At 38.0% G+C, this 71,274-nt stretch overlaps 4 protein-coding genes across 4 annotated transcripts; all 4 read right to left on the minus strand.

The window, feature by feature from the left end:
- Window positions 1–1,222: 1,222 nt before the first annotated feature.
- LOC135943727 (alpha-latrocrustotoxin-Lt1a-like) lies at window positions 1,223–3,210 on the minus strand. Its single transcript, XM_065490389.1, has 2 exons — window positions 2,328–3,210; window positions 1,223–1,281 (listed from the first exon to the last, which is right to left on the minus strand). Exons 1-2 carry the CDS (start codon window positions 3,208–3,210, stop codon window positions 1,223–1,225), a joined length of 942 nt encoding a protein of 313 aa, XP_065346461.1.
- Window positions 3,211–4,903: 1,693 nt separating this feature from the next.
- On the minus strand, window positions 4,904–10,968 carry LOC135943729 (putative ankyrin repeat protein RF_0381). Its single transcript, XM_065490390.1, has 4 exons — window positions 10,688–10,968; window positions 6,136–7,192; window positions 5,006–5,193; window positions 4,904–4,925 (listed from the first exon to the last, which is right to left on the minus strand). Exons 1-4 carry the CDS (start codon window positions 10,966–10,968, stop codon window positions 4,904–4,906), a joined length of 1,548 nt encoding a protein of 515 aa, XP_065346462.1.
- An 8,667-nt stretch (window positions 10,969–19,635) lies between these two features.
- On the minus strand, window positions 19,636–24,634 carry LOC135942868 (uncharacterized). The gene is made up of 12 exons (XM_065489207.1): window positions 24,562–24,634; window positions 23,397–23,474; window positions 23,224–23,337; window positions 22,532–22,705; window positions 22,198–22,478; window positions 21,999–22,126; window positions 21,746–21,834; window positions 21,079–21,399; window positions 20,927–21,028; window positions 20,746–20,862; window positions 20,311–20,448; window positions 19,636–19,873 (listed from the first exon to the last, which is right to left on the minus strand). The coding sequence occupies exons 2-12, from the start codon at window positions 23,443–23,445 to the stop codon at window positions 19,830–19,832; spliced, it is 1,557 nt and encodes a 518-aa protein (XP_065345279.1). The 5' UTR covers window positions 23,446–23,474; window positions 24,562–24,634; the 3' UTR covers window positions 19,636–19,829.
- A 4,655-nt stretch (window positions 24,635–29,289) lies between these two features.
- LOC135942876 (uncharacterized) lies at window positions 29,290–40,012 on the minus strand. Its single transcript, XM_065489215.1, has 24 exons — window positions 39,935–40,012; window positions 39,766–39,879; window positions 36,805–36,984; window positions 36,479–36,753; window positions 36,295–36,422; window positions 35,796–35,875; window positions 35,267–35,587; window positions 35,113–35,214; window positions 34,932–35,048; window positions 34,513–34,650; window positions 32,706–32,843; window positions 32,339–32,476; window positions 31,844–32,286; window positions 31,630–31,794; window positions 31,444–31,578; window positions 31,252–31,392; window positions 31,021–31,145; window positions 30,828–30,963; window positions 30,673–30,774; window positions 30,351–30,480; window positions 30,071–30,184; window positions 29,865–29,998; window positions 29,672–29,807; window positions 29,290–29,620 (listed from the first exon to the last, which is right to left on the minus strand). Exons 1-21 carry the CDS (start codon window positions 39,981–39,983, stop codon window positions 30,141–30,143), a joined length of 3,201 nt encoding a protein of 1,066 aa, XP_065345287.1. The 5' UTR covers window positions 39,984–40,012; the 3' UTR covers window positions 29,290–29,620; window positions 29,672–29,807; window positions 29,865–29,998; window positions 30,071–30,140.
- Window positions 40,013–71,274: the final 31,262 nt, after the last annotated feature.

Genomic DNA, 71,274 nt, shown 5'->3' on the forward strand with positions numbered 1-71,274 from the left:
AGGGAACACACAGATTTCAAATTTAATAGGATGTTTTGTCAAGTCCAACTGATTTGAAAAATTCAGCGATTCATATTTCAGCTATCCGTGTTAAGAGCAAAAAAGTAAACAATTTAAAGTGGTGAAACAAAAGTCTCTTGAATTCATACCTTCTGATTTGACGAAAAGCTCTTCGGCTGGAATGAATCTGAAATGTGGCCACGAGTGACGCTTTTCTCAGCTCAAATAATAACACAGCTGGCTCAGGGCTCCGGCTCAGGAGAGGAGACTTTCCACCTGATGCGGCGTTGCCTAGTTTGAAAGGTTTCGTGTTACTCTCCCACCTTTTCACTAATTCGTACGAATATCATTTATTAATAAAAGAAATAATTATTTGTTTTCAGACGCTACCAATTTATAGCGCAAAAAATAATAAGATTAACCACGAAAATCCGTTTAGGTATTTTTTCTTCAAATTTTTCATTGAAACCCCTTACTTATAGGGCCTCAACAGTTGCGTGATTTTGAAAAACAGCTGATGGCACTGGTTGGCAGGGTTTGGTGGTATCTATTATGTAAGTTCCGCAAGCCCAGACAACATTCTTGTTGCGCGCATTGCATACTTGCTATTTCTGCAAGCGAATTAAATTCTAATGCCTGTCTTCAAAAATTATAGTTTAATAAGGACCAATTTAATTTTAATGAACGGAATAAGCCTGTTCAAAGCCAATGCACATTATGCAAATTAAATATTTATATTTTTGTTTATGTAAATTTGAAAAAATTTTGTTCTATATCAACTTGGAGCATTTATTTCGATTCAATAGCGTTCAACTTTCACACTCTAATGTGGCCGCAAAGGAGCTTGGACCCAACGTGGCCATCTTATAGCCTCCCCGCCCTCAACTCTTTTATTCTAACGCCAAACATTATAAACTAGTGATTGAAATTGAATGACGTACCAATTCACACAATCTGTTTTTTGTTAATGGCGCGTACACAACACACATCAAACATTTAATGGAAATATCCAATTTAGTTTAATGTTATTTGCAATGAATTATGCACACACATGTAATTTGTGCCGAAACGCTCTAGATACTTTGTTGATCTAATCTGGAGCAGTGCCATAATTATGTAACACACACATTACTTCATCGAGAAGCCTGGTAGCCAGCTTGTGGGGAGAAGCGTTTAACCTCTAGGCCTGTCCAACCGGACGCTATACTTTTGTAGTACTTATTTATTTGCCCTCTGCAAACAAGAATTTAATGAGTTTGGTTGGTGGCGCGATCGACAGGCCTGAAACAAACGAATTCATCGAACAGATGAGGCTATTAAATACCATTTAAAATTAGCCTAGAGTGCATCGATGCGACCTGCCTTAACCCGTCTAGAAGCTCTTGCCAATTATCAGTTTTTTTGGGGGGTATTTTTCTGTGTTCTAATTTTTTTCTCCATCACGCGCATACCACAAAGGCAGCTCCAATAAACTCTTCATGAAGGCTAAATACAATTCTTCTTGCGCTTTTCCCGTAAATTTTCACAATTTAACGCCGAAAATCGCCTAATGGGCTAGAAATTACAAAAAAGCATTTTAATGAAAAAGCCTAACTTTTTAGGTTGGGTTAACACAAAAAATTGGGTAAATAAAATATTAACTAGTTTTAGTGTCCCAGTGGTAATTTATTTGCATAAAATTAACTAACTTCTATATTTGTAAGACTGATGGACATATATATATGTTTTTTGATATGCGTTTTTCTAATACTCCAATTTTCGACCACTCTGGTCTCTGTACAAATGCCCGCTCCAGTGCTGACTCAGGCGCAAAGGAAATTTGGAGGGAAAACACAGGTTTTAATAGGGTTTTCTGTCAAGTCCAAGAGATTTGAAATATGCAGCAATTTCTGGTCGCCAATTAGAAGCAGCGATTTCCATTAGCGGTTTGCTGGGAAGAAATATTATATTTGTAGATGCAATCGTTGATAAAGCACCCTGCTCGACGAGCCACATGCAAAAGTCTAAATCTGCTGATTCTGCTGCATGATGAAGCACGTTTAGTTGATTGCGGAATTGCTTGATCAATTCTCCATCTTTTGCATGTATCAGTTTGGCAACGTGTAAGATGTTGTGTTTGGCGCAGAAGGAAAGGTAATTCATTCCGTCGGTTGTAATTTTTTTTACATCTGCGCCGAGTCTTAGCAGTTCCTCAGCAGCAGCATTGTATCTAAAACGGATTGCTTCATGCAGCGGGGTGAGCTGCTTATACTGTGTATCGATATTTGCACCACTATGAACCAGGAAACGAATGATATCCGATCCGTGATTTTGATTCCTTACTGCACAGTGGATGAGAGGAACCTCATTTTTGAGCAATGTTGCATATGGACTGCCACTCTTTATGAGAATTGAATTGAGCCACTTGAATATTTCCAAGTCCGCGAACTGAGCCGCGATTTGAATGGCAACTTTCCCTTCCTGATCTTTCTCCTTGATTAGCTCGCCATCATGTTCGTGAACGAATTGGACACTCCTCAGTTTATTCTTCTTGATGCAGTAGTGTAGAAGGTTGTCCTCGCCATGCTTCACCTTTAAATCTGCTCCTTTCAGCACCAAATCTTCAGCAATGTCGGTTTTTTCTGCTATAAGGGCGAAATGTAGAGGACTTTTTCCCGATCCGCTCTTGGCGTTCACGTCGAAGACATTTTCTTCCATTAGCCATTTGTACATTTCGTTGTCCGCGTACTCTGCCGCTAGATGTAGAGCATTCCTGCCTTCAGGGTCGAGTTCGTTAATCAGATCCTTGTTGAACTCATGCACTGTTTTCGCAAGCTCCAGTCTATTCTGCTCCACAAGCAAATACATCAAATTCGTCTTGTGACTGTGAAACATCTGTAGCAATAGTTCTGCTGTTTTTAAGTTTTTAGCCATGATTGCATAGTGAATCGCTTCATCTCCATCTAAGTCCCTTTTATCGTCTTCTTTCTCGATTGATATAAATTGCTTGATGATATCATATCCATACTTCTCGTTCAAAGCAGCTGCGTGGAGAAACGTGCATCCGAAATATGACGTCTCTTGGAAACTTTTGAGGTCCTCAAAAATATCGAGGCATTCTTGCCAGTCAGAGTTCAAAGAAGCGAGAATGAACTTTGAGGCTCCCGAAGACACTTTCTCGACCAGTCTTTTTCTAACGTCCATTTCTTTCCTCTCGGTCTTCAAATTCATTTACCAACGCTGCAAATATTACGAAATAAACTTCAATAAAATATTTGGTGAAAACTGAAATAAAATCAGGAAAAAAAGAAAAATACACACGCAGGTAATTTTATGAAATTTAAATTATTGAGAGGCACGAGTCTTGGTTGCACAGAATTCTAACTAGCAGCTACTGAAAAAAACCGGAATGAAAAAACGATAAGATTGTCACGTTTTCTGAAATTTGACTTTTTTACAACTATTCACGCTTTATGCAGTCGAGTACATAATATTTAATTTTCCTCTTAGAACTCCTCAATCCATTCTACGTGAAGCAACGATGAGATTAAAAAGCCTGTCGACAAATTCAATTTTAAAATGTTCAGGGAGTGTATTTTTCTTTTTGGTCAAGTCAACTGTTTCAACCATCAGAAAGACGCATTGAATTTATCCTTCTTGATTTTTAATAACAAGTAAAGTGCTATTTATTAATTATAGCTTAATTTACAAAAAGGATGGCATTTTGAGCTTGCATGTTTCGCCCCAAAAATACCAAATCGATACAATAGCAAATTTATCTTCATAACAAAATTCAAGTATTTACCTGCAGAGAATTCTGGATGACAAACAAAAATGGAATTTCTATTCGTGTCCTTTCAAAATTCAAGTCCTCTGTAAGCTATCCGTGCAAAGCTAAAAAATCAATAATTAAATGAAAATAGCGTATTATTATTTAAATATTTAAAGCACGAAGGGAAACAATTTTAAAGTGGTTGAATTTATAGCCTTGAATTCATACCTTCCGATTTGAGGAAAAGCTTTTGCGTTCGGATGAATCTAAAATGTGACCGCGAGCGATGCACTTTTCAGCTCAAATAACAACACAGCTGGCTCAGGGCTCAGGAGAGGAGACTTATTTCCACCTGATGCGGCGTTGCCTAGTTTGAAGGGTTTTAAGGTTCGTGCCACTTTCCCACCTTTTCATTAATTCATACAGATGTCGTTCTTTAAATTAGGAAAATATCCATGCCGGGACACAATTGCTTTATTGAATCCGGGCCACTGCTGAGGTTGGGATTTGCTAGATGCAGATATGGCAAATATAGTGAGAGAATTAGAATAGGCATCACTTCCAAATAGCAGGCAAAGGTGCAGAATCTTGCCCAGTGTAATAGTGTCATTTTAAGAATTTAATAAAAACGCCTCTATTCAATATTATTGCTTGGTACATTTAAGAAAACTGAAGCTATTCAATTTTCCCAGGACAAAATTAAGAGTTTGAGAGATTACGAGCATTTTTAAATTCTAAATTTTCGAATTTTTGAAGCATAATTAAAAAATTCTTCTCACCAAGGACGTGCAAAACGACTGCATGTAAAGAATTATTTTCAGGCAAAGTTAAATTTAAACTTAAAATTAATTTTTGGAAAGTTTTGAACCTTCAAGAGCGCAGAATATGAGGAAAATTGAATCAGGCTTTTTCAAGCTTGTAAATTATATTAATTTTACTTTCTTAAACAAAATTAATAAACTAGTATTAGAAATTCCTTTACATCAATGTGTAGATTAATTTTAAAAAATAACTTTTTTCCCTTTCGAACTCTCGGTGACGGGCGGCGATGATTTGTGCCTCAAATTCAATATATTCAATTAACAACTTGAATCCTCGCATTTTGCGGATAAATTTTTACCAGTATTAATTAGTCTGATCAGGAAGTTTCGCTTAATTCACAGAGAAAAAGTTGCTGAATTTTGACAGATTTTTAATTGAAATAAAACGAGAAATTTTGCAAATAATGTTTGTTGCCTGTGATTCTCCACTCACCATCTCGGTGGCAAGGATGTGGTCGCAAACCTGAGCCTGCAGGGTGTTGTTGTCGAAGAGGTGACGGTGATCTTGCCCTCGAGCGAGCAGGCGCAGCCGTTGGGCGGCGTTTCGTACATTGGGCAACGCAGGATGCACTTTGTTCCCTCCACCCCGGTGACCACGGTCGTATTCTTTACCAACTCACCCTCTCACTCGGGCGCAGGTGTAGTTGTTAGCGGTACAGGACAAAAAAACAACTCCATTTTAATTTATACCGCATGACTGATTTCATTTTACCATTGGTAATTTTAATGAGCATTATTCCACGAATAAGTGGTTTGCACCCATTGACCCCTTCAGTCGGAGGGGCGATCCCAGGTCGCGCAATCTGAGGAAGGTCAGGAAAAGGTAAAGTTCATAAATCGTCTCAAAGAATCGCCTAATGATCAAATAATTACAAAATAGCATTAAAATGCAGCCTAACTTGAAACTGTTTTTAGGTTGGGTTCACAAAAAAATTGGGTAAATAAAATATTAACTAGTTTTAGTGGCCCAGCGGTAATTTATTTGATTAAAAGTAACTAACTTCTATATTTGTGTGACCGATGGACATTTAAAGAGTTTTTTGATATGCATTTTTCCAATGCTCTGGTCTATATACAAATGCCCGCTCTTTGTGCTGGCTGAAGCGCAAAGAAAATTTGGAGGGAAATCACTGGTTTTAATAGGGTTTTTTCTCAAGTCCAAGATATCTGAAAGAGTCCTCGATTTCTGGTCTGCCATTAGAAGCAGCGATTTCCATTAGCGATGAATTGCGTGGAGGTAGTTCAATAGATGCAATCATTTGATAAAGCACCCTGCTCGACGAGCCAATTGCAAAAGTTCGAATCAGGTGTTTTTGCTGCATGATGAAGCACGTTTAGCTGATTGCGAAATTGCTTGATCAATTCACCATCTTTTGCATGTATGATTTTGGCAATGTCTAAGTTGTTGTGTTTGGCGCAGAAGAAAAGGTAGTTCTGTCTATCGCGCGTTGTCTTTTTCAAATTGGCTCCGCGTGTTAGCAGTTCCTTAGCAGCAGCATGATTTCCAGATTGGATTGCAAAATGCAGCGGGGTGAGGTTGTTATACTGTCGATCGATTTTTACACCTTTGCTTAACAGGAAACCAATGATATCTGGTCCGTGATTTTGATTCTCTGCTGCACAGTGGATGAGAGGAATCTCATTTTTGTTCAATGGTGCAAATGGATTGCCCCTCTTTATTAGAATTGAATTGAGCCACTTGAATATTTCCAAGTCGGCGAATTGAGCCGCGATTTGAATGGCAACTTTCCCTTTCTGACTTTTCTCCTTGATTAGCTGGCCATCATGTTCGTGAACGAATTGGACACTCCTCAGTTTATTCTTCTTGATGCAGTAGTGTAGAAAGTTGTCCTCGCCATGCTTCACCTTTAAATCCGCTCCTTTCAGCACCAAATCTTCAGCAATGTCGGTTTTTTCTGCTCTAAGGGCAAAATGTAGAGGAGTTTCTCCCGATCTACTCTTGGCATTCACGTCGAAGACATTTTCATCCATTAGCCAACTGGACATATCCTTGCCTGCGTACTCCGCCGCCAAATGTAGAGCATTCCTGCCTTCAGGGTCGAGTTCGTTATTCAGATCCTTTTTCCACTCATGCACTGTTTTCGCAAGCTCCAGTCTATTCTGCTCCACAAGCAAATGCATCAAATTCATCAAATTCATCTCGTAACTGCGGAACCAAAGCAATAGTTCCGCTATGTTGAGGTTTTTCACCATGATTGCATAGTGAATCGCTTCATCTCCGTTCAAGTCTTTATTATCCACGCCTTTCGAGTGTGGTGCCAAATACAAGATTATATAGAATCCCTTTTCCTTGTTCAAAGCAGCTGCGTGGAGAAACGTGCATCCGAAAGCAGACGTCTCTATAGTACGAGTATCTTTTTTAATTGAGGTCTCTTGGACACTTGACGTCTCTTCGAAACTTTTGCTGTCCTTCAAAATATCGAAGCATTCTTGCCAGTCAGAGTTCAAAGCCGCGAGAATTAACCTTGAGGCACCGGCAGAAACGTTTTCGACCAGTTTTTCTCTAACGGCCATTGCTTCCTTGTCTTCCGGTTGATCTTCCATGTCTTCCGGTTGATCTTCCATGTCTTCCGGTTGATCTTCCATTCTTATAAGATCGCTGCAAATAATATGAAAAAAACTCCAATAAAGAGAAAAGTTCCTTACATTTGGTGAAAATTAAAAGCAGGAAAAGGAGAAAAATCAGCAGCTTGAGTCTTAGGTGCACAGAATGATAACTAGCTGCTACTGAGCAAAACCACACACTGTATGCAGGCGAGCGAGTACTACTAAAATTTTCCTTTTGGATTACTCAATAGCTCTTCGTGCTATGCAATTAAGCAATGAGCTTAATAAGCTTATCAACAATTTAAAAATATTGCCAGTGTATTTTCCTTTTTGGTCGGGTCAACAGTTAAAGAAAGGCGCATGGAGTTCGCCTTTCTGGAATTTTCGTATTTAGAGACAAAAAGTTTAAAATTGCTATCATTATAAAGGATGGCATTTCGAACTTGCATGTTTCGGCCCCAAATGCCAAATCGAGAAAATAACTCAAATTTATCTTCACAACAAATTTCAAGTATTTACCTGCAGAGAATTCTGGATGGAATTTCTATTTGTTCCCTCTCAAAATTCCTCTGATAGCTATCCGTGCAGAACTAAAATATTCAAAAATAAAAAAGCCTATAATTATTTAAGTATTAAAAGTTCGAAAGTAGATAATACATAAATTACATAATTTAAAGTGGTGAAACACAAGTCTCTAGAATTCATACCTTCTGATTTGACGAAAAGCTCTTCGGCTGGAATGAATCTGAAATGTGGCCGCGAGTGACGCTTTTCTCAGCTCAAATAACAACACAGCTGGCTCAGGGCTCAGGCTCAGGAGAGGAGACTTTCCACCTGATGCAGCGTTGCCTAGTTTGAATAAAGGTTTCGTTTAAGTCTCCCACCTTTACACTAATTCGTACGAACATCATTTATTAAAAAAGAAATAATTATTTGTGTTTTCAGACGCTACCAATTTATAGCGCCAAAAATAATAAGATTAACCACGAAAATCCGTTTAGGTATTTTTTCTTTAAATTTTTTATTGAAACCCCTTACTTATAGGGTCTCAACAGTTGCGTGCTTTTGAAAAACAGCTGATGGCAATGGTTGGCAGGGTGCGTTGTAATTATTATGTAAGTTCCGCAAGCCCAGACAACATTCTTGTTGCGCGAATTGCATACTTGCCTTTTCTGCAGGCGAATTAAATTCCAATGCCTGTCTTCAAAAGCTTTAGTTTAATATCACTACCAAATGTTTTGCCAACGGCGTCTAAAAATTGGTGGAAATTTCACGGGAACGGATAACCCATGCAGGCTATTTTAGCAATTAGAATATAGGTACAAGTATATTTTTGATAATTACTTTTGATTGAAATTGAATGACATACTAATTCACACAATCTGTTTTTTTATGACTCTGTTCGCCGTTTCTTGCAATACTTTGATTTTATGTACCACATCAAATTGAATTGTGATTGGATTGTGAAGTTTAGACGGGTATTTTCTGGAAAATGCGCAAGGAGAATTTCATTTAGCCGTCATGAAGAGTTTATTGGAGCCAGGTCGCTGCCTTTGTTGTATGCGCGTGATGGAGAAAATATTAATAACACAGAAAACAGTCCACAAAAACTGATAATTGGCAAGAGCTTCTAGACGGGTTAAGGCAGGTAGCATCGATGCACTCTAGGCTAATTCGAAATGTTATTTAATAGCCTTATCTGTTCGATGAATTCGTTTGTTTCAGGCCTGTCGATCGCGCCACCAACCAAACTAATTAAATTCTTGTTTGCAGAGGGCTAATAAATAAGTACTACAAAAGTATAGCGTCCGGTTGGACAGGCCTACAAGTTGAATGCTTCTCCCCACAAGCTGGTTGGCAGGCTTCTCGATGAAGATGTGTTTTGTGTGTGTTACATATGACACTGCTCCAGATTAGATCTACATTTGTATATAGAGCGTTTCTGCACAAATTACATGTGTGCATATTGCATTGTAAATAACATTAAATAAAATTGGATATTTCCATGAAATGTTTGATTTGAGTTGTGTACGCGAGCAAGAAAATTTTAAAAAGCGAGATAAAATACATTGAAAATTCTCTCGCCGCACTAAGCCAAAATCACAAACGATTGAAATCACTGTTCATTAACACTTTTTGCACAGGAAAGGGAATTCGGCCACGGAGCAGTTATTTAGTTGGGGTGTCAGGTCTCATTCCAAGGGATTGCCACCCTGCAGGAATGAAGCACGTCGTTGACTAAAATAGCTGGGCGCTGGTGGAGGAGCATCTATATGTTTAATTTAAGGGAAACGGATTAATAAATATTTTGAAATCTTGCTGAAGCGAATGCCACCGAGAAACTATTGAATCTCACCCTGCCCGAGTTGGAGCGAGCCAGGCGCAGTCGTTGGGCGGCGGCTCGTACATTGGGCAACGCAGGATGCGCTTCGTTCCCTCCACCCCGGTGACCACGGTCGTAGTCTTTACCAACTCACCCTCTCACTCGGTGCAGGACAAAAAATAAACTCCATTTTAATTGATACCATGAGTGTTTTCAGTTGATAACTTCTTTAATTTTTCATATGCGTAATTTGAAGGAGTTTTATTGTGTAAATGAGTGGCTTGCAGCCATTGACCCCTTCAATCCATGGCGTGATCTAGGGTCGCGCGACCTGAGGAAGATCAGGAAATTGAAATTATCACAATTTAACGCTGAGAATCACCTTATGGGCAAGAAATTAAAAAAAGCATTATAATGAGGCCTAACTTGAAACAATTTTTAGGTTGGTTTCACAAAATAAAATTGGGTAAATAAAATATTAACTAGTTTTAGTGGCCCAGCTGCAATTTATTTGCATAAAAGTAACTAACTTCTATATTTGTATGCCTTATGAGAATTTATAAGCTTTTTTGATAAGCGTTTTTCCAATACTCCAATTTTCGACCACTCTGGTCTCTGAACAAATGCCCGCTCCAGTGCTGACTCAAGCGCAAAGGAAATTTGGAGGGAAATCACAGGATTCAATAGGGTTTTCTGTCAAGTCCAAGAGATTTGAAATATTCCGCAATTTCTTTTCTGCCATTATAAGCAGCGATTTCCATTAGCGATAAATTGCTTTTAAGTAGTTTAATAGTTCTAGATTTAATCATTGATAAAGCACCCTGCTCGACGAGCCATTTGCAAAAGTTCAAATCAGCTGATTCTGCTGCATACTGAAGCACGTTTTTGTTAATGCGAAATTGCTTGATCAATTCACCATCTTTTACATGTATCAGTTTGGCAACGTGTAAGTTGTTGTATTTGGCGCAAAAGGAAAGGTAATTCGTTCCGCCGGTTGTAATTTTTTTTACATCGGCGCCGAGTCTTAGCAGTTCCTCAGCAGCAGCATTATTTACAGAACGGATGGCTACATGCAGCGGGGTGAGCTGCTTATACTGTGGATCGATATTTGCACCACGTTGAACCAGGAAACGAATGATATCCGATCCGTGATCTTGATTCTTTACTGCACAGTGGATGAGAGGAGCCTCATATTTTCTCAATATTGCCAATGATTTGCCACACCTTTTGATAATTGAATTGAGCCACTCGAATATTTCCAAGTCCGCCAACTGAGCCGCGATTTGAATGGCAACTTTCCCATCCTGACCTTTCTCTTCGATTTGCTCGCCATCATGTTCGTGAACAAATTGGACACTCCTCAGTTTATTCAACTTGATGCAGTAGTGCAGAAGGTTGTCCTCGCCAAGCTTCGCCTTTAAATCCGCTCCACTCAGCACCATATCTTCAGCAATGTCGGTTTTCTCTTCTTTAAGGGCGAAATGTAGAGGAGTTTCTCCCTCCATTGCAGCTATTCCTGTTGAACTTCACTTAATTTAGTAACGGTGCACACAATATGAAATAAACTTCAATAAAAAGAAAAGTTATTTACATTTGGTGAATAACTAAATAAAATCAGGAAAAAGAGAAAAATACACACGCAGTTAATTTTATGAAATTGAAATTATTGAATGTCATATATTCCAGACAGCGGCTGTTTTGGCCCCTCTGCTGGGCCCGTTAAAAATAATATTCATGCCAGTAGTCTTAGCTGAACAGAATTCTACCTAGCAACTACTGAGCAAAATCGGAAATAAAAAAGTGATAAGATTATCACGATTTCCGAAATTTGACTCTTTTTACAAATATTCACACTGTGCAGTCAAGTGCTAAATATTTAATTTTTCTTCTTAGAATTTCTCAAGCTATCCGTGCTAAGTAAAGCCGCGAGATAAGCTTAAAAGGCTTATCGACAATTTAAAAATATCGCCAGAGATAATTTTCCTTTTGCAGAAAGACGCTCGGAATCACCCTTCTTGAATTTACGTATTATAAGATTATAAGAAGAGTGCTTTTAAATAGCTTTCATTATAAGGGATGGCATCTTGAGCTTGCATTTTTACCCCAAATGCCGAAGTGGTACAGTAACAAAAGATATGTTTCTTCTAAAGAAAATTCAAGTATTTACCTGATGAGAATTCTGGATTACAAAAGTAAATGGAATTTCTATTTGTTCCCTCTCAAAATTCTTCTGTAAGCATTCCGTGCAGAGCTAAAATATTCAAAAATTAAATAAAATAGCGTAATAATATAAATCAAAGATATAAGTACGAAAGTGAACCATTTTAAAAAGGTGGAATAAAAGCCCTGAATTCGTACTTTTTGATTTGAGGAAAAGCTTTTGGGTTAGGCTGAATCTGATGACCGCGAGTGTTGTGTTTCTCAGCTCAAAAAACAGCACAGCTGGCTCAGGGCTCAGGAAACTACCCACCTGATGCGGCGTTGCCTAGTTTGAAAGGTTTTTAGGTTTCGTGCGACGGCTGAATTTTGACAGATTTTTAATTGAAATAAAACGAGAAATTTTGCAAATAATGTTTGTTGCCTGTGATTCTCCACTCACCATTCTCGGTGTCAAGGATGTGGTCACAGACCTGAGCCTGCAGGGTGTTGTTGTCGAAGAGGTGACGGTGATCTTGCCCTCGAGCGAGCAGGCGTAGTCGTTTGGCGGCGGCAGGAAATCGTACACTGGGCAACGCAGGAGATGAGCTTCACCCCGGTGACCTAGGTCTTCTTCATTACCAACTTGCCCTAGAACTCAGGCGCAGGTGTATATACTCGTTAGCGCTGCAGGACAAAAAATAACTCATTTTAATTTATGCCATGAGTGTTTTCAATTCATGACTGATTTCATTTTCCCATAGGTAATTTTAATGAGCATTATTCCACGAATAAGTGGCTTGCACAAATTGACCCCTTCAGTTGGAGGGGCGATCGCAGGTCGCGCAACCTGAGGAAGGTCAGGAAAAGGCAAAGTTCATAAATCGTCTCAAAGAATCGCCTAATGGTCTATAAATTACAAAATAGCATTAAAATGCAGCCTAACTTAAAACTGTTTTTAGGTTGGGTTCACACAAAAAATTGGGTAAGTAAAATATTAACTAGTTTTAGATGCCCAGCGGTAATTTATTTGATTAAAAGTAACTAACTTCTATATTTGTGTGACCGATGGACAATTATAAGGTTTTTTGATATGCAATTTTCCAATACTCTGGTATCTATACAAATGCCCGCTCTACGTGCTGGCTGAAGCGCAAAGGAAATTTCTGATGGAAATCACAAGTTTTAATTGGGTTTTTTCTGAAGTCCAAGATAACTGAAAAAGTCCACAATTTCTAAAGCACCCTGGTCAACGAGCCAGTCGCAAAAGTTCAAATCAGCTGTTTCTGCTGCATAATGAAGCACGTTTAGCTGATTGCGAAATTGCTTGATCAATTCACCATCTTTTGCATGTATGATTTTGGCAATGTCCAAGTTGTTGTGACTGGCGCAGAAGAAAAGGTAATTCTGTCCATCGCGCGTTGTCTTTTTCAAATTTGCTCCGCGTGTTAGCAGTTCCTTAGCAGCAGCATGATTTCCAGATTGGATTGCAAAATGCAGCGGGGTGTTCTGTTGATAATTTCGATCGATATTTGCACCACAGTCAACCAGGAAACGAATGATGTCTGGTCCGTGATTTTGATTCCTTGCTGCACAGTGGATGAGAGGAACCTCATTTTTGTTCAATGGTGCAAATGGATTGCCACTCTTTATTAGAATTGAATTGAGCCACTTGAATATTTCCAAGTCGGCGAATTGAGCCGCGATTTGAATGGCAACTTTCCCTTTCTGACTTTTCTCCTTGATTAGCTGGCCATCATGTTCGTGAACGAATTGGACACTCCTCAGTTTATTCTTCTTGATGCAGTAGTGCAGAAGGTTGTCCTCGCCATGCTTCACCTTTAAATTCGCTCCACTCCGCACCAAATCTTCAGCAATGTCGGTTTTCTCTGCTTTAAGGGCGAAATGTAGAGGAGTTTCTCCCGATCTACTCTTGGCATTCACGTCGAAGCGCTCATCTCCTATTAGCCAAGTGTACATATCCTTGCCTGCGTACTCCACCGCTAGATGTAGAACCGTCCTGCCTTCAGGGTCGAGGTCTTTGATCAGATCCTTTTTCCAGCACTCATGCAATTTTTTTGCGAGTTCCAGTCTATTCTGCTCCACAAGCAAATGCATCAAATTCATCAAATTCATCTCGTAACTGCGGAACCAAAGCAATAGTTCCGCTATGTTGAGGTTTTTCACCATGATTGCATAGTGAATCGCTTCATCTCCGTTCAAGTCTTTATTATCCACGCCTTTCGAGTGTGGTGCCAAATACAAGATTATATAGAATCCCTTTTCCTTGTTCAAAGCAGCTGCGTGGAGAAACGTGCATCCGAAAGCAGACGTCTCTATAGTACGAGTATCTTTTTTAATTGAGGTCTCTTGGACACTTGACGTCTCTTCGAAACTTTTGCTGTCCTTCAAAATATCGAAGCATTCTTGCCAGTCAGAGTTCAAAGCCGCGAGAATTAACCTTGAGGCACCGGCAGAAACGTTTTCGACCAGTTTTTCTCTAACGGCCATTACTTCCTTGTCTTCCGGTTGATCTTCCTTGTCTTCCGGTTGATCTTCCGTGTCTTCCGGTTGATCTTCCATGTCTTCCGGTTGATCTTCCATGTCTTCCGGTTGATCTTCCATTCTTATAAGATCACTGCAAATAATATGAAAAAAACTCCAATAAAGAGAAAAGTTCCTTACATTTGGTGAAAATTAAAAGCAGGAAAAGGAGAAAAATCAGCAGCTTGAGTCTTAGGTGCACAGAATGATAACTAGCTGATACTGAGCAAAACCACACACTGTATGCAGGCGAGCGAGTACTACTAAAATTTTCCTTTTGGATTACTCAATAGCTCTTCGTGCTATGTAATTAAGCGATGAGCTTAATAAGCTTATCAACAATTTAAAAATATTGCCAGTGTATTTTCCTTTTTGGTCGGGTCAACAGTTAAAGAAAGGCGCATGGAGTTCGCCTTTCTGGAATTTTCGTATTTAGAGACAAAAAGTTTAAAATTGCTATCATTATAAAGGATGGCATTTCGAACTTTCATGTTTCGGCCCCACATGCCAAATCGAGAAAATAACTCAAATTTATCTTGATAACAAATTTCAAGTATTTACCTGCAGAGAATTCTGGATGGAATTTCTATCTGTTCCCTCTCAAGATTCCTCTGTAAGCTATCTGTGCAGAGCTAAAATATTCAAAAACAAAAAAGCCTATAATTATTTAAGTATTAAAAGTTCGAAAGTAGATAATACATAATTAGGGTTGGGAAACTTAGACGATCGAATATTTTTTACTGTGCTCTATTTCTTTCCAAAAACATGAAATCTTCACGAATCATGAAAAATGATGACGATTGACACCCACTTAAAATCGTCTACAACCGTCTAAATTGCCAAAAATCGTCTAAACCCGCCTGAAACAGTCTAAAACCGTCTAAAATCCCCCAAAATAGGCCGTTTGCTGGGGGAAATTCTCATTTTATATAATATAACAGAATGCAACGTTGATATGCCGCGATTATCTAGGCTCCCAGAGCCATCTCTGCACGGGTGGAACTTTTTCACCCGCACCCAGCCACGGAATTCTAAATTTTAACCCGCACCCGCGGTGACGTGTGTTCCAACAACCCGCAACCGTATTACCGAAACTCCGAATCTTCATATTATAAATTTTGCTATTCACCAGTTGCAGTAAGCCCTTAGTGTTGGAAGCCGCCACCAGATGTCGCCACCGTATACTTTCGTAATAAATTTAATTTTAAGAAACTTCCACTGCGATTTCAGACTCAATCCTGCATTCTTCACTTAATTTTTTTTCTTTTGACGTGCTAAAAACCAAAATTAGTCCAGCTATTCGCCGTAGAAGCGTCGGAAAATATTTTAAATTTATAAAATAGTTTTTCACGATCCTACACCGATTAGCTTAACCGATATTGGTTTTCAGCACGTTAAAGAAAAAATGTTAAATGAAGAATGCACAGTGATAGGATTAAGTCTGCAAGTGCCTTAAAATTGAAAGTATATGGTGCCGCCATCTGTTGGCGGCTTCACAAAATATTTCATGGTTTTTAGTGCATAAACTCGCAACCGCACCGCACCCACCAGAAACGATAAAAAATGAAACCAACCCGCCACGCGGTGCAATTAACCGCGGGTGTAAACCCGCACTCTTACACCCGTGCAGTGCTCTATTAGATATGTCGTCGGTGGTGTCATTTGTGTGACAAAAATAGTAAAAATTCATTGATGTATAAGTACATTTTCCTGCTTTTTCCAAGAAACTTTGGTAATATTTAAGTGAATTATTTGGCCTATAATTTGAATAATAGAAAGAAAAGCTGAAAAAATATTGAAAATGCATGAAATTGGCACCAGAAATTAGACTACTCAAAACAGTCTAAAACCGTCTAAATCACCAAAAACCGTCTAAAAAACAGTCTTTTTGAGGGCAAAAAGCGTCTAAAAATAGTCGACTATTTTGTACAAAAAAAAAACAGTCTAAGTTTCCCAACCCTATACATAATTTAAAGTGGTGAAACACAAGTCTCTTGAATTCATACCTTCTGATTTGACGAAAAGCTCTTCGGCTGGAATGAATCTGAAATGTGGCCACGAGTGACGCTTTTCTCAGCTCAAATAACAACACAGCTGGCTCAGGGCTCAGGCTCAGGCTCAGGAGAGGAGACTTTCCACCTGATGCGGCGTTGCCTAGTTTGAAAGGTTTCGTTTAAGTCTCCCACCTTTACACTAATTCGTACGAATATCATTTATTAAAAAAGAAATAATTATTTGTTTTCAGACGCTACCAATTTATAGCGCAAAAAATAATAGGATTAAACACGAAAATCCGGAATGTGTATTTTTATCTTTATTTGTTATTGAAACCCCTTACATAGGGTCTCAACAGTTGCGCGCTTTTGAAAAACAGCTGATGGCAATGGTTGGCAGGGTGCGTTGCAATTATTATGTAAGTTCTGCAAGCCCAGACAACATATTCATGTTGCGCGCATTGCATACTTGTCATTTCTGCAGGCGAATTAAATTCCAATGCCTGTCTTCAAAAGTTTTAGTTTAATATCACTACAAAATGTTTTGCCAACGGCGTCTAAAAATTGATGGAAATTTCACGGGAAAGGATAACCTATGCAGGCTATTTTAGCAATTAGAATGAAGGTACAAGTATGTTTTTGATAATTACTGAGTGGTTTAAATTGAATGACATACCAATTCACACAATCTATTTTTGTTTTATTTTATTTTTTTTGATGACTCTGTTCGCCGTTTCTTGCAATACTTTGATTTTATGTACCACATGTATTGCTAGGAAGTTTAGACGGGTATTTTCTGGAAAAAGCGCAAGAAGAATTTCATTTAGCCTTCATGAAGAGTTTATTGGAGCCAAGTCGCTGCCTTTGTTGTATGCGCGTGATGGAGAAAATATTAATAACACAGAAAACAGTCCACAAAAACTGATAATTGGCAAGAGCTTCTAGACGGGTTAAGGCAGGTCGCATCGCTGCACTCTAGGCTAATTCGAAATGTTATTTAATAGCCTTATCTGTTCGATGAATTCGTTTGTTTCAGGCCTGTCGATCGCGCCACCAACCAAACTAATTAAATTCTTGTTTGCAGGGCTAATAAATATATTATTATGACTATTTTGAGTATAGCGTCCGGTTGGACAGGCCTAGAGGTTGAATGCTTCTCCCCACAGGATGGCTACCAGGCTTCTCGATGAAGGTGTGTGTGTGTGTGTTGTATTTGGCGCAGAAGAAAAGGTAATTCTTTCCGCCGAATGTTGTCTTTTTTAAATTGACGCCGAGTCTTTTAGCAGTTCCTCAGCAGCAGTATTATTTCCAGAACGGATGGCTACATGCAGCGGAGTGAGCTGCTTATACTGTGGATCGATATTTGCACCACGTTGAACCAGGAAACGAATGATATCTGGTCCGAGATCTTGATTCTTTACTGCACAGTGGATGAGACACAGTGGATGACATATTTTCTCAATATTGCCAATGGTTTGCCACACTTTTTGAGAATTTAATTGAGCCACTCGAATATTTCCAAGTCCGCGAACTGAGCCGCGATTTGAATGGCAACTTTCCCATCCTGACCTTTCTCCTTGATTAGCTCGCCATCATGTTCGTGAACAAATTGGACACTCCTCAGTTTATTCTTCTTGATGCAGTAGTGCAGAAGGTTGTCCTCGCCAAGCTTCGCCTTTAAATCCGCTCCACTCCGCACCAAATCTTCAGCAATGTCGGTTTTTTCAGCTTTAATGGCAAAATGTAGAGGAGTTTCTCCCTCCATTGCAGCTATTCCTGTTGATCTTTACTTAATTTAGTAACGGTGCACACAATATGAAATAAACTTCAATAAAAAGAAAAGTTATTTACATTTGGAGAATAACTAAAAAAAACGGGAAAAAGAGAAAAATACACACGCAGTTAATTTTATGAAATTTAAATTATTGAATGACATATATATTCCAGACAGCAGCTGTTTTGGCTCCTCTGCTGGGCCCGTCAAAAACAATATTCGTGCCAGTTGTCTTGGCTGATCAGAATTCTACCTAGCAACTACTGAGCAAAATCGGAAATAAAAAAGTGATTAGATTAACACGATTTACGAAATTTTGCGCTTGACTGTGCAGTCAAGCGCGTAATATTTAATTTTTCTTCTGAGAATTTCTCAAGCTATCCGTGCTAAGTAAAGGCTTATCGACAATTTAAAAATATTGCCAGAGATAATTTTTCTTTTGCAGACAGACGCTCGGAATCACCCTTCTTGAATTTTCGTATTATAAGAAGAGTGCTTTTAAATAGCTTTCATTATAAGGGATGGCATCTTGAGCTTGCATTTTTCGGCCCCAAATGCCGAAGTGGTACAGTAACAAAAGATCTGTTTCTTCTAAAGAAAATTCAAGTATTTACCTGATGAGAATTCTGGATGACAAAAGTAAATGGAATTTCTATTTGTTCCCTCTCAAAATTCCTCTTATAGCTATCCGTGCAAAGCTAAAATATTTAAATATTAAATGAAATAGCGTATTAAGATAATCATAGATATAACTAGAAAAATAAACAATTTTAAAGTAGTTGAATTTATAGCCTTGAAATCACACCTTGTGTTTTGAGGAAAAGCTTTTGCGTTCGGATGAATCTAAAATGTGGCCGCGAGTGTTGCGTTTCTCAGCTCAAATAACAACACAGCTGGCTCAGGCTCAGGAGTGGAGACTTTCCACCTGGTGCGGCGTTGCCTAGTTTGAAAGGTTTTAAGGTTTCCTCCACCTTTTCACTAATTCGTTCTAATATCGTTCATTCAATAAGGAAAAATTCAAGGCCGTAACACACTTTTTGCTTTTAGACATTACCAAATTAATATCTTAAAATAGGTAACCGCCAAAAATCCGGCATGTTGTTTTGCTAATTTTTTATTACATCGCAATAGGACGCGAAATCCAGACTTCGGGTTAAATCAGCATCCATAGAGAGGAGAGACTGAGATGCTGGTCTTTGGTCACGAGTTACGAGTGGAACAGCAGAAATCGGAGGCTGGGGAGACTCTGCCGAGTTGCTGCAATTCGTGCGCGTTGAAGCAGAGCGGCTCGTGCACCACCAGTACTCGCAATTGCTTCAACTTTCCGAATTCCTCCCACAGAGCTCTGTCCATGCTGCACTCGACATCCTTCAATTCCTCCGTGTTGTTCAGCAGCACCAGTTTCTCGATTTTTGGAGCATCTTTGGCAATGTCGATGACCAATTGATATATTTTTTAGAATTTCGGTTCACAAAATTGGTAGTGAGGTAATTTTTATATGGTTGAAGCGCTCCATTTTTTAATTAACAACGTTTAAACGTTACTTCTTTCTATACGTATTTTACGGCTTCGTTCACTGGAATGATATGCGACCCGCACGATCGATCTGATCAGCGGTACAGCGGCTATCGGTCTTATCGTGCATTTTAATTGAGTACATAAAAACTCATTTAATTGCGTTTGTTTGGAGGCTTTGAAGTTTGAGATAAAAGCTCACGTACACACTAGAACAATTTATTTTAATTAGAAATATTATAAATTGAATGGGAAAATTAAACAGTGGCTAAACTAAAAGCTTCAAAACTGTTTTCATGCCCTAAATGGTGTTTGTTTTACAAGCGCTGGTCGTCGCCATGATTTTCTTCGTCGAATGGTGCTATTTCAGCGGTGCAAGGTTCAGATGTCGCTTTTGTAAATTTTACTGTGGCTTCGTGAAAGGTTTGTTCGGGTTTTCTGCGATTGCTGAAACAAATCCAAACCCTGATTAAAGCGAGAAGTGCGAAAATCAGTGGCACGAGAACGAGGGTTGCAATCAGAACTTGGCTCAGTTTGTTTGCATTCATGTATGCAAAATAAAAAATTAGCTTATAAAACTATTAAATTCGAAAAAATTATTCTCTCCTGTTTCACATTCGGGGAAAATGTAACCTTCTGCACAGCCCAACCGACAGCTTCCATTTTGAGGAAAATGTGTGTCGTTCATACAGGTTCGATGAGAAATTTCAGAGCAGTTTGGACCTAATTTCTTTCCAGTGCATTCTAAAACATTAGCCAATGTTTGAGCCGTTTTTTTGTGTTTATTTTTTACCGCTATTATATTCAAAAGTGGTTTTCAATCCATTTAAAATTTTTTATATAAAAAGAAAAATGTTTGTTCGTTGACTCTCAAGCGCACTTACCTTCAAGACATTCAGGGTAACGATATCCAGAGACGCAACCCAGTAGACATGTTCCGTCTATGTTAGAGAATTTTTCATCGAAACAGAATCGGGAAGATGTCTCAGAGCAGTCTTTGCCGAATGTTCTCCCAGGGCAGCCTGATTTTTGAACAGGAAATTATAGTTAAAAATTGTCCCTTTATTTGACATCTATGGCCATGTATTTTTGTTCAGTTAGCTCAACAATTTCACAAGAAATATATGGCATGCGTCCTTTGTAATTCTGAAGAAATTGTCCCACATGATTTTATATCTTTTTTGCAGCACTTCTTTTCTAATGCTACTTGAGCAAAAGTTTTAACACGTTAATGTTTTAAATATTTTGTATTTTTCTCATGAAACAACTCTATTATTATAGGAATGAAATTGCTGCATTTTAAACCTTTCATGACTTACAGGTGCATTGATCTCCTCGATATCCAGCAAAACATGTACAATTATCTTGACTGTGACACGATTTGTATCCCTCACAATTTCCTCCGAATACCTTGCATTCGCCGAGCTGATACAGAACTGTAAATAAAAATTATTAAACAAATACAAATTAATAGAAAGTTTGGAATTGTAAATAACATACGTCGATTGTAATCATTTTTGTCTGCAGTCTGGTTTTCCGCTCGTTGCACTAATGGATAGCAGTCAGTCACGTAGCTCATTTTAGTCTTAGTGACCAAGTCTCCTGTGACGAAATAATGATTACAAATAAACTCATACGCTCTGGAAACTCACCTTCTTTGCAGAATTTAACGCCTCCAATGACAAGTGATTTATCATGTGCAGTCAATTTGATTTTCCAACCCTTTTTCGGTGTGATATCTCTTGCTCCAAATCTCTCCGTGGTCCATTTCAAATAATTGTCCGCTGATTGAACTGTTTTGTCAAATATCTTTGATCCTGTTGCGTCCACGACTTCAACCGAGAATATTTTGTTGCCTGAAGTAATTCTTTCATTTGTTAAAAACACGACGTCTACGCAAAACGAGCTGGTCGAATCTTCCTCCAGTTGCACCTCCATTGAATTTGATGCTTCCACAGGTCGAATGATGGAATCTAAAATAAGTTTGTTTGCTTTTAAAATATATTGAGTATTTTTTGCTAAAATTTGGAATCCAGGAATTTTTGAAAACAAAATCAATGTTGAACAAAGGTGAGATGCTTGTAATGTGTTTCTTTATATTCATTTATCAAACATTGTTTATAATATCAATTTAATCCCGAATCCTGGTTGAATTCAACTGTGTATTTATGACTTGCAAACAAGCTTCCGAATGGAAACTTTCATGAAGTGAAATATATGACAAAATTTATTAAAATTTAAATAAAATATATTACTAATACAATCTAGTTAAAAATTACTTATAATTAAATTCTGAGGGAAATTGCATAGTTTACTTACAATCATGTCTTTTGAATAGGCCTTTTCTACGTTTTGAACTCCTGAAGGAAACCGAAAAATCGCCGGCTCTGTTTCCTCTGATGCAAGAGCTGCAAATTTGATTAAAAAGCTGAATTTGGAAAATTATATATACCAGAACCAATACACATATATGTGTATTGGTTCTGGTTGCTCAGCAATTTAGAGAAAGTCAATCTCAGTACCAAGAACGAATTATTCATGATTATCAGAGAAAAAGTAAATTAATTTATACCTGTGTGCAGAAAACTTGATATAAATGTTTTCTTGTATATTCAGAGAATTGCTTGTATCGTCTTCATCGATTGTAATTTCCAGTGTGGCATGTGCCCATTTCTTCCCTTCTTTGAGAACAGCACGGCCCTGTGTATTTGCGAATCATCATCAGCTTGTGTATCAATCATAGATATTATGAAAATTGTGAAATAACTAACCGCTATACTTTGATACACTTCACCACAACTTGGCCAAACGTTACTAGTTGTAGTATCAAGATAACCACTTATTTTATGGCAATCCCTTATGACAGATTTATGCTCTGATTGCCATGCGTCAATAACGGCGTTGCATCCGCTATCTAAAGTTGAATCGCTGGTGAAAAGGAATTGCGCCGCTTCATGTGCCAAAATCGAAAAATACATCTTGGTATTCTGGTTATTGGTTATTTTGATGGTGTTCTCAGCATATAATTCATTCACAAATATCACCGGAAAATCTATAAATTAAAAGCTGCAAAACTTAAAATCTTTAAGACGAATAATTGTTTACCATTCCAGCGGTAATCAGTGACCATCGGGAATGAGCCCCGCGTGTTTCGTTGCTTTTCCCATCCATTGAGATTCCATTTCTCGCAGCCTCCCTCTCGCACCAAGTTGCAATCGTGATCAGCAAGAGGAATTGCATTTCCGTTTAAATCCACGACATCAACCGTTGTGTCATCATCTATGTCAGTTTTAAAACATTACTACACCTGCTTCCAATCTTTAGTGAAAATGTATAAATAATTAAATTCCAAGTCAGAGTGCTGCGTAAGTATACATTTACTAAGTGAAATTTGCGCATGTAGTTGCAAATGATAAAATTTTGCAAAAAAAAAACGACAAGCTTAATGTGGGAAAAGGACTTTGGGACGAATTCAGAATTAGTCAGACGTGGTTTTTATGACTTAGAGAATCCTTATATTTAAAAAATAATTAATATACTGTGTAAAAAACAAAACAGAAAATAATATAGAGAGTAATCTCTGTGAGTGAAAATGCGATAGGTTTATTTAAAAAAACTTGTTTGTTGAACAAGTATTGAAATAATATGTACAATGCAACCGCTTACCTAGAGAATACAATAACAGTACAAGTTATTAGCAGTTTAATTTACTGAGTCCATGTCGGTTTGAGTAATTTCAATTATTGTTCAAAAAACACTAAATATTTATGATTAATTACACAAAAAATAGCGCTCACCATTTCTACTCTGGTAATTCTTCACGAACGCAACTGGTGTTTCGTCTGAGACGCAGGCAGTCACAAAACCTTCCTTCGTGATTGGAAACACGTATCCATCCGTACTTTGCAATTCTAGTGTAAATTTGAAAATTATTCAAATCAATTTAACTAAATTGTATGTAATGACTCACCTTTTGCTAAAAGCAAAAGAAATAATGGGACGGTGAGCTGCCCAAACATTTCAGATTTCTTTCAGTCGATAGTAAAACCTGAAATGCAACAGACCAAAACAAAATGAGTCAATTTTTTTAGTGTGGGTGGATTTTTGGTGGTACAAAGAGAAAGCGCCAATAAAGTGTAAACAAAGGCTGGATGGCTCTTCTCAAATTTAGAGAAAACGCCCGCCTGGCTTGTGTGCGCTGGAGTAAAAAGAGTCGCTTTTAACACTCCGAAAATTTAAAACAGCAAACTCAGAAATTTTAATCTCGTTTATTTTAAGAGAAAATAAATATGAAATTACACACAAATTTTTTGTATAGCTCTAATATTTAATATGTGTTTTTTAACAATTAATTTGCTCATCAGAACATAGTTGCAAAGTCATGTGTTTGATCTTCCATTTGATTGATATAATTTCGATAAAACTCCCAATGAAAATTCACGACTGTTGACAAAATTAATTTAAAATTTTCTTGCCAATGCCATTATTTATAATGTAAATTAACATCATTATTGACTGATTAATTTCGTGAGCGCGTGCATTGCTAAATTAGAAGAATGTTTAGGATAATTATTTCTTCGTATGTAGCGTGCAAAATCAGGAAAGGTCGAAAGAGCTATCAAGCATCAAGCCATCGACTGTTTTTGTCTCTAAATCCTTTGAAACAGAGACGCTCCACATCGAGTTCACGGCCGTGCTGAAAATAATTATTCAGAGGAGCATGACGCGGAAGCGGCGTTTACAGCGGCGAGCGTGTCGCCCGCGAGATAAGAAGCAGGCAAAGTCGATCATTGCAGCTCATTGACAGAGCGCGGAGCAAAAACGGGGGGAGAAAAGAGGCTCGACAGCGGGGAAATTGACGAAAATTTTTTAATAAAATTTAAAAATCGATTTAATCAAGGCAAAAGTTGCATCTTGGCTAATCTTTGATTTATTTTTAGATTGGGATTATTAGGAAATAACAGGAAATTAGGGGGAAAGTGTTTTTTTTTTGTAATAAATAATGCAATTTTATTAATACAGTGCTCGGAAAAACTGTGTTTGAATGGAAAAATGCCGAATTAAGTAGAACACTGTCACAATTAAAATGTTTGTTATTTGTCCCGGATCAACTTAAAATAAGAGCGCGTTATTACCGTGTTGATTAATGCCTGTTGCCGGGCGGAAAGAGAGTTCGTTGTGTTGAGCGTGGCCCAGCGGCAGCGATCGAGCACCGACTGACAGCAAATAGATTCAGTCGCGGCTCCTCAGCGCCGTTGACCTTGATGGGTTTGCGAATTGTGTCTCCCTCACTCACTTACTGTTTCTGCCGCATGCCAAAAATGAGGCAAAATACAACTTTTCCCCTTTTAGCGGGATAGCATTGAGAAAACATAATTGTGATATTATGAACGAATCAAAATGTTGTTTAGGAGGAAAATGTTTAGTGTCGTAGTTTCCGGATTTGTTTTTTAATCATAAAATTTCCTGTTAAAGGCGAAAAGAAATATTTAGAATTGAATAAATTAATGCTTATTAATCCTTATTTTTTGCACCCAATGACACACTTCTATGAATTTGAATAGAATCAGATCAAAATTTAATAAATCATTGCTCTAATATTTTAATTCGGCTCTGCAGCAGACCCAACACTGTCTTTTTCTCTCATATTTTGGGATGATTTTGCGTTCTGTATATCAATTATTCTCTTCTCTTTTGTTTTCTGGCCAACTAAGAGACGCGCAGGTCAATTCAACGCGTCCATTTATATAAAAAGCGCAAATTTTTAAATCAATCATCGATAATCCTTGTTTCACCTTCTTGTGAATTAATTGTTTCATGAAATTATTACCTTTTTTAATTCGTTTGTGTAATTAATGTTCCACAAAACTGCAGGCGTGTAGCTAAAGTTTATTACAATTAAAAAAGTATCATTTACACTATCATTTTAAATGAATAACTGAGCAGCTCGCCTATAGTAAAAATTGTTTTATCTCGTTTTTAGAGACAACCATTTTTTGATAAAAAAAAAATGGGAAGTTAGATTTATTAAAAAAGCAGTGATTTGAGTTTCCATGTGTAGTTGCTTGTGTTGAGGTTGAGACTGTTAAGAAAGTCGAGTAACATCTAAATAAAAATGAGTTAGTTTACGGTTTTGACATTTGTGAGTTTTATTGGCATCATACTATAAATCAGTAACAACAAGTAATTAATGAGCGTATTGAAATCAAATAAGAGGAATAAGAATGAAAGCACTTATTGAATTATTGAACATGAATTTGTAGCAAATGTTTTCTATTTTGAGCGAAAGCGTTGATTTCTCACACATTTTAAAATTTGGTTTTTTTCAAATGGATTGACCTGATATGCTTGTATAGAAAAAGTTTGGAAATGAACTGTTTTTTGCATGCATCACATTCAAATACAAGCTCCAACAAATTGTGTTTCTTAGCGAGATGGTTAATCAAATTAGAAGTGAAAACGAAACTCTGAGGGCAGTGGGCACAGTGCTTCAATTTGTCTTGTTTGTGCATCCTGTTAATATGCAGTTTCAAAAGTTTCGCACTCTTGAAGCACATTTTGCAGGGCTCACATTTGAATCCGAGAGCTTTGTGCTCCAAACCACCCCATTCGCAATTTCCATGTTTTCTTTTCATGTGGTAAACAAGCAAAGAAGGCAATTGAAAGCTCTTTGGACACTTGGCACATTTCAACAAAGTTCCCCTGCACTTTTTCAGGTGCGATTGGTACAAACCTGAACATTCAAATTTGTTTTTGCAGCGAACACATATCAACTTTCTAACGTGTCGAGCGAAATAACCGACCGACACATCTAATTTACAAAATCGGCAGCGCTTAAATGTGTGCACTTTTTTCACGTGGTGGGATAAATCACAATTGGTTGAGAACATTTCACCGCATTTGTCACATTTTAGTGTTTTTTTCGTGTGTTTTCTGGCAATATGTATTTGTAAAACGTATTTGTTACAGGTTTTGTACTCGCAATATTCACAATCAACCATTTTTGCACCATCAGTGTCGTGAAGATATTCAAAATGAGCCCTCATTTCGATTTTAGTTTTGAAAAACGAAACGCAGCCACGAAAAGTGCACTTGATTGGAAATTCACGATGGACCTGACGAACATGAGTGTTGATATGACTATTTCCAGTGAATTCCTTGCTACAAAAATCACATTTGAATGTTTTCACTTTTCTCGGTTTTTCATGCACTTCCTCGTTGTGTTTTCCCCTTTCCTCGATTGAGTGAAAATATGTGGCACAATTATGGTTATCACATCTGATAGCTTCTTTGTGTGTTTTCTTTACATGATGTAACAAATGATGCGAAAATGTATATAGTTTACCACAGTAGATGCATTTTTTCATTTGTGAACAAATATTGGTTTGTGACTCAGATTCCGATTCTTCCTCATCCTTTCCATTTTCTTCACTTTCGGGTAGATTGAGCTCCTCCAATTGCACCCAACATTGCTCAATATTTCTCTCTAAAAACACAAGTTATTAGAAAAAAAATAATGAAAATATAATTTTTACCGAAGTAATGCTTCCGCAGCTCTTTTGCTGCATCGTCCAAATCCAAATTCCACCAAACCAATGCATCGTTTGACATTCCGTTGAATCTCCAGAGAAACCTTAAAGGGAAAATTCCTCAAATAAAAAAATTCTGAATTCCTTAAAACTCACTCGGCGTGCCAAAGGCAAAAGTAGCAAATCAGGTCATCATCCTCGACTTCATCGGCCAACTCGTGTCCGCAAACGTTGAGGAACCAAGTCTGCAGTTTTTCCTTGTCCACGTGGACAGCGAGAACAGCGCCATCCGCCGTTGGACACTCGCAAATCAAGCACAGCGCCTTTTGACACGACATTTCAGACAGACCACCTGAACCTGAATGGAAGGTTCCAGAAAGGGGGTTAGGTGATCGCAGCGCCGCTCATCCAAAGGTGGGTTAGTTTTAAGTTCATTACGCCATCTATGAGAGCGAAAAAGGGCTAAAATTTGATTGATTTGTTATGCCATCGGCGGCATACAAATATATTTTAAACCAACTAAAGATTAATTGAAGAAAAATTTGTAGTAAAAATCCTCAAATTTTGGTAATTTCACCGATTCTAAGACGAAATTGTGGCTTTTAGGGAGGAATTTAAGGTAAATGTCCATGTTTGTGTATTTAAACAAAAAGGTGGATTGGTCGGTGGAGAAGGAATAATCCGAGCTCATTAGAGTGGCACGCGCATCGCTTACTGCTTGAGTTGGATATCTCGCTCGCATAAAATCTCGATTCGTATTCCAGCAAGTGTCGTGCTTCCTGCCAACGTCGAGTGTGCCTCGACTCCAAATTAGCCACGTGGTGAATCCGAATTAATTAAAACAGAACAATAAATTATTTCTACTATAGTTTAATCCTGCCTCCGAGTGTTTGTCGTCGCGCGCCGCCCCCCAGAATTACACTTCATTTGCTTGTTTGCCCCGTTTATTTGCTTTTTTGAAAACACGGCAAGAGGTGAGCTGTGAGCTTGTTTTGGTCGCAAACCTTTCTCACCAATGAATCGCCGCTTGCGGTAATTAACTGCCAATAACTTGAGGAAATGGTAAATTGTAAGAAATAAATTTAAATTCTACGGCTGCTCATCCCCTAATTAAAGAAATTGAGACAAAAACAGAACCTATGTGCTTTCCCTGAGGATGTTTTCTCATTAAATTCATTTTAAAAGAGGCAAAATGCCGAATTATTTGCTTTCCGTGCAGCGTGTTTGTGGCCGCGAGGTGCAGGACGCTCCACCCTCCGCAAGAGGCGCTCACGTCGGCTCCTTTTTTCGTGATCAGCCACTGGCAAACGTCAGGGTTGGCGAACTGATTGTGAGCGGCGATGTGAAGGGCTGTTTCTCCGTGCGGACCTTTTTTCGTGAAAAAGGGCGCAAAAATGGACCAGGTTTCCCCCCGACTGCTGCACTTCTCAGCTCAAATAACAACACAGCTGGCTCAGGGCTGAGGCTCAGGAGAGGAGACCTTCCACCTGATGCGGCGTTGCCTAGTTTGAAGGGTTTTAAGGTTTCGTGCGACTCTCCCACCTTTTCACTAATTCGTTCTAATATCGTGTATTTAATAAGAAAAATCAAGGCTCTGAATTATTTGCTTTTAGACATTTCCATTTTATAGCGCGAAAAAGTAATAGGTAACCACAAAAAATCCGTTATTTTTCTAATTGTATTTATTAAAATGCAACAGGACGCGAATTCCATGCTTAACGTTAAATCGGCGTCCAGAGAGTAAAGAAAAATGGGAGAGACTGAGATGCTGGTCTATGGTCACGAGTTACGAGTGGAACAGCAGAAATCGGAGGCTGGGGAGACTCTGCCGAGTTGCTGCAATTCGTGCGCGTTGAAGCAGAGCGGCTCGTGCTCACCACCAGCACGCGCAGTCGCTTCAACTTTCCGAATTCCTCCAGCAGCGCTCTGTCCATGCTGCACTTTACATTCTTCAATTCCTCCATGTCGTCCAGCAGCACCAGTTCTTCGATATTTTTTATCATCTTTGGCTTTGTCGATGACCAACTGATGCAAACGCCATTATGTATTAGATTTTTTTCGAATTTTGGCTCACAAAATTTGTTGTGTATTAATTTATAAAGAGTTGAAGCGTTCTATTTTTTAATTATCAATGTTTAAATGTTAATACTTGTATGTGTATTTAACATCTTCATTCACTGGAATCATATGCGACCCGCAAGATCGATCTGATCAGCGGCGCAGTGGCTATCAGTCTTTTTATGCATTTTTAATTGAATACATAAAAACTCATTTAATTGCGTTTTTTTAGAGGATTTGAAGTTTGAGATAAAAGCTCACTTACACACTTGAAAAATTTATTTTAATTCCAAATATCTTAAATTGAATACACACACTATGGGAAATTAAAACAATAGAGTTTAACAAAGCTTCAAAAGTGTTAGATCATGGCTAAATAAATGGTGTTAGTTTCACAAGCGCTGATACATGTCTATATCTTGTTATCAACAACTCAAATAAATGTTGTTTACATTAATTAACTTCAGTTAATATTATTAGTATCGTCAAAGTAAATCAAAGGCAGTAATAAGTTTCATTTGTCAAATGTCTATTCCTATTTGAAATTTTTTATTTCGAAGGAGCTCAAATAGAATTTGGCAGCTTTGTACAGAAGACCAAATTGCATCTGTAAGTAAATCAATTAATTTTTAGATAAACACCGCAAGAAAATTCGTACTTCTGAAGAAATGAACGCCGGTTTTGCCTTTCTCAGGGCTCGCACGGCCAGACCGACGTCAACCTTTTGTTCCATCTTGATTTTTTCGATTACAAAGCCGATTCCGAGGAAAAGGCCGCTGGCTGTCACTCCATCGCTGCGATTTGGGTGGTTAAAATTCATGAAACAACTCATAGAATAATAAAAAACTCACTGGCAGGCAATCGTAACGATGTCATTCCCGCCGAAGATTTTTAAATCTTCCCAGATTTCGATGACCGATTCCAGGTTTGGTGGAGCGTCTACGTCCGATTTCCAACCAAGTAAGGCGAATTTCACACTTACTTTCTTGCAGATTCCAAAATAAAAATTAGAAATGTTTCATTGCAGCAAATTTTTTAAGCAAAATAGCTGTTTTACTGCATTCATGGTGATTTCATAGCTTTTTGCGTGTTTTCCTTCGTCGATGTCATCCAAAACGACCTCAATTTCATCGAAGACAAGCTTGCGTTCTTTTGTGGGAAGGAAATCCCCCTACATTTAGCGATAATTCAATTTAAATAATACAAAAATCAAATTAACCAAATTAACATTTCCGTAGGGGAAGAGCGAAACTATGGCGCTCGATGCTGAAGAAAAAAAATGTAACACGTGTTACGAATTAAAGTATAATTAGCAGAAATAATTTTTGTATTTTTACTTGAAATGAAATCAGGGTATCTGCACTTGTTGGCTTCAATCTCAGCCGGTTTATCCGTCCTTTGGAAGTCTTTGTTGCAAATATCCGTGAGCAATTCCAAATTCTTTTTTATATTCTTGTTGCTTTTTGACTATGTAACGTGAGAGTTTGAAAATTCAGCATTAATTACAAAATTTGCGTATCATGATTTTTACAGTTTGCGCTTATAAAAATGTATTTGAAATTAAATTTTGATTTTATCAGTTTCAGTTACAAAATAGTAAAACAGCTTGTTTCTTTAAAAAATAAATAAAAACATTTCACTTCATAAAGTTACAGTTACCTTCAGATGTTTGTATTCTTCAGTAAAATTCTCGCAGTTGATTTCAAACTTTGGGTTCAATAAGCTCTCCAAGAGAACCAGGTGCACAAATTCAAATTGTTCCTGTGGATATATGTAGGGATTTATTTTTGCTTAGTTAAAACTTAAAATTTTACCAAGGTGTCAACCAGATTGGCTCTCTGTTTCCTCATCTGCGAGAAAATGCTGACGACATCGAGTTGACCGCGCGAACGAACCATTTTAAGGCATGCGTCAATCAATATCACAGTGCCGGTTCTTCCAACTCCAGCACTACAAGATCAAAACACGCGAGAGATGTTTGGAAATGTTTAATTTTAAAGGAAATACCTGCAGTGCACCAATATCGGGGCCAATTCGTTGCGGTGAGTTATTTTTTCCATGAAAATTGCTATCGACTGCGGATAGAGTGGTACTCCGTGATTGGGCCAATTTGTGTAGTGCAATTGCTGAACCTACATATGGTGTGATAATCAAAAAATATATTGGTTAAAATTTCATCCCGTATTTTTATGAGACTTATTCAATGTAGAACAATTAAAAGGATATAAAATATTTTACGATTTTCTTTGTTTTTTCGCGAATAACTAAAAGATCTCTTGAAACATAATCGGCGTTGATCTCCTCTCCAATATTGCGAACAGTCAAACGGCCAAATTTTCCTTCCTGGTCGGCGTCGGGCCAGTATTTTTCGCATTTAACCTTAAACAAACATTTATAGTAACCAAACTATTAAAGAATAAATATTTTTACTTTTTCATCCTCAGTAAGATTTGTAAGCATCACGATCAAGGACACTTGTTCCTGCCACACCATTCTCCAAAAGTCATCAACGGTGCTCGCCATTGGCCCTTGACTCGCAATGTACGTCTTTGGTCGTTCGAATCCCTTTATATTTAATTTTAAAAAATGGAACCTATAATGCAAGGAAAATAATACGTCAACGTAGTTGGCATTGATGTAGTCAGAGTGTTCGTCGCCAGGGAGAAGGTCCAGTTTCACTCGGGAAGAGTCATACGCGGACAAATCATTATAACGATTCTTTTTCGTATTTTCTGGTTTGGTTCCAACTTCCCACGGTTGCGTTTGGCCCCGAGGGAATTTCTGAAATACATATATGCTTAGAATCTCCCAGAATCGAAGTGCATTGTACCTTAAATTCCTCGTGAAGAAAATTGTTCATAAATGCTGATTGCAAGTATTGTTCGACCTGCGATGCATCGAAAGGCACATCATAAATTGGTCCGTCGCCACGATTTTCTTCGACCAATGGCGCTAAATCGGTAGTGAGAGTTTCAGATGCATTTGTAAATTGTACTGTGGCTTCTGGAACGATTTGTTGGGGTTTTCTGCTTTTCTTGAAATAAATCCAAGCCCCGATTAAAGCGAGAAGTACGAAAATCAGTGGCACAATAATGAGAATTGCAATCAGAACATTGCTCTGTTTGTTTGATTCATGTATGTCACATTCTGGAGGTTGATATCCAACTGCGCATCCTTTTAAACAGTTTCCGTCGACGTGATTAAATATATCTTCAAAACAATGCTTCATCGATGTGGAGGTACAATTTTTTCCATATTTGTTGCCTTGGCATTCTAGATTTTTTTAATTTGCATGCTTGTTATTTTAAATATATTTTATTAATACTTTCAGTGCAATTTGGAGGTTTGTATCCATAAGCGCAACCCTGGGTGCAACGTCCGTTTATCGGAGAGTGTTTTCCATCGAGACAGACTCGAGACGAAGTTTCAGAGCAGTCTTGGCCGAACCCTTTTCCACTGCACTCTAGTCAAAGATAATTAGAATTAGTATTTGAAGGAAAAGAAAATGAGAGTTTGAATGATGATTTTTTTATTTAATAAGCATATATTTCAATTTAACTATAAGATCATGCATGGAGATTTCAGTATCGGTTTATCAGAGGGGTTAAATTTTGCTTTAACGCTTTTTTTATAATTCACCGTTTAATCTTAATTAAATACTTCAGATATAATTTTTAATTAAATAAACAAACCTTTGTCACACAGCGGGGGTTGATATCCAACTTTACATCCCCATTCGCAGGTTCCGTCAACGTTATCGAATTTGTCATCAGAACAATGTTTCCAGGAAGTGGAAGCACAATTTCGTCCAAATCTCCTGCCCTTGCATTCTAAAATAAATTTTATTTCAAAAATCAGCAAAAATTTTAGTTCTTTTTTAAAATTTTAACGTGATTAGGATGGTAAATGAAAATACAAATAAATTAAACAGAGAAATTCTCATTCCAGAATCGATGACACTTATCAGAAATTAGAATACTTTAAAAATGTCGATATAGAAGATAAAAAATCCAAACAAAAATTTGGTTTGAAATTAGAGCTACTAAATAATAGAACATTTTTTTTAATCAAAGAGAAAAAACTTTTTTCGCACTTTGGAGGTTGATATTACAGCCCTGCACGGGTGTAAAAGTGCGGGTTGAAACTCGCGGCTAACCGCACCGCAGGGCGGGTTGGTTTAATTTTTAGTCATTTTCGGTGGGTGCGGTGCGGTTGCGGGTTGAATGTATGCGGGTGCGATTACTGCGGTTTTATGCATTAAAAAACCGCGAAATAGTTTTGTGCATTTCACCAGTTGTATAAATCCTTAGTGTTCGAAGCCGCCAACAGTTGGCGCGACCGTATACGTTACTAAATAATTATTTTTAAGGTACTTTCACTGCGATTTCAGACTCAATCCTGTCACTGAGCATTCTTCACTTAAAATATTTTCTTTTGACGTGCTGAAAACCGAAATCAGTCCAGCCATTTGCCGCAGAATATTTTTTTATTTCTAAAAATAGTTTTTCACGATTCTACGCCGATTGGCTGATCCGATTTTGGTTTTCAGCACGTCAAAAGAAAATATTTTAAGTGAAGAATGAGTCTGAAATCACAGCGGAAGTGCCTTAAAACTTAACTAATTTTTACGGAAGTATATGCGTTGGCGCCATCTTCTGTTGGCCACTTCGAACATTGTAAGGGTTTATACAACTGGTCAATTTCCTTAAAAAATATCAGGAATGCAATAAATGATCGAATTTTTTATTTGACACCCTGACGAGGAGATAGGAATATTATTCTTCGACCAAGTTTTGGTATTAATACTAGATATTTTTGCCGATTTTATGATGAGCGTGAAACCGAAATGTTCGGCGTCGAAACAGCAGAAATCGGTTGCCGAAGAGGGAGGCGTAACCGAGGGAATACAATATGGTGGTGCACCACGCCCCCTATGAGCGGGGAGCAGTGCCGTGTCCACGCCACCATATTGTATTCCCCTTGTTACGCCCCCCTCGTCGGCGGCCCATTTCTGCTGTTTCGACGCCGAACATTTCGGTTTCACGCCGCAAAAGCGCAAAATTTATAACATGCAGTTTGCGGTTTAAAAACCCGGAGCTGCAACGAGCATACGGGCGTTGGGCCGGCTTTTCCGTGCACAAGAGAAAAATTAAAATTAATATTTACGCTTCTTTAGCCTTCGCGACGCGAAATGCTCAACACGATAATGGTTCTATTTTTCTCAAAATTCTGCCGCTCGTCTATTCGGCGACCATAAACTCTCATCGGAAAGGTTTCATTGGAATTTTACTTGGAATACCCGCTCAGGTCACATGACTTGATATGGGTCGGGACTGTTTTGGTGCGGTTTTGCCGGTGCCATAGCTTAAATTTGAGTCTTTTGGTCAATTTCGCCGCCTCGACGGACACATGCCCGAAGGGCCCAAGGGACAGGAGCAACTTGTCTCTATTGTAAATTACAAGGAGAGTTGTAGAAAAGTGATATGTTTATTTTCGTACCTGATTCACACTGCGGGGGTTGATATCCAACTGCGCATCCCTTCAAGCAATTTCCATCAACGTAATTAACTTTGTTATCAGAACAACGTTTTTTGGTAGTGTCGGCACAGTTTATTCCAAAATTGTGCACCTGACAAGCTGAAAATTAAATTTTCTTCTTACACACTGTCCCATTCAATGAAAATTTTGGTTCAGTTTAGCTCAACAATCACAGAAAAAATATGCCTTTTGTCTCGTTTCCCTTCAATAAAGAAAATGGCCCAAGACGTTTTGATTACTCTTAGGAACAATTTTTGTTACTTGTTCTACACGAGCAGAAGCTTAAAAGCGTAAATATCTTAAATATTTCGCTGTTATCTCATGCAGCAACTGTTATTGTCTACATGAAAATGCCGCGTTTTAAACTGTTCATGACTTACAAGTACAGGTTTCACCTTGATATCCAGCAAAACATGTACAATTATCTTGACTGTGGCACAATTTGTATCCTTCACAATTTCCTCCGAATACCTTGCATTCACCGAGCTGATACAGAACTGTAAATAAAAATTATTAAACAAATACAAATTAATAGAAAGTTTGGAATTGTAAATAACATACGTCGATTGTAATCATTTTTGTCTGCAGTCTGGTTTTCCGCTCGTTGCACTAATGGATAGCAGTTAGTCGCATTGACCATTTTAGTCTTAGTGACCAAGTCTCCTGTGTCCAGATACTGTGAGTACAAATAAACTCAAACACTCTGGAAACTCACCTTTTTTGCAGAATTTCACCCCTCCAATGACAAGTGATTCATCATGTGCAGTCAATTTGATTTTCCAACCCTTTTTCAGTATGACATCCCATTTTTCAAATCTCTCCGTGGTCCATTTCAAATAATTATCCGTTGATTGAACTGTTTTATTAAATATATTTGATCCTATTGCGTTCATGACTCCAACCGAGAATATTGTGTTGCTATAAAATATACTTTCATTTGTTAAAAACACGACGTCTACGCAAAACGAGCTGGTCGAATCTTCCTCCAGTTGCACTTCCATCGAACTTGAAGCTGTTTTTGGTCGTATAATGGAATCTAAAGATTTTTTCCAATTTAATGCGTGTCTAAAATGTATGGTTTGTACCTCAGCTGGTATGGTAATTAACCTCAAATTCACTGTTTATTTTATTAGGGAAATCTATAATGGAACTTGCATTGAAAAAAATTGGTCCAATGATTCTTAATAAGTACATGCAATATCGTAATTTACTAGACTTTGAAAGAAAAATAACTATTTACTTACACTTATGACTTTTGAAAAATCCTCTCTTACTATTCGTAATCCTAATTGAAACGTAGTAATCGTTGTTTCCTAGACTGGCGCTGCAAGAATAGAAACTTGAAGATAAGCTTAACAGTGCTATATTTTATATTCCATTAAATATATATAAAATGTTGTGAATAAAAAGCTGTGGGATATATAATTAACAAGTGAATGTAAAAGAAAATGATGTAATAAATTGTCAACGTAAAATACATATCAAAATATATTTAAATAAACTTAAACTAGGCAGTGGGGGACTAGAAATAATATTAATTTTTTTGGGGGGGAGGGGGATATATTTATTATCAAAACTTATTCTTTGTTAGTCGAGATCCCTTATATTATGCCTATTCAATTGCACTTCATATCATAATCCAATTTATTTTATAACTCTTGGCTTAGAACTCTAGCGAGAATCACCCTTAAACTCACCAAAGAATTGATAATCACAAATTGAAAGAAAGAATATTATTCAAACCTTGCTGAAGAAACCTTAATACTAATGTGGTCCTCTAAAAACGACAAATCGATTTCATTGGGTTTGTCGAATTGTATTTCTAGTGTGGCATGTGCCCATTTTCGCCCTGCGCGGAGAACAGGATAGTCCTGTAAAAATTGTGCATCACCGTCAAATTAGTAATTTGTTTGATGAAAATACCAACCCTTTTTTCCATCAGGTTTCCCTCACATGATGCATAAAATTGTCCATCGTGTGATAGAGTACCATTAATTTTTGGGCAATATCTGAGTACAGACTTATGCAGATATCCCCATCCATCAATAACAGCGTTGATTCCGTTGTCTAAAGTTGGATCGTTCGTGACAAGGAATTGCGCCGAGTCGTGTGTCAGAATCGAAAAATGCATATTGAAATTATGGTTATTTGGTATCTTTATTTTTTCCTTGAATACTCCCGTTGTAAATTTAATTGGCAAATCTAAAATTAACAGGTTGAAATCCTAATATACCTGAAAAAAGAATTATTTACCATTCCAGCGGTAATCGGTGACCATTGAGTATTGGTCGATCGAGTCCTGTACGTTCGATTCCTTGATCCATTCCTTGAGGTTCCACTTTTTGCAGCCTTCTTTTTGCACCAAGTTGCAATCGTGTTCGACAAGTTGAATACTATTGCCACTTAAATCCACGACATCGACTGTTGTGTCATCTATTACATATGTACGTTTTGAAAAGTAGCTACACCTGCTTCCACTTCCACTCTCCAGTGAAAATTTAAATAATTAAATTCCAATTCAGAGTGCTGTGCGAGTTTTAATATAGTTTGACATTTTCATGCAGTTGCAAAAAATAAACAATATTCGCAAAAACGACAGTCTATATCTTTGGGATGAATTCAACATGAATCAGATGTGTTTTTTGACTTTGAGAATTCAAAAAAATTAAAAATAAAAATTATTGTAAAACAACAGTAAAATAAAAAATTTCAGCCCAATGTTGGATTCTAAATTCTCTACGATATCCTTAGCCGGTTTCAGGCTAAAGGGTCAATTAGGCGCCGAGCAGCGCCCCTTTTAGTTTTCGGATCACTGATTTCGGCGGTGCCGTTCCGGACACTATATGCGTACGATATTCCCTTTTGTCAGCTTTCTTGCTCATTGTCTTCTTTAAATATTTCTATGGTGATCGTTGGAAAGATCGCGCCAAGAGGAATTGAAATCTTTGATAAACTGTTGTTTCATATAATGAGAAACTTGAGAAAAATTATTTGTTTCTCAGTCGTGAGATACCCTTGATTTGGTTATTGTAGATTAGAGATAAAAGCTTCCCAAATTTCTTTTTAAAGGTGGGGGACACAGCGTCTGTTACAATAAATTATAGTCGATTATATTGATTTGCTGACGGAAGTAAACAGTACACCAACAAACGCGGAAACAACGGAGAAACCCGAGATTCCTGCTATAGGCGAATTTGTATTAGTCCAATCCAAATTACACATAGCAGGGGTTTCAAAAAATTTTGGGTCAATAGATTGTCGTTTAACATTCATGTTATTCAAAAACTTCTCATAGGCAATTGTAGAGGGAAGAGAGTATTTAGATTTAAGGTCATTAACAAAATAATCAGTCTGAACCAATTCATAGACAAATCTGGATTTCATTCTCTTGTCTACGCTGAGGGCTTTTTTAAAGAATCTAGATTTAGCACATTCCAACTTGTTAAGATCATTCAGAGATAAATGAGACCAAATTGCTTCTATACCATACGAAGCTACAGGAGAAATTGCCAAGTTAAATAACTTTTTTGCAGTGGAAATAGACGATTTTGAAAGGTTTTTAATTTTAGATGTTGCAAAAATTGACGCTTTAACTCTCTTATCCAGATGATTTGAAAAGCAAGTTCCAGACGTTTGGAATGTCACGCCAAGATAGTTGACAGAGGAGGAAAATTGTTGGCGAATTTAAAAAAATAAAACTAAAAGAGGCATTTTCCAGGGTTTTTCCGGGGTAGCGGGGGGTGCGATAAAGATGGGGGGTTGAAATTGGCACCATCGCCTTTAGAATTTAACCCCGAGTTTAGCCAACACCGGTTTTGGGCCGCAACTCCCATAGGTGCCGAGATATAAAATTCCAAAGGCCGAAAAACGTGGTTTAGACAATAATTTTTTTTTGAGGAGCCCCCGCGGAGGCCCGCGACGTCCAACGGCCCACCGCGACCACTCATTCGAAAGAGGTTGCAATTAGCTTCATTTTGATGTGCGGGTTTGCCATCCTGCTCGAACCGCGCGGAAGGTGGAAGGGCCGAAAGGGTTAAAAACAGGCAAAAATCGAAGCTGCCATTAGGTTAACACGGCCCGAGACATGGAAAGCTAAAAATCTAAAAACCCCATCAAAAATCAATTTCGCCCATCCTAAGACTTCCCAGCGAGTTTTAGGCGGCGCGGAACGATTTTTCGCCGCCCAAAAGCTTAACATGGGAATTTAGAATTCGGATTTCGGGCAGAAAAAAATTCTTTTGGGCCGCGATTACTGTACCACGCTCTTCCGCCCGGCCAACAGTCCCTGCAAACCGATTTTCGCGGAAATCCGGCCCATAGGCGAATCACGGCGAAGCATTGAAAATCCGCGATTTGCCGTGCACGCAAATGGACAGGCTAAAAATACGCGCGGCGCCGCCGCGGAGCCGCCGCGCATTTAATCTCGAATTTGACCATCGCATACCCACGAATAAGTGCGCGGGGGTCTGAAAACAAATTTTGAGCGGTCTAACTCTTTCCAAATTCATTTTATAAGCGATTTTCGGTTTTTGGTGTGCAAATCGCGTGCACGGCAGATGTATCGTGCTGTGCGGCACCGAGCCACACACATTTATTTTTTTGCCAAAATTCGAATATTTGCCGCAGCGACGACCGCGACCCCACATTCGAAAGCGCCCGCCGAGCGCTCCAACCTGGCGTGCCCAAACGACCTTTCCCAGGGTCCCCCGACCTGAGACCCTTCCGCAGGCCGAATTTAATCGCGATTTTGGCGTTTTCCAGCAAGTTTGACGCTGCTTTGCGTCAACCAGCCGCACTTCCAACCCCCAACCTTCCTCAGGTCGCCCACCCTGAGCACTTTTAGTGCGCGATTCAGCCGGCCGCAACGACTCATTTCGCTTCCTTCGTCGCATTTAGAGTGCGTTTCTGGCGCCGCAGGCGCCGGCACGCCGCCGCCCGGCGGTCGCCGCCCGCGACCCCTATCGGGGGCGACTCCGAGTTGGCCCCCGCCCCGAGTTAATAGGAACATCGGAGCTCAAGTGCGAAGCGCTTGTAATAAGTGTATAATAAGTGAAAAGCAAAGGTGTATACAAGGTCGAATGAGCTCACATACGCTTTGAATCAAATTTTATCAATCTTTTGTCCTCATTATTTGAAATTCTGTCTAAGAAGCTCCGTTAAATTTGAATTAACGTATAAAACAACTAATAAAATGTCACAAAATTTAACACTTACCGTTTTGGACATGGAAATCCTTCACGAACGCAATAGGTGTTTCGTCTGAGACGCAAGCAGTCACAAAACCTCTTTTCCGAATGGGGAACGCATATCCATCCGCACTTTCGAATTCTAACAAATTTGCAAATTTTTGAAATGTACCAAACTGTTTTAAGTCACGACCCACCTTTTGCTAAAAGCAAAAGAAATACCGCGACGGCGAACCGCCCTAACATTTTAGATCTCTCCCAGTGACGAGTGAAACCTGCACTGAAACAGAAAAACAAGGAACAAAGCGAGCAAAACTTGTACCGGGTGGCTTTGTCGGTGATAATGATATCATTAAAAGCACCAATCAAGTTTACACAAATCAGTCAGGAAGTATTTTAGAGAGTAACTGTTGAACAGTATTTTTTCCTTATTAATTCTGGAATCACCAAAATGTAATTTACATCAGTATTTTTGTGTCTGCTCAACCTATGAGTTTTCGGCAATAATTTCCTGAAATGTCAGATGTCCCTACTCCAGGCCCCACCGCGCCTGGCTTGCGAGCGCTGGAGTAAAAAGAGCAGCTTTTAACACAAAAAAAAAATCAAAACGCAGCTCTTTATCACATTTCCGTTGCACCAAAGGCGAGATTAAATACAAATAATTTAACGCTATACTAACTAAACGAGTTTGAAAATTAATCGAGGCAGCTGCATGATTGAGATTAAATTGTATGCGGTGTGCAATAGCGTCAGTGGAAAGCCCAGGATTTGAATTATTTTTCCGCCTTTTTCCCACATGGCCGCATGCTTTTTCTGTGAGAAGTATTTCAACTAGCAGACAGAGTAAGGAAATAAATTAAAATGAAGCTAAAACACGTACGTGTCACAGCTCATTCCATTGTATGTATGTGCACGTAGATACAAAAACTGTCAGTGGTTTCCGGAGTCTGCAAGAAAGGACCTTTCATTAAAATGCTCTGACATATCATTCAAAGCTGGAATTCAGTACAAATTCGAGCAATTAAAATTCCGTGCACCAACGAAATAATAAAAACACCACGCAAAATAATTTTCAGTTCATTTGAGGTGCAATTTATGTACGAGGAAAAATTGCGGCGTAAATCAAATACGCTTTATCAGGCGAACTGGTGCGGGTCATATGGCATGCAATCGGTGCTGAACCCTTTTATCGCGCACATGGCCTACGCAAGTCTTTATTATGCGAGTTTAATTTCAAGAATGTGACTCTTACGGTTGTTCAGAGTTGAGAAGAAAATAAATCCAATGTCAGATTTCGTTTGTTAAAAATTCACTGCGCCACGACTAAGAATCTGTTGAAATACAAATTACAGTGAAGAACTTCTAAACGACTTACTTTAAGGCTTGACTTCTTCACATTATTTATTTAAAACTATATTTTAATCATTTTAAATCGTGAGGTACTCACGAGGTCCTCTAATTAAATAAACTAAATATAAAAATAATATTTTAATTCAATGAGAGCATGCGCTTACCGCGAGGATTAATGCCTGTTGCTGACAATGAGCGAAAGTGAGATCGTTTTGTTCATTGACAGCGATCGAGCACCGACTGACAGCAGATAGATTCGGCCGGGCCCATTCAGCCGCGGCTTCTCAGCGCCGTTGACCTTGATGAGTGGCGTCGTATGTTTCTCTTACTCTCACTCGCAAGGCCCCATTGAGTTTCTGCCTTATGCCAAAGAAGGAGGCTAATTCAACTTTTCACCTTTCTGCTGTGTAGGTGCTGCAACAGCTCCTTGGCGGCCTCCAGGTTTTTCACCCTGAGGGCGTGGTGCAGCGGCAAAAGGCCTCTCCTGTCTCTTTTCTCCACGCAGAGCCCTTTCGAGACGAACAGGTCCACGAGTTCTCTGCCGTGGACCGGGCTTAGTTGTCTTATTCTGTGATAATGTTTTGAACAAGATTTAGCGTTTATTTAATACAAATAATGTACTACGTACAATTTAAAATTAACAACAAAGCCGCATATATGCGTAAAGAAAATTGCTTTTTATCTGGATTTTAGACACCAAAATTTGTTTCAAAAAGGGAATGTCGAAGTACTAAAAAACCAGTTATTTGAGGATCAGAGCGTTGAATTTTGTTGAAAAAGTAGAGTGTATTCAAATAAAGAAAAACAATTAGTTTACGGTCTCAACAATTGTATGATTTTATTGGCTTATTATACTATAACATCAACATCAAAATAATGTGAGCAACTATTGAATTCAATTACAATGCGATACTTCAGAAGGAAATGACAACATTTATTGAACTCCGTGAATTTGAAACAAATGTTTTCTCATTTGAGTGAAAGCGTAGATTTTCAACACATTTTAATTTTTCGTGCATTTAAAATGAATTGTCCTGATGTGCTTGCAAAGTGAACGTTTGGAAATGAACTGTTTTTTACATGCATCACATTCAAATTCAAGCTCCAATAAATTGTGTTTCTTAGCGAGATGGTTAATCAAATTAGTAGTGAAAAGGAAACTCTTTGGGCAGTGGGCACAGTGCTTCAATTTGGCTTGGTTGTGCATCCTGTAAGAATGCTGTTTCAAGATATTCGCACTTTTATAGTACCTTTTGCAGGGTCCGCACTTGAATCCAAGAGCTTTGTGCTTCAAACCACGCCATTCGCGATTTCCATGTTGTCTTTTCATGTGGTATACAAGCAAAGAAGGCAATTTAAAGCTCTGTGGACACTTGGAACATTTCAACAAAGTTTCTCTGCACTTTTTCAGGTGCAATTGGTACAAACCTGAACATTCAAATTTGTTTTTGCAGCGAACACATATGAACTTTCTAATGTGTTTAGTGTAATAACCGACCGAAACATCTAATTTACAAATTCGGCACCGCGTTAACGTGTGCACTTTTTGCACGTGGCGGGATAAATCACAATTGGTTGAGAACATTTCGCCGCAATCATCACATTTTAGTGTTTTCTTCATATGTTTTCTGGCAATATGTATTTGTAAAACGTATTTGTTGCAGGTTTTGTACTCGCAATATTCACAATCAATCATTTTCGCACCATCAGTGTCGTGAAGAGATTCAAAATGAGCCCTCATTTCAATTTTAGTTTTGAAAAACGAAACGCAGCCTTTGAAAGCGCACTTGATTGGAAATTCACGATGGACGTGACGAACATGAGTGTTGATATTACTATTTCCAGTGAATTCCTTGCTACAAAAATCACATTTGAATGTTTTCACTTCTCTCGGTTTTTCATGGAATTGTTCATTGTGTTTTCCCCTTTCCTCGATTGAGTGAAAATATGTGGCACAATTACGGTTTTCGCATCTGATAGCATCTTTGTGTGATTTCTTAACATGCCGTGACAAATCGTGCGAGAATGTATAAAATTTATCACAATAGAGACATTTTTTCTTTTGTGTCTCAGATTCCAATTCTTCCTCATCATTTTCGGTTTCATCTTCTTCACTTTCGGGTAGATTGAGCTCCTCCAATTGCACCCAACATTGCTCAATATTTCTCTCTAAAAACACAAGTTATTAGAAAAAAAAATTAAGAAAATATAATTTTTACCGAAGTAATGCTTCCGCAGCTCCCTTGCTGCATTGTCCAAATCCAAATTCCACCAAACCAATGCATCGTCTGACATTCCATTGAATCTCCAGAGAAACCTTAAAGGGAAAATTCCTCAAATAAATATAAAAATATTCCTTGAATTTCTTGAACTCACTCGGCTTGCCAGAGGCAAAAGTAGCAAATTTTGTCCTCGTCCTCTATTTTCTCTGCCAACTCGTGTCCGCAAACGTTGAGGAACCAAATCTGCAGTTTTTCATTGTCCACGTGGACAGCGAGGACTGCGCCGTCCGCAGTCGGACACTCGCAAATCAAGCACAGTGCCTTTTGACACGACATTTCAGACGGGCCACCTGAACCTGAATGGAAGGTTCCAGAAAGGTGGCTTGGCGATCGCAGCGCCGCTCCAAAGTTGGGTTAGTTTTAAGTTCATTACGCCATCTATGAGATCGAAAAAGGGCTAAAATTTTATTGATTTGTTATACCATCGGCGGCATACAAATATACTTTAAACCAACTAAATATTAATTGAAGAAATTTCTGTTATAAATATCCTCAAATTTTGGTAATTTCGCCGATTCTAAGACGAAATTGTGGCTTTTAGGGAGGAATTTAAGGTAAATGTCCATGTGTGTGTATTTAAACAAAAAGGCGGCTTGGTCGGGGGAGAAGGAATAATACGAGCTCATTAAAGTGGCACGCGCATCGCTTGCTGTTTGAGTTGGATATCTCGCTCGCATAAAATCTCGATTCGTATTCCAGCAGGTGTTGAGCTACATGTCAACGCCAAGTGTGCCTCAACCCCAAATAAGCCACGCAGTGGATCCGTATTAATTAAATCAGAACAATAAATTATTTCTGCCGTATTTTAAGCCTGCCTCCGAGTGTTTATGTGATCGTGTGGCACCTACCAGATTTACACGTCATTTGCTTGCTTGCCCCGTTTATTTGCTTTTTTGAAAACACGGCAAGAGGTGAGCTGAGAGCTTGTTTTGGTAGCAAACCTTTTCTCACCAATGAACCACCGCGTGCAGTAATTAACAGCCAAGGACGTGAGGAAATGGTAAATTGTAAGAAATAAATTTAAATTCTACGGCTGATCATCCCCTAATTAAAGAAATTGAGACAAAAACAGAGTATGTTGTGCTTTCCCTGAGGATGTTTTCTCATTAAAATTCAATTTAAAAGAGGCAAAATGCCGATTTATTTGCTTTTCGTGCAGCGTGTTCGTGGCCGCGAGGTGCAGGTCGCTCCTCCCTCCGCAAGAGGCGCTCACGTCGGCCCCTTTGTTCGTGATCAGCCACTGGCAAACGTCAGGGTTGGCGAACTGAGCGGCGATGTGAAGGGCTGTTTCTCCGTGCGGACCTTTTTTCGTGAAAAGGTCGCAGTTCTGCAGATGCAGGAAGATCAGGCTGTGCAGTTGGTTCTGCTGGGCGCAAAAGTGGACCAGATTTCTTCCCGACTGCTGCGTTTCTCAGCTCAAATAACAACACAGCTGGTTCAGGGCTCAGGAGAGGAGACCTTCCACCTGATGCGGTGTTGCCTAGTTTGAAGGGTTTTAATGTTTCGTGCGACGCTCCCACATTTTTACTAATTCGTTCTAATATCGTTTGTTTAATGAGAAAAATCAAGGCCTTGACATATTTGCTTTTAGACCTTACCATTTTATAGCGCAAAAATAATTAGTCAGCACCACAAATCTGAATTTGTTGATTGTTTTTCTAAATTTTTTATTAAAAGGACGTACAGAGCTCAACAGTTGCGTGCTTTTTAAACACACGATGGTCCCAACACTCATCAATAATCATCTTAAATAAAATTATTAATGTATGTAGGAAGTCCCGAGTCATTTTAAAATAGATAATGTTGGAATTGGATTCATCTCTTCAAGCCTCTGATTCGCTAAACATCAGACAGCTGCTACCTGCTGAAATAGAAATTAATAAACGATTTTGACAGAAAATATAGATTTATCTAAATCAAGTAATTTTCACTGATTTAAGAAGATGCGTGATTCATTCAATATTTTGTTTACACTCTTATATTTAAGTTACAAAAACACTAGTTCTGCTGCTGTTATATTGAAAAAAAATAATATTTTAACTGCTGACATTCGGCGGCCTGGGGGGCGAAAATTATAAAATTTAGCTGCTGTTAAGTAAATAATAGTATGCAAGATGGTTAATTACCACTGGCATTTACATTTATATCACTCAATTTGGTTGCACTTCGAGGAATTGTCAAGATCACCGAAAAAAACAGCAATGATTGAGCGCTGTTCATGGAGCTGTGGTATTGCGTCTCGGGACGAGGCACTCAAAGTACTAATAGAAAGAGAAGACCGACTGTAGGAGATAGCAGGCATAATTTTTTAACGTTGAAACTTTTGTTTGTTTGTTTTTTTAATTTTATGAGCTTTTTTGAAAAATACCTTTCTCCCAAGTGGCAGGAATTGCATGGCAGAGAATTTTTGAGATTTATGTAAAAATATCCCAACTGTGCATTCCAAACTTGTTCCCAAGTAGAGGGTTTTACGAAAGAGAATTTCTGCATTTTTACGACCAAATATTCTAAAATGCAGAGGGTTTCTTGCATTTTTGGTAATATCGACTATAGGGCGTTAAATTACGAGGCGAAAAGAATGCGGATGATGATTTATCACCGCCTGGTTGCGTGTTGCATACTCTTAAGGAGGCTCGCTGCAGCAAGCGCGTTCTCCATCCAACTTTTATCTAATTCTATATCTAGCAGCAAAAAATTGTAATCGACTGTGGGGTCGAGGAGCCGTGGCAGAAATGCGTCTCTTAAAAGTGAAACTCGACTTATCTATTTAAGTCTCGTGGATGAAGTTAAGACCCTGATGTAGTACGGGTCTGATTAATTTGAGATCAAAGTTTATAGAATATTCTCGCACCAAATCTCATCCTAGCCTAATGTTTTTTCTATATGAAATTTAGAAATTTTGTTTCAAAGTTGTCCCATCGCAGAAAATTCCACTTCAAAACTCGAGAAAATAGGATTTTTCAAATTTCATTTGCACCTCCTATCTCGGGTTCTATAAGCATCAGAATTACAAAAACTACCCACTCTTAGACTTTTATCGAGCTCCTCTGTGCAGTCGAAGGGTTTGGGGGTTCCTGCCCTCCGCCCCTAAGTTGCCTTACAGCTTGAAAGATGCAACAGAGAGCGGTTGCAGAGGAATGTTATCAAAATTGTAGCAATGGGGATGAAAGGGTATTCAAGTAATCACCCTCTAAATACTTTCGTTTGTTAGTGGAAATTAAGCTGAGTATAACGTTGGCTAGTTTTTGCAATTCTATTGGTTAGAACTTGAGATTTGGATGTGCGAAAAACCCAAAAAGTCAAAAAGTGTCATTTTTTGTAATCTCTCTTTGAATTTCGCGAAATCTAAAAAGCAAGTTAGGGGTGAGATTTTCTCACCCCTGTCTCGCAGTGTAGTATAATCAGCAAGAGTCAATATTGAAAGAGGAAAAAAAATCGTTGATATTTAAATAAAATTCCCAGCTCTATATTAATTTAACTCGGCTCTGCAGTTTTTTATGTAATATTTCGGAACAAATTTGGCGTTCTGTGAATCCATCCACTTGTTTCCTGGCCAACTAGGAGACGCGCGGGCCAATTTCATACGTTCATAAGAAGATTATCGCTTGATGAATGCAGATTTTTAAATTAATTGCTGTCAATCCTTTTATACCTTTACGCGAATAAATTATTATTTTTTAATTATATTATTTTCATTCGTTTTTTGAGTTAATATCCCACAATAACTGCTTTCTTGGAAAGGTCATATATTCAATACAATGGTATTATTATTATTTACCCTTTAAAATGAATGCCAGAGCAGAATTCCTACTATAGAAAAAATTGCTTTTTATCTCGTCTTTAGAGAAAATAATAGGATTATTGCAATATTAAAAAAAAGTGATTATTGAAGTTTGTTGATACAGTAGAGAGTAATCTATATATGTTATAAAGAAAAGATAGTTAAGTTTACGGTCTTAACAATGAAATGATTTTATTGGCATTATACATCAAAATCAAAACTTTGCGAGCAACTTTGAATCAATTAAAACGCAAGAAATCAGAGAGGAATAAAATTGAGAGTACATATTGAACTCCATGTGTGTTTTAGCAAATGTTTTCTCATTTTGAGTGAAACCGTAGATTTTCTACACATTTTAAACTCTTGTTTATTTGATATGAGTTGACTTGATGTGCTTACAAAGAGAACTTTTGGAAATGAACTGTTTTTTGCATGCATCACATTCATATTCAAGTTCCAAAAAATTGTGTTTCTTAGCGAGATGGATTTTCAAATTAGAAGTGAAATGGAAACTCTTTTGGCAATGGACACAATGCTTCAATTTGGCTTGGTTGTGCATTCTGTTAAAATGCTGTTTCAAGAGTATCGAACTTTTGTAGTACCTTTTGCAGGGCTCACATTTGAATCCGAGAGCTTTGTGCTTCAAACCACGCCATTCGCGATTGCCATGTTGTATTTTCACGTGGTTAACAAGCAAACAATTATGAGTGAAGCTCTTTGGACACTTGGAACATTTTAACAACGTTTCTTTGCACTTTTCCAGGTGCGATTGGTACAAACCTGAACATTCAAATTTGTTTTTGCAGCGAACACATATGAACTTTCTAATGTGTTTAGTGTAATAACCGACCGAAACATCTAATTTACAAATTCGGCACCGCTTAAATGTGTGCACTCTTTTCACGTGCTGGGATAAATCATAATTGGTTGAGAACATTTCGCCGCAGTTATCACAATTTAGTGTCTTTTTCGTGTGTTTTCTGGCAATATGCCTTTGTAAAACGTATTTGTTACAGGTTTTGTAATCGCAATATTCACAATCAACCATTTTTGCACCATCAGTGTCGTGAAGAGAGTCAAAATGAGCCCTCATTTCGATATCAGTTTTGAAAAACGAGACGCAGCCTATAAAAGCGCACTTGACAGGAAATTCACGATGGACCTGACGAACATGCTGACAATAATTATCGTTTACTTTAAATTCCTTGCTACAAAAATCGCATTTGAATGTTTTCACTTCTCTCGGGTTTTCATGCACTTCCTCGTTGTGTTTTTCCCTTTCCTCGATTGTATGAAAATATGTGGCACAATTCTGGTTTTCACATCTGATAGCGTCTTTGTGTGTTTTCTTTACATGCTTTGACAAATTGTGCGAGTATGAATATTGTTTACCACAGTAAAGACATATTTTCTTCTCTGAACAGATATTGGATTGTGTCTCCGATTCCGTTTCCACCTCTTCCTTTTCGTTTTCCTCTTCTTCACTTTCAGGCAAATCGACCTCTTCTAATGGAACCCAACATTGCTCAATATTTCCCTCTAAAACACCGTTATTTAAAAATAAATAAATAAATAAATCTCATCTTTACCGAAGTAATGTTTCCGCAGCTCTTTCGCTGCATCATCAAAATCCAAATTCCACCAGATCAAAGACTCGTCTGACATTCCATTGAATTTCCAAAGAAACCTTAGGGGAAATTCCTCAAATAAATATAAAAATATTCCTTGAATTTCTTTTAAGAACTCACTCGGCATCCCAGATGCAAAAGTAGCAAATCAGGTCGTCGTCCTCAATTTCCTCGGCCAATTCATGGTCGCAGACGTTGAGAAACTTCTGCAATTTCTCCTTGTCCACGTGGACAGCGAGGATAGCGCCGTCCGCCGTCGGACGCTCACATATCAAGCACAGCGCCTTTTGACACGACATTTCAGACAGACCACCTGAACCTGAATGGAAGGTTAAATAAGGTGGCTAGGCGATCGCAGCGCCGCTCCAAAGGTTGGTTAGTTTTTTAAATACAAGAAGCCATCTGTGGGAAGGAAAAGTGTTAACAGTTGGTTGATTTATTCAACCGAGAGGAATACTCGAATTTTTGATAATTTAACTGTAAAACACATTATTTTGCGTAAAATTGTTAATGCTCCGAAACCTTTTGATAAATTAATTCAGGGGAACAAATCTTCGAATCTGCGTTACACACCATCCCAGGATAAATAACACAATATCTAAATTGGCTTTAATCGAAACTCAAGTTAGTGTTCGAAAAGGGTTCTTTTAAATAGACGCGAGTAAGCATTTTTCTAACAGTTCATTGAAATAATTTGCTTCTGCATTTCTTAAACTTGTATCCCATTATGAAGCAGGTACAATATTCATAGAAATTCAAAATTATTAAGTTATTTCAGGTTTTAAAGAGGAAATTTTCGAATACTGAAAAATAACTAAATGAGATTTAGTGGTTACCTTTGACCTTGACCGAAGTCTGTCTTTAAAAGCGAAAACAAATGCACATTTTATTTTCTTAGGTTCAGCGCCGTGTAGTGCAGCGCCGTGGCGCCAAACATTTCGGTTAGGTAGGTGACGTTGACGCTGGCCTCTATCAGCCAAAGGCAGATGCATGTCGACGTCGTCCAACGATGCGGACATGAGAAAATTGATTCTCCGGCATTTTCCCTCCTATCTTAGATTTGAGGCGATAAAAATTATTTTTCTGCAAGTTAAAAAAATAAATTAGAAATGTCTCTCTAATCAACAGCTCTTGCTGCAAAGCGGCTCATCTGAAGACGAATGAGGAACATTTTCCTTCGGCAATCAATTAAAGGCCGGTCCGATATTATGAAATTTATCCACGTGCTACATTTTCGAGATTCAAATAAAAATAGATTGACTCGCGCTAAATGAATTGCAATATAAAAAGCGAAATACATTCGATTTTCACTGTATGGTTATGCAATCTGCAGCGTAGCAATGATTGGCGGAACAGTCTGCATTGAGTGAAAAGACGACGAAGTCACTGCTAGATAACCAGAGCGAGTGTGGTGAATTTTTTTTGTGGATTTAGCACTCAGTCAGGACACTTTGGAATGAATACAAAAAATCCCGTGGTTCATTTTAAAATAGATAATGTTGGAATTTGATTCATCTCTTCAAGCCTCTGATTCACTAACCATCAGACAGCTGCTACCTGCTGAAATAGAAATTAATAAACGATTTTGACAGAAAATATAGATTTATCTAAATCAAGTAATTTTTACTGATTTAAGAAGATGCGTGATTTATTCAATGATATTTTGTTTACACTATCTTATATTTAAGTTACAAAAACACTAGTTCTGCTGCTGTTATATTGAAAAATAAAAATAATATTTTGACTGCTCACCTTCGGAGGTCTGGGGGCAAAAATGATAAAACTTTTGCTGCTGTTCAATATATATGGTGGAATGCAAGATGGTTACTTTCCTCTGGGGTTTACATTTAGCATCCATTTCGTTGAAAGTTCGCTGAGTAAAGCCAATATTTAACTTTTTTAATAGATATGCTGGTTATAATACTTCTTCATTGTTAGAAACAGCCCGCTAGCTCGCATTGTTAAGGCATTCTCAGGAGTTTCTGATATTTAAGCTGTTTTATTACTATGATACCCTGTTGCGCGCCGCGCGGACGAAGCTTCCACCGCCAGCTGATCGATCGACCATCGGTTTTCACGGGCACTTTTGCCGCGGCTGATATATCCAGCGTTAACTGGGGAGGTGGCAGCATACGGATGGGATCAGTGATCAAATCCTTCGGCTACTACCACGTCAGATAACAGCTTTAATTTTAATCTCCAGAAATTAATTTAATAACAATCGTAAAATCAAAAATTTAAAAAATTCATATTTTTTGTTAATAGAGGAGTTTTAAGGATTAAAATTAAATTCAGATTTATGTTTACAACATTTTAGTATCGATTTTTTTTCACATAATCTATCGACAAAACAATGCGCATTTAAACATTAAAGACAATTAAAAATTATATAGCTACTTGTTGTCTTCTAATGAACTACTGTGATTTCTAATCATAATTTAATCATTTCATATGGATTAATTTTTTAGGGGCACCGTGATTGGCTCGGCACTCAACATTAATTTTCAACAATCAACACATTGTTAGATTTTAAATAAAAGGCGAGAGAAGATTCGGTGATATTTATTCACCAACAAGAGCTGAAGAAGGACCAGAATGCGAGTCAGCGACAAGCAGCCTTCCAACTCCGCCAATAAACTCATCCTCTCATTTAGATCCCCATATAATTTTGGTGACCACCGATCCTATATTAAGAATTTTTATTTAAAGATAACGAAGTTGTTGGCTGCGTGTTGATGGAGAACGCACGTTTAACTTTAAGCAATGAAATCTGCGCCAGCCATGAGTTCAAGTGGAGTGACCTGGCAAGGGAACATGCCAATAATTGCTTACGATAGGGCCCAGGAGGATCACCGGGTGACCGGAGGCAAAAACAGTGTGCAAAAAACTTCGTAAGGATAACATAATTAAAGGAAAATACGGCGGATCGTTTCATGGCTATAAATAGTAAGAAATTGAGCAAAAAAAACGACGAGGCGTACAACAATGCGGTTCTGGGAAAATCGCAAAAACAATAAAAAGTTATTGTGGCGCCGCACCACGACGCCCGTTTGCACGTGCAGTTTTCCGCGAGTGTAAAATCAACATATGAAACTCGAAGGAGCCAAGAAGAAGCGATGGAACCGATAAATCCGTGGGCAAGTTTCATATTTTGAGCAAAAATGGGAAATTTTAACAAGCTGTGAGTTCGTGAGTTGATCGAGGTTCAAATTGTGATTTTGGTGGGGTTGTTGAGAAAGTAGTGATTTCCAAATAAAGAAAAAGAATTAGTAATAAGATCTTAAGAATTAAAGTTTTATTGGCTTTATACTTCAATACAACATCAATATTCGTGCTTAACTTGAAATCAATTACAATGTGATATTTCAAAGACGAATCAGAATAAGAGCAATAATTATTAGTTTGTTGCAACAGTTTTCTCATTTTGATTGAAAGCGTTGATTTTAAATTTTCGTTTATTTGAAATGAGATGACTTGATGTGCATGTGAAGAGAACTTTTGGAAATGAACTGTTTTCTGCACGCATCACATTCAAATTCAAACTCCAACAAATTGTGTTTCTTTGAGAGATGGTTAATCAAATTAGAAGTGAAAAGGAATCTCTTTGGGCAGTGAGCACAGTGCTTCAAATTGGCTTGGTTGTGCATGCTGTTGTAATGCAGTTTCAAAAGTTTCGCACTTTTGTAGTACCTTTTGCACGGCTCACATTTGAATCCGAGAGCTTTGTTCTTCAAACCACGCCATTCGCGATTTCCATGTTTTCTTTTCATGTGGTACACAAGCAGAGAAGAAATTCGAAAGGTCTTTGAACATTTGGAACATTTGAACAAAGTTTCTCTGCACTTTTCCAGGTGCGATTGGTACAAACCTGAACATTCAAACTGGTTTTTACAGCGTATGCATATCAACTTTCTAATGTGTTTAGTGTAATAACCGACCGAAACATCTAATTTACAAATTCGGCACCGCTTACATGTGTGCACTTTTTGCACGTGCTTGGATAAGTCATAATTGGTTGAGAACATTTCACCGCATTCGTTACACTTGAATGGCTTTTCTGTTGTGTGTTTTCTAGCAACATGTGCAGATAAATTACATCTCTTTCTTGTTTTGTATTCGCAATATTCACAATCAATCATTTTTGCAATATCAGTTTCGTGAAGAGAGTCAAAATGAGCCCTCATTTCGATATCAGTTTTGAAAAACGAGACGCAGCCTATAAAAGCGCACTTGACTGGAAATTCACGATGGACATTACGAACATGCTGACAATAATTATCGTTTACTTTGAATTCCTTGCTACAAAAATCACATTTGAATATTTTCAGTTCTCTCGGTTTTTCATGCACTCCATCATTGTGTTGTTCCCTTTCCTCGATTGTGTGAAAATATGTGGCACATTTATGGTTTTCACATCTGATAGCATTTTTGTGTGTTTGCTTTACATGCTGTGACAAATGGCACGAGTGTGAGTATTGTTTACCACAGTAGAGACATATTTTCTTCTCTGAACAAATATTGGATTGTGTCTCCGATTCCGTTTCCACCTCTTCCTTTTCGTTTCCCTCTTCTTCACTTTCAGGCAAATCGACCTCTTCTAATGGCACCCAACATTGCTCAATATGTCCCTCTAAAACACAGTTATTTAAAAATAAATAATAAAATAAATCTCATTTTTACCGAAGTAATGTTTCCGCAGCTCTTTTGCTGCATCGTCCAAATCCAAATTCCACCAGACCAAATTCTCATCTGACATTCCATTGAATTTCCAAAGAAACCTTTTAGGGAAAATTACTTAAATTCAAGAAATTCTTGAATTCCTTAGAACTCACTCGGCTTGCCAGGCGCAAAAGTAGCAAATATGGTCTTCATCCGCGATTTCCTCGACCAACTCGTGTCCGCAGATGTTCAAGAACCACTGCTGCAGTTTGTCCTTGTCCACGTGGACAGCGGAGACAGCGCCGTCCGCCGTCGGAAGCTCGCAAATCAAGCACAGCGCCTTTTGACACGACATTTCAGACAGACCTCCTGAACCTGAATGGAAGGTTCCAATAAGGTGGCTTGGCGATCGCAGCGCCACTCCAAAGGTGGGTTAGTTGAAATTTCAACGCGCCATCTGTTGGTAGAAATAAGGGCTAAAAGTTAATTGATTATATAGGTATGCAACCGGCAGCAATAATTGTGTCTTTCTATATTTTTTTTTAAATGTAAAAAGCTCTGTTTTGCATAATTTTACAAGCTCAAAATATTATTTGATAGATTAAATGAGTGGAATACATTATTCAATCTGTTACACCATTCAAGGACGAATTACAGAATATTAACATTGGTTTTTATCAAAACTCAAGTGTCTGATAAGGGTTCTTTTTAGTGTTGAACAGTTCTTTGAAACCATGCTTTTTGGTGTGTTGGTCCTTTTTCTCAACGCCCATAGTGCTCCAGCGGGCAGCAATGTCAGAGGCATATCGACTACTACAAAAGTGCCCTGGGACGCGGCGAGCTGTGAGCTCTGCAATTTATAGAGGATGTTTATTTTTTAAATATGGATTTAAATAGCTGGGTGTGATTATTAAGTGTACGACTCATCAACAAAGCTATTTGACTGCGTGTGCTGTCCGGCCTGATTTTTCAGCCGAGAAATTTCGACTAGTGCGTTGACGCCAGGCTGCCTGAATTCAAAGGGGAATTCTGCAGAGTGAAAGTACACGTGGCGCAAAATGTGGTCAAATTATCTTTTTTATCCTAAGCATGAAATTTCCAAGACTGCGTGTAAAATTAAATCGTCATTTTTCTCGGGGTTTATCGCAAATGCCGACCTATGAAGTTGCAGCTTGCGGTCCTTTTTCCTGCAGAGACGACGAAATCGCTCAGCAGGAACACAAATTTTAGCTTTGTTTTTAAATAATTATGAACTGATATGAACAAGAAATGATTTTAAATTAATAGTATTGCTAAAAGAAACAAATAAAACATCGATTTTTACTTGATGGTTATTCAACCTGCACCGTAACAATGATTGGCGGAACAGTCTGCATAGTGTGAAAAGAGACGTTAGCTGCGTTTGTGCAGGTATGAGTACAAGGACTGAGAGTTTGGAAATAATAATAAGAATTTAGACGATCAACTTATTTTTTTCAATACAAATCTTCATGAAGTGTGAGTTGAGTACAAATCATGTAATGTTGAGCATTTTTAACCACAATTAAAACTTATTAAACCGTCATATTTTGCAAACAATCCATAAAGTATAATCATATAATGATCTAGTAAAACTGGCTCAGAAACTATTAATATTGCAGCAGGAAAAACATTATTAAAATTTCGACCATTTTAGATAAGAAAATTAACAGCTCTAATATTTAAACTTGGCTCTGCCGTCTTTTTCTAACATAACTAGAAAAAGATTTAGCATTTTTTTTAAACCTATTATTCTCTCTTTTATGTTTCCCGGCCAAAAGGAGACGCGCGGGTCAATGTTTACAACATGCTGATTCACTAAAGAAGCATATCGCATCAGGAAGGCACATTTTTAATTGAAAATCCTTGTTTCACCCTTTCACGAATTAAATATGTAAAAAGATGCCCCTTTTTTATTTGTATGTTGATTTGTTGAATAGCAAAGTAGAATTAATAAAAATGTAGTATTGACGCTTTACAGTAAATAACAGAGCAGCATGCCTAGTGAAAATTGTTTTTTATCTCGTTTTAAGAGACTGATTCTTTTTAGAGCAAACAAGGTTAATTGAAAAATAAAGACCAATCAGTGCGATATTTGATATATTAATGAAGTGAGAGCTGTTTGATGCTTTCCTGGATAGCCAAAGATGTCGCTAAATTTTAAATCCATTTCTAAATTGGATTGCAGAGAACAAGAGTCCGTGCAACGGTGACAGCGGCGCCGCGCTGGTTCGTATGGAGGAGAATATATGCAGTTTTCTAAGCATCGTCAGCGAGACCGCGGCGAGGAACATCGACGGCGGCAAAATCTACAACGCCAACTATACCCGGCAACCTTCACCAACGTCGCCGCCTACAGACGCTGGATCATCGACCACATCGACGACCAACTCAAATACTCCTACATCCCGTGAAACAAACAAAAATCGTGTTTGTTTTTATTTGAGTATCAACAACACTACTTCTGCTCATAAATAAACAAGCTGTAATAGGATAGATTTAAAGAAAACTAAACAACAAAACGTTATAGGCCGAGCAATCTCGCCCCTGCCGCCAGCAGAGTGATCGGCCACTGGTTTTCACCGGCACTTTTGCCGCGGTTGATATTCTACCCAGCGTGAAGCGGGGTGATGGCAACAAACGGATGGGATTAAAGTGATCTAAGCCTTCAGGTGTTAATACGTTAGATTACATATTTAATTTTAATCACCGGAATTTTTTAATAATAATCTTAAAATAATTATTTTAAAATATTTTTCAACTATTCAAATGTTTTTAAATCATCGGGTTTTTGAATATTAAAACACAATTTAGATGTATGTTTTAAACATTTTAGCAACAAGTTTATTTCACACAATCCATTGAAAAAATTTTCGTATTTAAACCTTAAAGACAGTTTAAAATTAAACAACTACACGTTGTCACCCTATGAACCACTGTGACGTTAAATTAAAATATGATTCTATGCGCAGACAAAATGTCGGCCAACTCGAATCAGGTGCCATGCAGTAAGAAATATTTAACAGAAGAAAATAACATCGTATGAATGAAAAATGAAAGTATTGCATAAGTACATAAACAACCCAAAATTAAATTATTATTTCCAATTTCAAAGCAAGTCACGACCCTTTAAAACAAAACCAAACAAAAAGCAGTTCAATAAAGCAATTCACGGCGCGGATTTCGACTACTTATTTCTTCTTGTTAACTTTGGCCCGTGGTTTACGCGGACAGTTCTTGCGAATGCCACCCCTTCTCTTTGTTAGTCGTGACGTTGCGTTGACCAAAGCACCAGACTGACCGGTGCTTAGGATTTCTTTCAGCTCTTGAATGCTGTCATCGTTGAGGATCTCATTTAATTCTGCACCAGCACGCAGCAATTCATCGGCGAATCTGAGATTCTTCTGCAGAATGGCAGGGTGGAGTGCTGTCTTCGAGGCACAATTTTGTTCATTCACATTCACGCCCATTGAAACAAAATATCTAACTAAACTCGCACCATGGTTTAAATTAAATGCAGCAAAGTGTAGGACCGTATTGCCGTCTTCAACACTCTTGTCCTTTACGTCGAAATTCAGTTCAACGATCCAGTGACACATTTTCAAATCCGCGAACGAGGCTGCGAGATGGAGCGAGTTTTTGCCTCCCACACTGAGTTTCCGCACAAGTTCAGGGTTCTTTGAATGCACGAATTTGGCGCCTTCGAGATTATTGTTCATAACGCACAACTGAAGCTCATTAAAAGCTTGGTTTTCAGGGTTTAAAGAAGCGCCGTGGTTCAGCAACTCCTGCGCCACGTCCAGGTTTTTCGCCCTCAGCGCGTAAAAAAGGGGCGTGTTTTGTTGGTTGTCATTGCAGTTGAGATCAACGCCAAGGGAACTGAATAAACGCACGAGTTGCGGCCCAAACTGCCTGTTGAAAGCTACGTGGTGGAGAATCGAGGATTTCCACTTGTCAAGAAAACATTGTGAGCCAATGCCCGTACTCAAAATCCACTTGAACATTTCCGCATCGGCAAATTCTGCTGCAATGTGCAGAGCTGTGCGGCCGTCGCGATCCATGCGCATTACTAGTTGGTCGTTCTGATCGTGAATAAACTGGGAACTTGTCAAATTGTTCATGGAAATCGTATAGAAGAGATAGTTGTTTGAATTACTGTCCAAAAGAGCACCAAGTTTCAGCATTTCTTTTGCGATTTCGAGATGGCCGGCGGCAAAGGCGGAATGGAGTGGCAAAAATTTACCCGGTGAAGTTCCGTTGAGGTCGAGCTTCAGGGAGACTAAATACCGAATTATCTCAATGCCGTGGTTTTTATTTAGGGGGGCGCGATGCAAGGCTGTCCCGAAATAACAATTGGAAGCGGCATCGATTCCCATCCCGATTAACAATTGGCACACTCTGAGGTCGGCAAATTCGGCGGCAAGGTGCAGGGCATTTCTCCCGGATCCATCCACCTCTCTAATGAGCAGGGGGTTCCACGCGTGGACCAAAAGTGCGACGTCGGACCGATTCAGCGAGATTACTAAATGGAAAAGGTTGATCGCCTCACATTTGCGCAAGCGGAGCAATTCCTGGGCAAACCTGAAGTTTTCATTCTTGATTCCGTGAATAATGGCTTCGTTTCCTTTGTTGTCTTTCTTCGAGGCATCCAGTTTCTGCTGGTCAACCAGCAGCCACGCAATTTCATGCCCGTGTCGATGGTTCTGCGCCGCAAAGTGCAGAATCGTCTCGCCGGACTCTGTCTCTGCATGGACATCGGCTCCTTGTTGCAGAAGGGCAATGCACGCCTCGAGGTTTTCGTCCCTGGCTGCGATCATCAAGGGGGTCAGACCCTGCTCGCTCTTGTTCTTGTTGGAAGCCATTTATTTGTCTTGCACCGCGAGAAATTTTCAAGATCTCCGTAAAAAACCCAGCAATAAAGATTGAGATCTGTAAAAGTAGCTGTAATATGCGTGTCGGGACAGCCAGCTAATCACAAGGCTCTCGAATAACTAAAGAAAGAGAAGATCGACATCCAGGAGGTAGGAGGCCTATTTTGTGAACTTCGAAACTTCAATATTTAGACAAAAACACTAAACAAAAGTTTATAAGCGTAACAAACAAATCAAAGGTTCACGGAGCATGCTATATATAGAGGAAAATATTGTTAATGCTTTTAATTGCGGTGTTGAATAATCGCAAATATTTATTTTTTTATCACGCCGCTGCATATTTTGTGATACCTTGGCAAAATTATTAAGTTAAAAATTATCGAACATTTTTTTTAATATCCTAGCCGCATGCATGCATTCAAATCTCAAAGTCAGCAATTGTGCCTGAGTTGGGGTTACGAGCTTCAAATAACGAAATAAATAAATGGAATTATAACATTAACAGGGTGATTTTATTTTAAAATTCAGCTATTCCTACAAGCGCACTGCTTTTTAGCCGTGGGCAGTTTGATCATGGCGCTGGGAAAGGATAAATTCTGAATTTTAACGATCAATATTCTAAAATCCGGAGCGTTTCAGGAATTTTCTGGATCGACCGGCGCGTAAAAATTACGAACCGAAGAGTGAGCTCGGCTGATGATTTATTGCCGCCTGGTTGCGTGTTGCATACGCCCTTAAGGAAGCTCGCTGCAGCAAGCGTGGCCTGCCATATCTGTTTTTATTTCTAGAAGCAAGTTTGCAGTAACAAGAAATTTATGTCAAAAAGGAAGGTTAAAATAATTTAATATAAAAAATTACAAAATAGAATATCATTTTCAAAATTATAAAATATGTTTCAAAGTTGTCCCTTCGCATGATAAGTATGTGAACATTGCAGAAAATTTCATAGCGATGGTTTTGTTCCCTACAAATTCCACTTCAGAACTCGAGAAAATAGGAATTTTTCAAATTCCGCTACACATGGAGTTCCTAATCTTGGGTTCTAAGCATCACATTTACAAAAACTACCCACTATATTTATTATTTATAGTTATGCACGCCCTCAATTATCTAGTATAATCGGCGCAGACACCTTCTAAAACGCAAGAGATGCAAAATTAAAATAGTTGATCAATTTTAGAATTAACCACTCTAAAATAATTCAATTCGGCTCTGCAGTTTTTTCTGTCCTATTTCGGAAAAAGATTTAGCGTTCTGTGAATCCGTCCACTTGTTTCCTGGCCAACTAGGAAGGGTTAATTTCACGCGTTCATAAGATGAAGGCAGATTTTTTTAATTAATTATTGGTAATCCATGTTTCACATTCTTGTAAGCTCATTGTTTTCAAAATTATAGCTTTTATAATTCGTTTGTCGAGCTAATATCTCGCTAAAAGTACTGAAGTTCTATGATCATGTTTATTACAAATTTATTATTTGCACTTTTAAATTTATAACAGAGCAGCATGCCTATATAATAGTAAAAACTGCTTTTTATCTCAATTTTAGAGATACAAGATGGGAATATTGAAAAATTAAAATATCAGTGATTTGAGGTTTGTTGAGAAAGTAGAGTGTAATCTATATGTAAAGAAAAAGTAATTTGGTTTACGGTTTTAACAATTAAGATATTTATTGGCTTTACTATAACATCATAATAAAAAATGTGCGAGCAATTTTGAATCAATTACATTTAGATATTTTGGAAAGAAAGAAAATGAGAGCAGTTATTGATCTCAATGAATTTGTAACAAATGTTTTCTCATTTTAAGTGAAAGCGATGATTTTCGACACAATTCAAATTATGATTTATTTGAAATGAGTTGACTTGATATGCTTGCAAAGAGATTGTTTGGAAATTAACTGTTTTTTGCATGTGTCACAATCAAATTCAAGCTCCAACAAATTGTGTTTCTTAGCGAGATGGTTAATCAAATTAGAAGTGAAAACGAAACTCTTTTGGCAATGGGCACAATGCTTCAATTTGGCTTGGTTGTGCATCCTGTTTAAATGCAGTTTCAGGAGTTTCGCACTTTTGTAGTACCTTTTGCAGGGTTCACATTTGAATCCAAGAGCTTTGTACTCCAAACCACGCCATTCGCGATTTCCATGTTTTCTTTTCATGTGGTAAACAAGCAAAGAAGAAATTCGAAAGCTCTTTGGACACTTGGAACAGTTGAACGAAGTTTCTCTGCACTTTTGTAGGTGCGATTGGTACGAACCTGAACACAGAAATTCGTTTTTACAGCGAAAGCAGGACAACTTTCTAATGTGTTTAGTATAGCAACCGACCGTAACATCTAACTTACAAATTCGGCAGCGCTTAAATGTGTGCACACTTTTCACGTGGTGGGATAAATCATAATTGGTTGCGAACATTTCGCCACATTTGTCACACTTTAGTGTTTTCTTCATATGTTTTCTGGTAATATGTATTTGTAAAACGTATTTAAAACAGGATTTGAAACCGCAATAGTCACAAGTAATCATTTTCGCATCATCGTGAAGAGAGTCAAAATGAGCCCTCATTTCGATATCAGTTTTGAAAAACGAGACGCAGCCTTTGAAAGCGCACTTGACTGGAAATTCGCGATGGACCTTGCGAACATGACAGTTGATGTTACCATTTCCAATGAATTTCTTGTTACAAAATTCGCATTTGAATATTTTCCTCTCTCTTCGTTTTTCATGCACTTCTTCATTGTGTTTTTCCCTTTCCTCGATTGTGTGAAAATAGGTGGCACAATTATAGTTTTCACATCTGATAGAATCTTTGTGTGTTTTCTTTACATGCTCTGACAATATCTTCGATAGTTTATATAGTTTACCACAGTAGATGCATTTTTTCTTTTCTGAACAAATATTGGGTTGTTTCTCAGCTTCCAACTCTGATTCATCCTCGTCGATTTCATCTTCTTCTTCTTCACTTTCGGGCAGATCGATCTCTTCCAATGGCACCCAACATTGGTCGATATTTCCCTCTAAAAACACAGTTTTTAGAAAAAAAAATAAACAAGAAATATATTTTTTACCAAAGTAATGCTTCCGCAGCTCTTTTGCTGCATCGTCCAGATCCAAATTCCACCAAACCAAAGCCTCGTCTGACATTCCATTGAATCTCCAGAGAAACCTTACAGGAAAAATTCCTCAAATAAATATAAAAATATTCCTTGTATTTCTTTCGAGAACTCACTCGGCTTGCAAGAGGCAAAAGTAGCAAATTTTATCCTCGTCCAGGATTTCGCTGGCCAATTCATATCCACAGACGTTTAGAAACCAAGTCTGCAGTTTCTCCTTGTCCACGTGGACAGCGAGGACAGCGCCGTCCGCCGTCGGAAGCTCGCAAATCAAGCACAGCGCTTTTTCCAACGACATTTCTTCTGGACCACCTGAACCTGAATGGAAGGTTCCAAAAAGGTGTCAAGGCGATCGCAGCGCCGTTTCAAAGGTGGGTTAGTTTGAAATTCATCGCGCCATCTATGGGAAAGAATAAGGGTTATAAAATTTGATTGATTTGTTTTGCCATCGGCAGCATAAAAAAGCAACTAAATATTAATTGAAGAAATTTTTGTGATAAATATCCTTCAATTTTGGTTTTTCACTAATTCTAAGACGAAATTGTGGCTTTAGGGCGGAATTTTAAGTAAATGTCCATGTTTGTGTATTTAAACAAAAAGGTGGATTGGTCGGTGGAGAAGGAGTAATCCGAGCTCATTAAAGTGGCACGCGCATCACTTTTATTGTTTGAGTTGGATATCTCGCTCGCATAAAATCTCGATTCATATTCCAGCTTGTGTCGAGCTACATGTCAACGCCAAGTGTGCCTCAACCCCAAATATAAGCCACGCGGTGGATCCGTATTAATTAAAACAGAACAATAAATTATTTCTGCCATAATTTAAGCCTGCCTCCGAGTGTTTATGTGATCGTGTGGCGCCTACCAGATTTACACGTCATTAGCTTGCTTGCCTCGTTTATTTGCTTGTTTGCAAACACGGCAAGAGCTGAATGAGATGTAAGCTTATTTGGTTGCAAACATTTTCTCACCAATGAATCACCGCGTGCAGGAATTAACAGCCAAGGACGTGAGGAAATGGTAAATTGTAAGAAATAAATTTAAATTCTACGGCTGATCATCCCCTAATTAAAGAAATTGAGACAAAAGCAGAGCCTGTGTGCTTTCCCTGAGGATGTTTTCTCATTAAAATTCATTTTAAAAGAGGCAAAATGCCGAATTATTTTATTACCGCGCAGAGTGTTCGTGGCCGCGAAGTGCAGGACGCTCCACCCTCCGCAGTCGGCCCCTTTCTTCGTGATCAGCAACTGGCAAACGTCAGGGTCGGCGAACTGATCGGTGGTGATAAGGGCTGTTTCTCCGTGCGGACCTTTTTACGTGAAGAGGTCGCAGTTCTGCAGGTGCAGGCCGCAAAAATGGACCAGATTTCTCCCCAACTGCTGCACTTTTCAGCTCAAATATTAACAACACAGCTGGCTCAGGGCTCAGGAGAGGAGACATTCCTCCTGATGCGGCGTTGCCTAGTTTGAAGGGTTTTAAGGTTTCGTGCGTCTCTCCCACCTTTTCACTAATTCGTTCTAATATCGTTTATTAAATAAGAAAAATCAAGGCCTTGACATATTTGCTTTTAGACCTTACCGTTTTATAGCGCAAAAATAATTATTAAGCACCACAGAGTCATTTTAAAATAGATAATGTTGGAATTGGATTCATCTCTTCAAGCCTCTGATTCGCTAACCATCAGACAGCTGCTGCCTGCTGAAATAGAAATTAATAAACGATTTTGACAGAAAAGATTGATTTATCTAAATCAAGTAATTTTCACTGATTTAAGAAGATGCGTGATTCATTCAATATTTTGTTTACACTATCTTATATTTAAGTTACAAAAACACTAGTTGTGCTGCTGTTACATTGAAAAAAAAAATAATATTTTAACTGCTGGCATTCGGAGGCCTGGGGGCCAAAACGACAAAATTTAGCTGCTGTTTAGTAAATAATAGAATGCAAGATGGTTAATTACCACTGGCATTTACATTTATAGCACTCAATTTGGTTGCACTGCGAGGAATTTCCAAGATCACCGTAAAAAAACCAGCAATGATTGAGCGCTGTTCATGGAGCCGTGGTATTGCGTCTCGGGACGAGGCACTCAAAGGACTAAAAGAAAGAGAAGACCGACTGTAGGAGATAGCAGGCATAATTTTTTAACGTTGAAACTTTTGTTTGTTTGTTTATTGACGTTTATGAGCTTTTTTGAAAAATGCCTTTCTCCCAAGTGGCAGGAATTGCATGGCAGCGAAATTTTGAGATTTATGTAAAAATGTCCCAACTGTGCATTCCAACCTCAATACTCAGTAATTGTTCCCAAGTAGAGGGTTTTACGAAAGAGAATTTCTGCATTTTTACGACCAAATATTCTAAAATCCGGAGCGTTTCTTGCATTTTTGGTATCGACTATAGCGCGTTAAATTATAAGAGCCGAAAAGAATGCGGCTGGTGATTTATCACCGCCTGGTTGCGTGTTGCATACCTTTATGGAGGCTCGCTGCAGCAAGCGCGTCCTCCATCCGTTTTTTATCTAATTCTATTTCTAGCAGCAAAAAATTGTAATCGACTGTGGGGTCGAGGAGCCGTGACAGAAATGCGTCCCTTAAAAGTGAAACTCGTCTTATTTATTTAAGTTTCGTGGATTAAGTTAAAACCCTGATGTGGTACTGGTCTGATTAATTTGAGATCAAAGCTTATAGAATATTCTCGCACCAAATCTCATCCTAGATCCTAGCCTAATGTTTTTTCTGTATGAAATTTAGAAAATTGGTTTCAAAGTTGTCCCATCGCAGAAAATTCCACTTCAAAACTCGAGAAAATAGGATTTTTAAAATTTCATTTGCACCTCCTAATCTCGGGTTCTATAAGCATCAGAATTACAAAAACTACCCACTGTTAGACTTTTATCGAGCTCCTCTGTGCAGCCGTAGGGTTTGGGGGTTCTTGCCCTCCACCCCTAAGTTGCCTTACAGCTTGAAAGATGCAACAGAGTGGGGCTGCAGAGGAATGTTATCAAAATTGTAGCAATGGGGATGAAAGGGTATTCAAGTAATCACCCTCTAAATACTTTCGTTTGTTAGTGGAGATTAAGACGAGTGCAACATTGGCTACTTTTTGCAATTCTAATGGTTAGAACTTGAGTTTTGGATGTGCGAAAAACCCAAAAAGTCGAAAAGTGTCATTTTTGTAATCTCTCTTTGAATTTCTTTGAGATTTTCTCACCCCTTGCTCGCAGTGTAGTATAATCAGCAAGAGTCAATATTGAAAGAGGAAAAAATAAAAAAAATCATTGATATTTAAATAAAATTCCCAGCTCTATATTAAATTAACTCGGCTCTGCAGTTTTTTATGTAATATTTCGGAAAAAATTTGGCGTTCTGTGAATCCAACCACTTGTTTCCTGGACAACTAGGAGACGCGCGGGCCAATTTCATACGTTCATAAGAAGATTATCGCTTGATGAATGTAGATTTTTAAATTAATTGCTGTCAATCCTTTTATACCTTTACGCGAATAAATTATTATTTTTTAATCATATCATTTTTATTCGTTTTTTGAGTTAATATCCCACAATAACTGCTTTCTTGGAAAGGTCATATATTCAATACAATGGTATTATTATTATTTATTCTTTAAAATGAATAACAGAGCAGAATTCCTACTATAGAAAAAATTGCATCTTATCTCGTGTTTAGAGAAAATAATAGGATTATTGCAATATTAAAAAAAATCAATGATTATTGAAGTTTGTTGATACAGTAGAGAGAAATCTATATAGATTATAAAGAAAAGATAGTTAAGTTTACGGTCTTATTAATTAAATAATTTTATTGGCATTATACATCAACATCAAAGCTTTGCGAGCAACTTTGAATCAATTAAAACGCAATAATTCAGAGAGAAATAAAAATTAGAGTACATATTGAACTCCATGTGTGTTTTAGCAAATGTTTTCTCATTTTGAGTGAAACCGTAGATTTTCAACACTTTTTAAGCTCTTGTTTATTTGATATGAGTTGACTTGATGTGCTTACAAAGAGAACTTTTGGAAATGAACTGTTTTTTGCACGCATCACATTCAAATTCAAGCTCAAACAAATTGTGTTTCTTAGCGAGATGGATTTTCAAATTAGAAGTGAAATGGAAACTCTTTTGGCAATGGCCACAGTGATTCAATTCGGCTTGGTTGTGCATTCTGTAACAATGCTTTTTCAAGACACTCGCACTTTTGTAGTACCTTTTGCAGGGCTCACACTTGAATCCGAGAGCTTTGTACTTCAAGCCACGCCACTCGCAATTTCCGTGTCTTCTTTTCATGTGGTATACAAGCAAAGAAGGCTTTTGAAAGATCTTTGGACACTTGGAACATTTGAACAAAGTTTCTTTGCACTTTTCCAGGTGCGATTGGTACAAACCTGAACATTCAAATTTGTTTTTGCATCGAACACATATCAACTTTCTAATGTGTTTAGTGTAATAACCGACCGAAATATCTAAATTACAAATTCGGCACCGCTTAAATGTGTGCACTCTTTTCACGTGCTTGGACAAATTATAATTGGTTGAGAACATTTCGCCGCATTTGTCACATTTTAGTGTTTTCTTCATATGTTTTCTGGCAATATGGCTTTGTAAAACGTATTTTTTACAAGTTTTGTACTCGCAATATTCACAATCAACCGTTTTTGCACCATCAGTGTCGTGAAGAGAGTCAAAATGAGCCCTCATTTCGATTTTAGTTTTGAAAAACGAAACGCATCCATATAAGGCGCACTTGACTGGAAATCCGCGATGGACTTTACGAACATGATGACAATAACTATCGTTTCCTTTGAATTCCTTGTTACAAAAATCGCATTTGAATATTTTTAGTCCTTCCCATTTTTCATGCACTTCCTCGTTGTGTTTTTTCCTTTCCTCGATTGTGTGAAAATATGTGGCACAATTATGGTTATCACATCTGATAGCATTTTTGTGTTTTTTCTTTACATGCTGTGACAAATTCTTGGAGTTTTTAAATAGTTTACCACAGTACAGACATTTTTTCTTTTGAGAACAAATATTGGATTGTGTCTCAGATTCCGATTCCACCTCTTCCTCTTCGATTTCATCTTCTTCACTATCGGGCAAATCGACCTCTTCTAATGGCACCCAACATTGCTCAATATTTCCCTCTAAAACACAGTTATTTAAAAATAAATAAATAAATAAATCTCATCTTTACCGAAGTAATGTTTCCGCAGCTCTTTTGCTGCATCGTCCAAATCCAAATTCCACCAAACCAATGCATCGTCTGACATTCCATTGAATTTCCAAAGAAACCTGAGGAGAAAATCCCACAAATAAATAAATCCTAAATTCCTGATTTCTTGTGATGCACTCACTCGGCTTGCCAGGCGCAAAAGTAGCAAATCAGGTCCTCGTCCTCGATTTCCTCTGCAAACTCGTGTCCGAAGACGTTGAGAAACCAATTCAGCAGCTTCTCCTTGTCCACGTGGACAGCGAGAATTGCGCCATCCGCCGTCGGAAGCTCGCAAATCAAGCAAAGCGCCTTTTGACACGACATTTCAGACAGACCACCTGAACCTGAATGGAAGGTTCAAATAAGGTGGCTAGGCGATCGCAGCGCCGCTCCAAAGGTTGGTTAGTTTTTTTAAATACAAGAAGCCATCTGTGGGAAGGAAAAAGTGTTACTCGAATTTTTGATAATTTAACTGTAAAACACATTATTTTGCGTAAAATTGTTAATGCTCCGAAACCTTTTGATAAATTAATTCAGGGGAACAAATCTTCGAATCTGCGTTACACACCATCCCAGGATAAATAACACAATATCTAAATTGGCTTTAATCGAAACTCAAGTTAGTGTTCGAAAAGGGTTCTTTTAAATAGACGCGAGTAAGCATTTTTCTAACAGTTCATTGAAACAATTTGCTTCTGCATTTCTTAAACTTGTATCCCATTATGAAGCAGGTACAATATTCATAGAAATTCAAAATTATTAAGTTATTTTCGGTTTTAAAGAGGAAATTTTCGAATACTGAAAAATAACTAAAAGAGATTTAGTGGTTACCTTTGACCTTGACCGAAGTCTGTCTTTAAAAGCGAAAACAAATGCACATTTTATTTTCTTAGGTTCAGCGCCGTGTAGTGCAGCGCCGTGGCGCCGAACTATTCGGTTAGGTAGGTGACGTTGACGCCGGCCTCTATTAGCCAAAGGCAGATTCATGTCGGCGTCGTCCAACGATGCGGACAGGAGAAAGTTGATTCTCCGACATTTTCCCTCCTATGTTAGATTTGAGGCGATGAAAATTAGTTTTCTGCATGTTAAAAAAAATAAATTAGAAATGTCTCTCTAATCAACAGCTCTTGCTGCAAAGCGGCTCATCTGAAGACGAATGAGGAACATTTTCCTTCGGCAATCAATTAAAGACCGGTCCGATATTATGAAATTTATCCACGTGCTACATTTTCGAGATTCAAATAAAAATAGATTGACTCGAGCTAAATGAATTGCAATATAAAAAGCGAAATACATTCGATTTTCACTGTATGGTAGAGACCTGCGCGGTTTTATTTTTTAACAACCGTTGTTACCAATACCATCAAAATATAAACCACAACCGCACCAAAACCGCAACTCCAATGACAAAACCGCGGTTGCGGTTAACCGCAAAAATACCGCAAAAACCGCAACGAAAATACACTAATACAAAAATTCCGTTTTTTTTTTTGTGAAATATGGTTATGGTATTTTTCCTTTTTTTTCAAAATTTTTTGTACCTAATAAATAACGTTTAGCGGTCGAAATACAATTTGATTCCTCGAAATTTAGGCTCAGATTTGAGATAATTGCGGTTCATTTTGGTTGTATATTTAAATTATATATATACATATTAAAAAAATATATCATAATCGTGAACTGGACTTTAATATTTATTATTGTTTATTCAATTCACTGTTTCCGGGGCTCTAGCTCGGGGCCCCGGAGCCCGATCCGAAAAATTCCTACCGTGGCATACACTTTGGATGTGGGGAAAGAGAATCCAAATTCAGCCAAAATTAAGGCTTTTTCAAATTTTCCCAGCAAACGTGGTGCGATACACCATATGGAATCTGGGTGAAAATTTCCGGCGAAGCCAATGGTGTTAAATAACAATCGGAAAAAAATGATTTTTCATGAAAATCGGTGAAAATTTGAAAACTGTGTCTGGAAGTTCAGCTCGAGGGGAAACTGTGGGGGGCAAATAATCTTGTTCATAAAAATTTGAAATTCTATATAAGGCTAGAAAATGGCAAGTTAATTCTGAAAAATTTTGGTCTTTGAAAATTATACCAAAATTGTCCATTTCATAAGGAGTCCAAGTTTGGCTTTGCAGCTCGGAACCTATACATGGGTCCAAAGAAAAAATAAGAACAGATTCTGTGAAAGCTGATGAAATTTGCAATCTTATATATAAGTGGAAATAGATTTTCCAGCACCATCAAATTTTCTGGTAAATTACTGAAATGCTAACTTAACTTAATGAGAAAAAGAAAAATTCGAGAAAAATTGTTCAAGCAGGTGACTAAAATTTTGCTGGGGATCTTCATCAACATCTCATGAAAAGTAAAAACATTCGTGAACGCCGTTATCGGGTTGCATGCAATATCCCAAGTGTCCACCTGGAAAACCCGATAAATTCGAATGTTTGTATCCAAAAACAATAAATTTGCACATTTTTAGACTCGTCATAAAGGTTTTCTAAAATTGGAGCATGTTTAAAAAAGTTGTGGAGTTTTTTAAAATTTTCAGAATTTTTTTCGGAAAGTTCCGAATTTTCAAAATTGGTGAACATGAACTCGTGATACGACTCATTATCAGTCATCGGCCAGGGAAGGGGTCGTATCGTAGGTATTGCGGTTATTTTTGGATGACCAAAACCGCAAAAATAAAACCGCAACCGCACCACTACCGCACCGCAACTGAAAAAGAACTCCATAACCGCGGTTTTGGAGTGCGGTTTGCGGTATTTTTTTCCAAAACCACAACCGCGCAGGTCTCTAGTTCAAATCTCAAAGTCAGCAATTGTGCCTGAGTATGGGGTTACGAGCTTCAAATAACGAAATAAATAAATGGAATTATAACATTAACAGGGTGGTTTTATTTTAAAATTCATCTATACCTACAAGCGCACTGCTTTTTAGCCGTGGGCAGTTTTATCATGGCACTGGGAAAGGATAAATTCTGAATTTTAACGATCAGTATTCTAAAATCCGGAGCGTTTCAGGAATTTTCTGGATCGACCGGCGCGTAAAATTACGAGCCGAAGAGAGAGCTCGGCTGATGATTTATCACCGCCTGGTTGCGTGTTGCATACGCCCTTAAGGAAGCTCGCTGCAGCAAGCGTGGCCTGCCATATCTATATTTGTATTTCCAGAAGCAAGTTTGCAGTAACAAGAAATTTATGTCAAAAAGGAAGGATCAAATAATTTAAAATAAAAAATAACATGATGTATTTCGTACATGATTTTCAAATTTATAAAATGAGTTTCAAAATTGTCCCTTCGCATGATAAGTATGTGAACTTTGCAGAAAATTTCATAGCGATGGTTTTGTTCCCTACAAATTCTACTTCAGAACTCGGGAAAATGTGAATTTTTCAAATTCCGCTTCATTTTGAATTCCTAATCTCGGGTTCTAAGCATCAGATTTACAAAAACTATCCACTATATGTATTATTTATAGTTATGCATGCCCTCAATTATCTAGTATACACCTTTAAAACGCAAGAGATAAAAAATTAAAATAGTTGACCAATTTGAGATAGAATTCACAGCTCTAAAATAATTTAATTCGGCTCAGCTGTTTTTTCTGTCCTATTTCGGAAAAGATTTAGCGTTCTGTGCATCCGTCCACTTGTTTCCTGGCCAACTAGAATAGATGCGCGGGTTAATTTCACGCGTTCATAAGATCAATATCACATGATGAAGGAAGATTTTTTAATTAATTATTGGTAATCCATGTTTCACATTCTTGTAAGTTCATTGTTTTCTGTATGAATGAATTTATTATTAAACGCATATATGCGTGCGACACTAATCCTATACAATCAATTCTTACAAGTCTTCGCTGCTGTTCTTAAACTAATTCTTTTTACTACACATTTCAAAATATGGTATTTTTCACACTGTTCTCCACAAAATCTACATTTACAAATCTCCTGAGGTTCATAATGGTACATCTGAGTTGCACAGAACAAATAGTGATATCCATGGCATGCAAATCGAGTAAATACATGTCTATCTTCAAAATTCGGCACCCTCCAATTCCCATTCATCATTGTTTGAGTTTCATAAAATGCATCACAAATCAAGCGTCTATTCATAATCTTTATGTTAACAAACTTCTTATAATTATCAGTTTCAGGGAGATCATATTTCATTTTAAGATCTGTAGCTAAAAAGTTTAAGTCTTTGGCCACCAGTTCATAGACGTATCGCGATCTATTGTATTTAGAGATCCCCAGCACTTTCTTTAGATATCGGGTTTTAACTCGCTCTAATGTTTCAAAATCATTAATAGTAAGATAAGGCCAAATAACTTCTATGCCATAAGAGGCAGTAGGAGAAACTTTTAGGTCAAAGAGTTTAACTGCCGTTTCAATGGAAAGTTTATGCAAGTTTTTAATACTATACGTTGCCATAAAGGCTGCCCTCGCTCGTTTCTCCACATGCCTACCAAAGGATAATCCTGATACTTGAAACATAACACCCAAATAACAAAATTCAGGGACAAAATCCACATTCACACCTTCTAATACAATTTTCTCATTCAATGCATAACGACCTCGTCCCTTATTT

This window comes from Cloeon dipterum, chromosome 4 (assembly GCF_949628265.1).
Source record: "Cloeon dipterum chromosome 4, ieCloDipt1.1, whole genome shotgun sequence".
In the NCBI taxonomy this organism is placed as follows: domain Eukaryota; kingdom Metazoa; phylum Arthropoda; class Insecta; order Ephemeroptera; family Baetidae; genus Cloeon; species Cloeon dipterum.

What these genes read in the sequence shown, in the direction of transcription:
- LOC135942876 (XM_065489215.1), bottom strand. Translation starts at nt 39,983, where the DNA reads ATGTTAGGGCGGTTCGCCGTCGCGGTATTTCTTTTGCTTTTAGCAAAA. An exon ending in TCAAGGTGAAACCTGTACTT is followed by an intron (nt 34,651 to 34,931) that starts GTAAGTCATGAA and finishes TTTAATTTTCAG; the next exon opens with CTTGTCAGGTGCACAATTTT. An exon ending in ACCCCCGCTGTGTGACAAAG is followed by an intron (nt 32,477 to 32,705) that starts GTTTGTTTATTT and finishes ATCTTTGACTAG; the next exon opens with AGTGCAGTGGAAAAGGGTTC.
- LOC135943727 (XM_065490389.1), bottom strand. Translation starts at nt 3,210, where the DNA reads ATGAATTTGAAGACCGAGAGGAAAGAAATGGACGTTAGAAAAAGACTG. An exon ending in TGAGGTTCCTCTCATCCACT is followed by an intron (nt 1,282 to 2,327) that starts GTGCAGTAAGGA and finishes CGTTTGTTTCAG; the next exon opens with GCCTGTCGATCGCGCCACCA.
- LOC135942868 (XM_065489207.1), bottom strand. Translation starts at nt 23,445, where the DNA reads ATGTTTGGGCAGCTCACCGTCCCATTATTTCTTTTGCTTTTAGCAAAA. An exon ending in TCTTTTGCTTTTAGCAAAAG is followed by an intron (nt 23,338 to 23,396) that starts GTGAGTCATTAC and finishes AATTTACACTAG; the next exon opens with AATTGCAAAGTACGGATGGA. An exon ending in CACTGATTACCGCTGGAATG is followed by an intron (nt 22,479 to 22,531) that starts GTAAACAATTAT and finishes TTTAATTTATAG; the next exon opens with ATTTTCCGGTGATATTTGTG.
- LOC135943729 (XM_065490390.1), bottom strand. Translation starts at nt 10,968, where the DNA reads ATGGAGGGAGAAACTCCTCTACATTTCGCCCTTAAAGAAGAGAAAACC. An exon ending in CTCAATTCAATTATCAAAAG is followed by an intron (nt 7,193 to 10,687) that starts GTGTGGCAAATC and finishes TATTATTTGCAG; the next exon opens with CGATCTTATAAGAATGGAAG. An exon ending in ACATCCTTGCCACCGAGATG is followed by an intron (nt 4,926 to 5,005) that starts GTGAGTGGAGAA and finishes GTCAAAATTCAG; the next exon opens with CAACTTTTTCTCTGTGAATT.